We start from the raw sequence: 60,948 nt of genomic DNA, 5'->3' as shown, positions 1-60,948 counted from the left end.
AACTCTTCGGCGTGATTGTCCCGTTTATTTCAATTGTCGCCAAGGTAATGTTTTCCCCCACGGGCTAAATTCACATCACGTGACTGGGCGTTCCCGGGGGCGTTCCCAGACCAACCGTCTGTATCTATTCATTTTTCAAAGCTTACTCAACAATTAGGATCCTGAGAGATTCATGCGACTGGCTTTATTGCTAAATAACGTAGGACCTGTCAATTTTTCACAAAATTAAGAAAATTAATCACACAATAAGTAAATAAATAATCATATTCTGTTGTGAATTGCCTTAAATGGAAAGACCATATTAAAATAATTACCCAAACTTCCACATAGTGAAATCTAGACTATTTAATTTAATTTTTAAATGTTTAAATTGTTTTAATCTTTTTAATATTTGAACAATACATTGTTTCATTAACAATTTCTAGGCTACCCTACTTACGACAAGTGCACAAAAAACATAGACAAAAACACCCATTACGGATAATCTTTTTCCACTACGTTATCCTATCCCACGGTTGTCAAGACAACATGACTCTAAACATCCGTTCACGCAGTTTACTTAACAGAAATGCCGTAGGGTGTCAGTCTCTATACGTATTTTTGCAGCATTCGGCTATTCCACGTTTAGGATAGTGTTGTCAAAACTAACGTAAGTTGTTCAGGCTACTTTGCATGTTTGTTATTCACGTGATGCATGTACTGTATTTACGCATAGGCTAGACATGTGTTTGCTATGTTTCATGCAGTCGTTCAGTAGGCTAGTTAAATTGGTTGTTATTAAACATGTTTTACTTAACTACAGTTGTGATGTGACAACTTAAGAGCTAACTTGTAAAACACAAAATAATTTTTAACATAACGTTACATCTCTTTTTTTGTTGTTGCTGTGGCGATTGTAGCAGTCCGGAATGAATAGCACTGAAGTCCATGCATCAGACTACACTGAAGCTGAGAAACAGCATACGACTACTGACAGCACAAAAAGGAACACGGAGTCTTCGGGCAGACAGTATGTCAATGTTTTGTTGGATCTCAGCGAAGAGGATTGTTACAGGGAGCACAACATAAATTTGCTTCAGAGTCGCACTGGCTGGGAAGATGCTGTGAGTCATTCGTTATCAAAAAACACATCGGAAAAACAAACACATACAGTATAATGTTTTCCCTGAACTAACTAATCTATCCATTGATATTACTCTATCATTTATTTTTATCAACAGTTGTCCATTTTTTATCACTATTTTGTCGTTAATTGTGTTTACATTATTACTAGTATTATCCACTGATCTGTAATAAGGAATTTATATTATTATTAATATTATTTAAATAGTGTTATGGACCCAATACTCTATAAGGGATTGTATGAGGCACACACACACCTGATTACAAATGGGTTTTAATTTAAACAAAAGATAACCCATTTGTAATTGTTTGCTTGTGTTCCTCCCTAACTGTATTAACAGTACAATTGTAGTTTGGCTGCATTTGTGTGTAAGCACATTATTTATTATCCCAGATTTTAAGATTGTAATTACTTTCAATTATTTTGTTGTTTATATATCAAGTTGTAATGTCTGTGGAAATGCCACACTGAACAGGATGTAAATACATGTTGTTTGTAAAGGCTGTGTAAACTTTGTGATGCATATGGATTTCAGATGAAGCTTCTATGCTGTTCTCACAGTGTAAAGCTGACTTTCGTTAATAATTTAAAAACAAGAAAGTCACATACTGCATTTTTTAACAGGTTGAAGGTTGGGGGACATTTCCTCCTTTTGGTGTATTTCTTCAACCTCCAAGAAAAGGGAAAAAAATCAAGCAAGAGATCATAGACTCTCACTGTCTCCTCTGTGCAGACCTTAATCTTTCTGATTTGCCAATCTACTGCTCTGCTGGAATTGCACTGAAAACTTTCAGGAAGACTGATCCAACAATTCTAGATCTTGCAGAGGAAACTGACAATTCCTCTTCAGATGAACTATACTCTTTCAGTTCATCTCTGCAAAATATGTCAGAACCATTAATGAACAAATTGCTGTCTGGAGATGAACAGTGTACACAAAAATCACCATCAGTCTGCTATTACCATACAGAACCATGTCAAATCCTGAAGGAAAATACAGTTGCTTTTAGCATCAAAAGCTTTAGTGTGTTGCCGCCTGTCAAAGAGTCCAGAAACCTGAGGAACAATCATTTTAAAAGAATGGAGCCAACAGATTTCCATCCAGCAGAAGTTGTCACCAAGACCATGATGGCTGATGCAACCGGAGCAGTCACCGCTGGTGAAAGATTGAGTGTCAGTGGTGACCCAGAAAATGTCTTCAAAGTCCTCACAGACTTTATTCAAGAAGAGAACAGCTACAGGTTAAAGGAATCTCCCTGCACGAAGCATTGGCTGACCCAGGAAAGCAATCACCTGCCATCTATTTTTAACATATCTTTTCAAAATAAGCATAATTTACCCACCAGCACTGTGTCAAATACATTACCACAGGCTTTCTATGCCCTGGGAAGAAACCACAGGCAGGAAGAATTGACAAGGCCTTCTACCAGGAACAACATCAGTTATAGGTTGTATTCTAGCCACAAAGCAAGACATCTGAAAAGACCTGAAGCTCATCGACTTATGCTGATTGGAACGAGATTTCACATGCCTATGTGAAAATTACTGACCTTTAAACTCATATTGCACCATAATGTTTGGAGACAAATAAGCATTTATAGACTATGAACAAAAGTTTCATGCTTCAGTTTACTTGAAAATTGTGCTACATGAAGATTACTATGCAACATAAAAAGAAGTCTGATGATTTTCTGGGAAGACACCATCCAATTACTCAGAACCATGCAATTTTACTGTGCATGTTCAGTGTTTAAACTAGCCAACATAAAAAAAAATAAAAATTTCCTGAATTCAGGTGTGTAGACTATCCTTTACAAGTATACAACTGAATATTACTTTATATCCTGTGTCATTTGTATATGGCTTTGAATACTAAGATCATAAGAGATAATCAAAAAAAAAAAAAAAAACAAGGTAACTTTCAATGGTTGTTGATTTTTTTTTTTTCCTTCAAAGTATTATTTTGCTTCAAAGTATTTTGATTTCATGAAATTTATCACAAAAAGGGAATGTTCTACAAAGTGTTGTTCAGCTGTATGTGCCAAAAATATTCTAATTTAGAGCAGTCATTTGCAGACACTTATATTTGTTCTGGACAATAGAAGAAGAAAATAAAACAATATTGTATTAATATAAATATAGCAGTATAATTATTGATTCAATTAATGACCAAAGATTTATTTTCTGCAGTTTATTTTCCAGTTTCATGTGAATCAGCATAGCCTCTAAATAACAGAACATAGCTATACACATGGCCAGCTTTTAAAGAACAAAAACTGTAATAATTTTATAATTATCACACCTAATTATAAATTATGTCCTATACCAAATTAAATAAGACATGGTGGAAAACAAAAAGCAACACAAAATTATTCTTGGCACAAAAATATGCATGCACTCTTTACAGAGAAACACTTGGAACCGTTCAAGTTTCTATAGCAACAGTTTTCACTATGACATCATCATTGCCTACACAACATTAACATGTATTTACTTGCAGTATTTATTCCAAGATCTAAATAGCATTTCAGTTAATGTAGAGGCTGAATACGAGAGTTCCTAAAGTTTGGCATAAAAATACTAAAGCTCTTTTACAGTTACAATGTTGAGAAGCAGCCAATGTGACGTCACTTACACTCTACTTGTGGAAATTCCACTATATACATAATGTTCAGGAGCAAAAATAAATTCAGAGCATATCGCATATCCCATATATATATAATACACAGAGAGAGAGAGGCTAAATGAAAATAAAGCTATGGTTGCCTTTCATATGTAGTGTCTAAGGCATATGACAATTTTGACACAGAGATGAAACATTCATAAGAACCAAAACAATAAATACACACACAAACACAAACAAGAAGAAAATAAAAACACGAAGGACATCAATTCAAAATCTCCCTTAAGCAGCACTGCAATTTCATTATCTCAGCCAAAAGCATATGAACACTTAAATTAAGGCATCAACAAAAGGTTTCTACAGTATGTGTAAACAGTTACTTAAAATCATGAGGAGGGATGAACATATTCCATCAAAACCGACACTTGCTTTCAAAGGAATATTAAAGGTTTTGTTTTAAAGTAAACATTTTTGATTTGTGTATTTGAATCTACTCACAATACAGAATGCAAATCACAGTTAGCAGGAACAAATCCTCAGCACTGTTTTTTAAGGAAATGTGATGCCTGGAACATGCATAAGATGCAAATTCAACTGGTTTAAGATGTAAGTTTTAAATTATGACATAACAGTCAGCAAGAAATATTTGCATGAATTTTGTAATTATTCAAGAACTAAATATACTCACATTGGCTATTAGATGGGTCTAGAGCATTGTACTATTAAAATTTAATAAATTTTTCTATAGCACAAATCAAAGAAACATCTAAACATTATCAGACCAGAAAATACACCAATGAGATAATATATATTATTTGTGGAATGACTGTTTTATATAATTTCTGTCTGATTTCTGAGTAACATCAGTACGAACTTACTACACATTGCCACAAGAGGCTCTGACCTGACCTGCTACAACAAACAAAATACTTGAAGGATTACCAATATACAGTGGGGCTCGAAAGTTTGGGCACCCTTTGCACAATCTGTGAAAATGCGAGTAATTTAAAAAAAAATAAGAGAGATCATACTAAATGCATGTTATATTTTATTTAGTACTGTCCGGAGTAAGATATTGTACATAAAAGATATTAACATTTAGTCCACAAGACAAAAAAAGCTGAAATTATTAAAATAACCCCACTCAAAACTTTGGGAACCCTTGGTTCTTAGTACTGTGTGTGGTCACCTGATGATCCACGACTGTCTTTCTGTTTTGTGATGGTCGTGCATGAATCCCTTGTTTCTTCTGAACAGTTAAACTGAGCAGCGTTCTTCAGAAAAATCTTTAAGGTCCTGCAGATTCTTCAGTTTTCAAGCATCTTTGCATATTTGAACCCTTTCAAGCAGTGGCTTTATGATTTTGAGATACATCTTATCACACTGAGGACATTTGAGGGACTCAAACACAACTATTTAAAAAGATTCAAACATTCACTGATGCTCCAGAAGGAAACAAGATGCATTAAGAGCTGGGGGGTGAAAACTTTTGAACACAATGAAGATGGCCAAATTTGTCTTATTTTGTTGAAATATAACTTTTTTCCATTCCATTCATCTCAAAATCATAAAGTCACTGCTGGGAAGGGTTCAAATATGCAAAGATGCTGGAAAACTGAAGAACCTGCAGGACCTTTAAGATTTTTCTGAAGAGCGCTGCTTAGTATCACTGTTCAGAACAAACAAGGGACTCATGCACAACCATCACAAAACAGAAAGACAGTCAAGGATCATCAGGTAACGGAACACAGTACTTTTGAGTGGGGTTATTTTAATAATTTCAGCATTTTTTTTTTGTCTTGTGGACTAAATGTTAATATCTTTTATGTACAATATCTTACTCAGGACAGTACGAAATAAAATATAACATGCATTTAGTATGATCTCTCTTATTTTTTGAAAATTACTCGCATTTTCACAGATTCTGCAAGGGGTGCCCAAACTTTCAAGCCCCACTGTATGTTGATCATTAATAGTGCGCGATAAAGTGCTGCAAATGTATACTTATACATCCTTAGACTTGGGCAGATATGCAGTACCTTATTGTGGACTTGATAAATATTGTGTCTAAAATAAAATTTGGCGATTACACACACAATTATTAGCTGACAGATTGCACTCTAGATTGTTGTGAGGAACTGTTTTGAAGTTCTGCCACCCTTGCTGATGGAGATACTAGGATTCACTCCCTCATTATATGACCTAAATCAACCAAATCATCTTTGATGGAGCCTTTAGCTTTTGGATTTCTCATTGTGTTGAAATAGTGAGATGAGCTCCTCACATGTTTGAGTTTCCACTGAGCTAAAGTGAGACTCCATGTTCCAGGCCAAGTCTGCTGAAAGGAAGTCATCCACTGCTGTTTGGGTCTCGTTGCTAGTGTGGAAGAGGTGGCCAAGGCTCTGAAAGGAACTGGAGATGGTCTGGGTTTCAGCAGTGCTGAGCCTCACCTGCCCATCATGGGAGCAAGGCAGAGAAAGTGGATCAGGCCTGACATCGGTTTGTGTTTCTGTGTCTGAGGAATCTGTGCTCATGCTGAAACTAGACTGTCTGAGGATACTGCCAAGGGGCATGTGCCCACCCGTGTCTAGCAAGAAGTTAAGGTCTGTCTGGGTCTGAGTGTCAAACATCTCAAGCTCCAGATCACTTGGTTGCACCCTTGTTCCAACATCACTGTTGTGCCCATTACCAAGGTTGTCATAGAGCAGGAAGTCAGTCTGTGTCTCAATGTCTAGGAGTTCCAAAGTTGTCTCTGTGTTCAGACTGTTTAAACCACTTTCTTCTGTCTGAGTCTGAATGTGTGTCGCATTAAGGAACTCTTCAAAGTCAAAGTCAATGCCAGTGTGATGCGGTTCATGCGTACCAACTAAACCTGAAGAACAGCTCGAAGCCACCCCAGTCATGCTGTCAGAAAGAATATTCTCAAGGTCACGGAAAAGTATCATGGTCTGAGTCTGGTTGTCTGCTACTGTGTTTTGGTGCAAAATATCAGTCTGGGCCCCAAAACACATGGATGCAGCAGTCTTGTCCTCAAAAAGCCCAGCACCAGTGCTGGTCAGAGGATCTTCTGAACCACTGGTTCTGAAATGTGCATCAGCCTCTGCAGTCTGAGTGGAGACACTGAGAGTATCAGTATCAAATAGATTTGTGCACATTTCTTGGTCCATTTGGCTTTCATCCACTGGGGCTGCAGAACAGCTTGTTTGTGTTTCCCGGGTCACATTAATGGAAGAGAAACTGAAAACATCTGTCTGTGCTCCAATGGAAAATGTGGCTTTGATTTGTGAGGGTAGGGTCTGGGTTTGCACATTAACAGGCAACTGAATCTGAGCGCTTACACTGATGTCTGTCTGAGAGCAAGAGGACACTGAGGCCTCACAGCAGGGGGAGACAGTTAATGGTCCAGCATCCATCCCTTTGTTGAGGTATGATATGTCAGTTTGAATGTTTGTTGAAGTGCTTTTGTTTCTGGATCCAAAACACATTGGATCTCCCACAGAGGCTTGACTCTCAAGATTGACCTGTACCCCTGTGCTAATTGTTTCCTGGCCTGATGTATGTACAGGAAAGGCCTCTTTGAAAGCCTTATTGTTCAGATCAGGCACCAATGTGCTGACCGACGGTGACAAAATACGCACAGTGCTTACGGACCCTTGTGCATCCACAGACAAGACCAATGACCTCAAGGCACTACTTTCCACAGAGGGTAGGAGAACAGGCAGGTGGGTGAACTGCATAACAGGAACATTGACAAGGGCCACTTTGGGCTTTGGGAGAAGGAGCTTCTGGGTGTGTTTGGGGTGGTTAGTGTTGTGTTTTGCTGTGGCCGAGGTTCCAGAGATGAATTTGGTAGGGACTGCTCCTTCGCTGATTTTTTTCTTACAGTCTGGAATTTCATTTATTAGTTCATCAGGCATAAAATTTGTTGTACTGCTTGACAATATTTCCATTTTCCTCTTCTTCACTGGTGGATACCTAAGAAAAACATTGCATTTTAATAAGATGTACAGTATGATTAACAGCCTTACACTGGGATACAAGTTAGCAATTAAAGACACAGTGACTGTCCTGAGCCACATATTATCCTAGGTCAGACATGCTATTTATTTGAAAGAGGATATTAGTATTATGATTTAAGCAAGCCAAGGTGGAAATTATACTATGCTCTTTTTATGTTTTAATATGGCAAAATCTACCATCACAAAACCAGTTTTAACTCTTAGCCAGATAAAATGAGTACCTGTGCTCTTTGGGAACCTCATGGCCTGTTCTGTAGATATGAGACAGCAGTGCTGCTCTGCTGGCATAAGGACAACCACATGTACAGCTGTATGTCCTCCCACAATCCTCAACATGTCTCCGCAGGTCCCACTCAGTGCTGTAGCCATTACTGCACTTCAAACACTTGTGCTTCTTTTCTGCATGCATCTTCATAAAGTGCTACACCATTAGTAAGATTAGGAAACATGTTAGTTGTTTCCTAGCAGGACATACAGTATTGTTCAAAATAATAGCAGTACAATGTGACTAACCAGAATAATCAAGGTTTTTAGTATATTTTTTATTGCTACGTGGCAAACAAGTTACCAGTAGGTTCAGTAGATTGTCAGAAAACAAACAAGACCCAGCATTCATGATATGCACGCTCTTAAGGCTGTGCAATTGGGCAATTAGTTGAAAGGGGTGTGTTCAAAAAAATAGCAGTGTCTACCTTTGACTGTACAAACTCAAAACTATTTTGTACAAACATTTTTTTTTTCTGGGATTTAGCAATCCTGTGAATCACTAAACTAATATTTAGTTGTATGACCACAGTTTTTTAAAACTGCTTGACATCTGTGTGGCATGGAGTCAACCAACTTGTGGCACCTCTCAGCTGTTATTCCACTCCATGATTCTTTAACAACATTCCACAATTCATTCACATTTCTTGGTTTTGCTTCAGAAACAGCATTTTTGATATCACCCCACAAGTTCTCAATTGGATTAAGGTCTGGAGATTGGGCTGGCCACTCCATAACATTAATTTTGTTGGTTTGGAACCAAGACTTTGCCCGTTTACTAGTGTGTTTTGGGTCATTGTCTTGTTGAAACAACCATTTCAAGGGCATGTCCTCTTCAGCATAGGGCAACATGACCTCTTCAAGTATTTTAACATATGCAAACTGATCCATGATCCCTGGTATGCGATAAATAGGCCCAACACCATAGTAGGAGAAACATGCCCATATCATGATGCTTGCACCTCCATGCTTCACTGTCTTCACTGTGTACTGTGGCTTGAATTCAGAGTTTGGGGGTCGTCTCACAAACTGCCTGTGGCCCTTGGACCCAAAAAGAACAATTTTACTCTCATCAGTCCACAAAATGTTCCTCCATTTCTCTTTAGGCCAATTGATGTGTTCTTTGGCAAATTGTAACCTCTTCTGCACATGCCTTTTTTTTAACAGAGGGACTTTGCGGGGGATTCTTGAAAATAGATTAGCTTCACACAGACGTCTTCTAACTGTCACAGTACTTACAGGTAACTCCAGACTGTCTTTGATCATCCTGGAGGTGATCATTGGCTGAGCCTTTGCCATTCTGGTTATTCTTCTATCCATTTTGATGGTTGTCTTCCATTTTCTTCCACGTCTCTCTGGTTTTGCTCTCCATTTTAAGGCATTGGAGATCATTTTAGCTGAACAGCCTATCATTTTTTGCACCTCTTTATAGGTTTTCCCCTCTCTAATCAACTTTTTAATCAAAGTACGCTGTTCTTCTGAACAATGTCTTGAACGACCCATTTTCCTCAGCTTTCAAATGCATGTTCAACAAGTGTTGGCTTCATCCTTAAATAGGGGCCACCTGATTCACACCTGTTTCTTCACAAAATTGATGACCTCAGTGATTGAATGCCACACTGCTATTTTTTTGAACACATCCCTTTCAACTAATTCAACTAATTGCCCAATTGCACAGCCTTAAGAGCGTGCATATCATGAATGCTGGGTCTCATTTGTTTTCTGAGAATCTACTGAACCTACTGGTAACTTGTTTGCCACGTAGCAATTAAAAAATATACGAAAAACCTTGATTATTCTGGTTAGTCACATTGTACTGCTATTATTTTGAACAATACTGTACATTATATATCAAGTTAAAAAATGAATTAAATGTCATTTACCAAAATAACAGTGAAATAACAACACACACACACACACACACACACACACACACACACAAAAAAAAAAAAATCAAAATCAATGGCAAATACCTGTTTAACTAGTGAAAACTGAGAAAAGGGTCTGTTTGGTCCTCTTGGACAACCTTCTATTGGGCAACAGTAGAGCTTTTGTGATTCTTTAATGTCCTTTCTAATTGTAGGGTTGACCAGCCCCTCCTGAAATCAAAAGAAATATAGTGAGAAAGAGCTTTAAAAGACAGCAATAAGAATATGTTTTTTGTGCAAGTAGCAAGAAAACATCTTGGTTCTGACTGTAATCTTTATTCTCTGCATACACAATGAGAGGCTGCATCTGTAACTATGAGAATCACAACTCTTGATTTGCCTATAACCAAGGTTACATACTAATCTGAGACATTGGAATAGGAGAAGCACACTTATGAAAAGCCATCGCATTGACCCTGAGGAGAATAATCCATTCAGTGTGAGTCACTGAACACGATGAAATCCAAAGCAAGGACAAACAGAAATAACCACAGGCAGATCAATTGTGTTCCTGAGGAAGAAAATGTAAGTTGTGACGGTATAAGTGCAACATTTAGAGGCATTAGTGACGTGATGCCTCAGTGTTAGTACCATCATACATTTTCATCAAATGTTGGTCCGTTTTAAACATAACAAGTGATCATATTCAGAAGAAGAGATTTTTTCAAATATTTGAATTTTCCCACAGAAGACCGAAAAACATAAATAAAACAGCATGAGTGTAAGTAAATGATGACAGTAAATAGACAGACACCAAATTTATATGTAGTTTGTGTTTATGCACAGAGGGATGCAACAATGAAAAAAAAAGGCATGAAATTACAGTTTTTTGACCATAGTTCTTCCTCCTCAGTGCAACAAAGACTTCAGAAATTTGAGTCCATGCTTGGCAAACAGCCCTGGCTCATTCTGTGTTGTAAACTGGGTTATGTCACTCAGGCTGTCAGCCTGTCAAGCAGCTCTTATTCAATACATTGACAATTCTAGCTAGGGGCTGACAAAAAAAGCTGATAAAGAGATATATGCTTAACATACCCAGAATAGCTCTGACAATGAGGTTTTGCTTTATATTATAGCACATATTTGAAGTCAAGCACAATAATTTAAGAAATGTTTCCTGTCTGGGGAGTATAAAGATTAATTAATTGTATTTAACTAACTAAAAGTACAAAGTTGTTTGTTGTACTAGTGAAGGTGTTCTGACGATTTGTTCTACCCGGTCAGATTTTGCTACCTCCCATTGAAACAGTAGCACAATTCAACAATGAAAAATGCTTACTTACCCATCAGATTTTGCTTCAAACATGATATTAATGTGGTGTGAGGCTTTATTATTCTTTACAGCTACCCCAACCCTAAACCTACCCCTACAATATTACAAATACTTGTAGCATTATCTGATAGGTAGCATTACTTGTTAGAACAATGGATATATGGCAAATCAGGTGCATGCTATATAGCGGTGTACGATAAAATATTTTAAACTGATTCTCAACAGTCAGAATCGGGAAATTTTATATATATATATATATATATATATATATATATATATATATATATATATATATAAACAATAAAGACAAACATAACGGACTATAAAAGAGTCAAGATAGTAGAAGTAAAATAAGACTCACCCTGTACAATGAAGCAGAACTGAAATAAAAATATTAAATAACAAATTTAGCATGGTTATGATGCAGTGTTGTACCTTGATTCTGTGGGACTTGACCAGATGCATGTTGAGTGCTGGAGTGTTAGGCAGAATCTTCCCACATCCTTCCACCGTACAGAGGATGTTGGTCCGCACTTCTTTGGTGAGCTCGGTTATGGAGGGTTTAATAATCTCTCTGTCTTGTAAAGGCAGCTTCTCGATGCATGTTTGCCTTTTGTGACGGCTATTACTGTTGACTGTTGAAGCAGCCATGATTCAACAAGCCACAACGAAGACATTTACTTCCGGGACACGTCGCATAGCAACCCGAACCTACTCTTGTACTCATAGATATACATAATAAAGGCCTTTATTATGTATATCTATGCTTGTACTTATTACATACATTCTGCACATTTACACTAGCACACGCCCACAAGCAACTCCAGTGTGTCGCTGGGTGTACATAATTTGATCTATATGCATTACCTTTGCATTTGTGTTTGAGACGAGACCAAAGGTTTATTAGCTGAAACTTACTGAAACTACTTGCAAAAGTGTGTAACATTTCAACACTGTTTATACCTTCTAACATTACTTGGATCATTAAAATCAACGTTCCAAATGACCAGTTGTCGGAAACCTATATATATATATAAGTACAGCCTGAATGCACTGTAAGTCGCTTTGGATAAAAGCGTCTGCTAATGCATCAATTATAAATTATTATAATTATATTTAACACGATGATTTTATCGGGGTTTTTGATTAACATAAAGTTTGATATAGAAATAAAAATATTGAATAAAAATGTTAATTTGTATATAATTGTGTCTCCCCATGCAATTGTGTGGTTTGCATGGTGCCTAAGCATGCTACTGACTGTCCCCAAACATTTGAATGGTAAACAAGTAAATATAATTATACGCCTAATTATAATAAACACAGAGTAATAATCAACCATAAGATGTCACTGCCTCAAAGCTTCACTCTTGCCTACACTCTGAAGGTTGATTTCTAGTGATTCTGGGTTTCTCAGGAGGAAAGTTGTCATAGTTGGGTAAATTCTATAGCAGTGAACGGGACACTACATAAGGTATATCTTCTTGAATTACCATTTGCTTATAAAACAAAATAAAAACTCCATAATAGTGTTTTCATGACTTTCAAAAAGAGGAAAAAATAGAGAGATATATGCAGAAAAGAGAACAATGCAGAAGAGAGAGCGATGTGAAATTTACCGTCACTCCCACAGCAGTAGCAATTAACAAGGTTTTTATTTTTATTTTGTATTTTGTATAGATATGCAGGTAATATAATTTGATTGAAACACATAATTGCAGTCTGTGGAAAGGGTCCAATTGAGCAACCCCTAGCAATCACAAGTTGCTGATAACATACAATAATAAAGCCCAACATATAAAGTATACAACAGAAGTGAGCAACGCCACTCTCTCTCTTCCATCTTTTCTCGCTTGCTCCTTTTATCAGGGGTCGCCACAGCGGAGCGATCCGCACAACCAGTTTTTGCACATTTCTCGCAGGATGCCCTTCCTGCCGTAACCCAGCCTCAGAGTGCACTAAGTGAGCAACATCACTAAAATGAACTAAAGATTCTAGAATATTTCCTCCTATAAGCAATCAAAAACAAAATATTCTGAAAGGCTGTTCAAAGGTTCAAAGTAGAAACTGCAACAAAAGTGAATCATAATGTGAAAAATATATATACCATATTGTGATTATTCACACACAAGTTAAAAACCTGTTTCATTATTGACATAAAATCTAGTATATATTTTCATGATTTCTATAGATGAACAGGAAGGACATGTGAAATCTGTTTTTACAGCATTGTGGGTGCAAAATGCTATCCCCTCTGAATATTTGTCCTTCAGGACAATCCCTCATCCTAAATAAGCTCTGCTTGTCTGTAAGCAGATACCACCAGTGAAATGATCATTGAGATGCATGCCGTTCTCCTTTCAATGTTTCAGCGAAACATTCAATGATGCTGTCATGAAAAGGCTCCATTACCTTCCACTCTCTGTTTAAGACTTGATGGTTGCTCTGTCAATTCTTCGTCATCAGTTAGGAACCTAGGTGTGCTATTTGATCGCAATCTTTCCTTAGAAAGCCACGTTTTTAGCATTTGTAAAACTGCATTTTTCCATCTCAAAAATATATCTAAATTTCGGCCTATGCTCTCAATGTCAAATGCAGAAATGTTAATTCATGCATTTATGACCTCAAGGTTATTGAGGACCGGGTCCTGTCAACACTGCACTGGCTCCCTATCAAACATCGTATAGATTTTAAAATATTGCTTATTACTTATAAAGCAATGAATGGTTTAGCACTGCAGTATTTGAATGAGCTCCTTTTACATTATAATCCTCTATGTCCGCTACGTTCTCAAAACTCAGGCAATTTGTTAATACCTAGAATATCAAAATCACCTACGGGCAGCAGATCCTTTTCCTATTTGGCGCCTAAACTCTGGAATAACCTACCTAACATTGTTCGGGAGGCAGACACACTCTTGCTGTTTATATCTAGATTAAAGACCCATCTCTTTAACCTGGCTTAAACATAACATACTAATATTATTTTAATATCCAAACTGTTAAAGGATTTTTAGGCTGCATTAATTAGGTAAACCGGAACCGGGAACACTTCCCATAACACCCTATGTACTTGCTACATCATTAGAAGAATGGCATCTACGCTAATATTTGTCTGTTTCTCTCTTATTCCGAGGTCACCATAGCCACCAGATCCAGTCTGTATCCAGATCAGAGGGTCACTGCAGTCACCCGGATCCAGCACGTATCCAGACCAGATGGTGGATCAGCACCAAGGACCTCTACTGCCCTGAAAGACAGCGGAGACCAGGACAACTAGAGCCCCAGATACAGATCCCCTGTAAAGACCTTGTCTCAGAGGAGCATCAGGACAAGACCACAGGAAACAGATGATTCTTCTGCACAATCTAACTTTGCTGCAGCCTGGAATTGAACTACTGGTTTCATCTGGTCAGAAGAGAACTAGCCCACCAGCTGAGTCTGGTTTCTCCCAAGGTTTTTTTCTCCATTCTGTCACCGATGGAGTTTTGGTTCCTTGCCGCTGTCGCCTCTGGCTTGCTTAGTTGGGGTCACTTCATCTACAGCGATATCGTTGACTTGATTGCAAATAAATGCACAGACACTATTTAACTGAACAGAGATGACATCACTGAATTCAATGATGAACTGCCTTTAACTATCCTTTTGCATTATTGACACACTGTTTTCCTAATGAATGTTGTTCAGTTGCTTTGACGCAATGTATTTTGTTTAAAGCGCTATATAAATAAAGGTGACTTGACTTGACTTTAATAGAAAGAGTCATTGTAAGAGCACTAATCTCTCAGAGGTAATTATTTTCCACACACATCCAGGGGACAGGTTTGGGAAATTCAGAGGGAGTCTGATTCAGAGGGATGGCCTATTAGTTTAAAATTTTCTTTAATCATTAGCCTCGAGCACATTCACAAACACATAAAAGCAGTACTCCCCCCACTGAAATTAGTGGAGTCTGTTTATTGAACTTGATGGTTGTCTGTTAGTAATGTTTGAGAATGTACTGAGTGAACACAGGGAAAAGCAGTCAAGCTTGATTTAGTAATAGTGGGGATGCATTTCAAGGTCAAACAACGCGCTCCATTCTCCAACTGCTGTATCGGTTCATACTGGCAATGCATCTTGTTTTGTGAAACAAAACCTCACACCGAGTTGGGATTTATGGTAATAGAGGCTGCACCCTTAAAAAGAGTTAAGGACTTGAGACAATTTCAGCAAAGTAGACATTGACCTGAGATGATGAAGCTGCTGTAAGCTCTCCTTTGGCTAATGTCCTCTTACAAGCAAAGGCTAGGTTTCACAAACTGGATTGTGGTATGCACATTTCTGACCACTCAAAACAACTTGTCAGACTCGCGTGCACTATCTGATTTTCTGTGCAGTATGTGAAGTGATTATATCATGGAAGGAGCATATGGCCATTCTGTGGACAAAATGGCTCGGTGATCATATTCTTAGAGGCACTGATCTACATAAGCTCTTTGTAAAAGGAGTTGAGAAGATAGTGTAAAAAGAGAAGAAGAAAGAAGACATCTAGGTTATAAAACTACGAATTATGAAATTGTATTTATTTTTTCATAAAATCATGTTCCTGGAAGAGAAAATAGGCAAAAGAGGCAATGTCAAACAGTTACATTCATGAATTTACTGGAGGACATCAAATTTATTTCTTTTATAACCCCAAATCAGTAAAAGCTGTTTTGTAAAATGCAATAAAAATCAAAAATCTGAGATTTGCTAAATTTCTTTAACTTTTATTTAATTGACAAAAGAATCCAGAGAAATCTGCTGCTGCATCAAGAAATGTATACGTCTATGTCAATTCTATGCAGTGATGCTGCCAGGTTATCTGGCCCAGTGCTGTGGTTTGTGTAAATGCCACAGCCAATTGAGACTTTCAGCTGAGTCATCCTGAAACACTGGAGTTTTCGCATGCAGAAATAAAAGTGTAACTTACAATCTTTCATTTTTAAAATTAAATTGTAATCACATTAAATACAGTTTCAGTCATATTAAAATATTTTATGACATGACACCCATCTGGTACTTGCCTAAGATTATGGGTTTGTGATGCAAGTTGTAGGGGAATAACAGTTATATTTCAAGGACCAGGTGTGTTGCAATGAAGACCAGGAGTCAGAGATGCGTTCAATGAATAATAATTTTACTTGAAGAAAATAATTTACAGTTTCATAAGCAGAAGCCGCTCTGCGTACAACTAAAAATCACCAACAATTATACTCCAGACAGATACTAATTGCATCAAAGCGCTGGCCAGCAGAAATCTGATTGGTTCCAAAACCTAGATAAACTTAGACAGTCTCCACATATGGACATACACATCCCAAGCATATCTCCAATGATTGTAGCAGGCATCAGCAATGGCAAAGAAAACACCTCATCTCAGGTAAGGGTCTTAGCAGAAAATGGTCTTCTCACAGAGCATAGGTGCTGACACACACATAAACAAAGACCCCTTATCTAAATTTCAAGGTTTTCTAGCACTGGCAAGTGTCTTATCATTACGGTTGGATACAAACACATAACAAGGAGACATTAATCTTAAAGAATAGAAATACAGGATAGAACAGGATTCTTAATGTCTAGTATACATCTCTAAATGTCACAGTTCTCTTCGTCTCTCGTAGTGCACGTAGATGATAGGTCATCCTGATCCTTTTAGCCTGGCCTTGTGATCCTAGGAGAAGGAATACCCTCATGCCTGTCACTCTTAACTCATAGCACTTCTAAAAGGATATATATATGCATTCTCTATCTATACAAGTATAGATGGCTTTTACTTATTTAGTTAAATCATCAAACAATATTGGAGGTTAAATACTGATTAATAACTTGATTAATAGTCATACAAAATATTAATGAAATAATTAATATAGAGAAGGAAGGACATGATCTGATCATGGCATCCACTTCATCCTCTCCTTTCAGGGTTATTACCCTGGAGTTGGTTCACCCTCCACCTATGCGTCAGAGTGATGTGCTAGTCTGAGTGTTAAAATATATGCCTATGCAACTAATATTAATCCTTAAATCCTGCTTTCAAGTCAAGTCACCTTTTATAAATATAGCCCTTCATACAATACAGATTGTGTCAGAGCAGCTTTCTCTTTTCTTCCCTTTATCAGTCAGCCTCTCAGGCTGATAGAAGACTTGGTTACAGTTGTATACAAAATAGACAGCATTATTGATTTTAGATATCAGGTAAGATTTGCGGTTAACTGATTTTGGTTTCAGACAAAGCTCTGCTGAATGGTTTCGGATACCGGACAAAACTCAACTTCTGACGGGATATGGAGCTGGAGTCCAATATTCAAAAGAAATCAAACTTGACATGCATCTTTTCTCAGTTGTACTTGTCCTCAAAACAGACCTTGTTCTCACATGTATTGATATATTTACAAATTATGAAAATCTTATAGTATTTATTTGAATTATGTTGATAATAAATTTTTGGATTTAAGTAGCGTTTCTATTCCTCAAAGTATTTCACTCCATTAATTGGTGCCGTCTAACAAAATGTCCTGGAAATTCTGTTGATATACAGATTTAGTGTATTTTCAACACGTTTACTTTTATAGAACAAAAGCAAATGTTCAGTGTTAGAGGCGCTCAGATTTGTTTTTCTTTGATGTTACCAATTTCATTTTAGCCAAAAATGTGGTATTAGGATAAGGATTCATAGTTACAAAATAGCAAGTGTGAATCAAATTTGAATTTCCATTGTAAACATTTATTATTGAATCCTGTCATGCAATATTGCCTGGTTGCATAATGCAAGAAAGTTGTTTAGACGTATACAAAAAATTCGGTGGAAAACATTCTTATATCAAAACCTTTATTTAAACCATGCTCCAATTATGCTAAAAAATAATACTTGCTGTATTACCAATGTTAACTGTAAAAACATTTTGTCTCTCTTTGCTGAATCACTGATCATTACAGCAGTCTCAGACATGTCCTCTTACTGATAGACTAGAAACATGACTACTCTGTTTTTTATGGTTTGCAGGATGCAAAATATATATTCTCATGTATGCACATCCTGGGTGAATTGATCTTTCTCTATAATGTCTGTTGTGATCAGGCTCTCTGTGCTGATGCTTGGCTGGAAACACCAGGGCTTTTGTCTGTGATCACAAAATAATTCCTTCCTCTCTGAATGATGGCTGACAATAGTGGAGTTACTGGACCTTCAGCCATGCCTGCCAAAAGAAAACAAAATACTTTATTAACTGCAGTGAAGCAAAAAACAAAAGCTGACAGCCAGAGTGGTAAGCGTAGGGTATTTCAGACAATATTGACTTGTGTCAAGTGAAAGGTTTGTCAACTCTCACCTGAAGCAACACAGTGGCGCAAGGAATCTAGCAGACTGCTGCTTGAGAACCTGACCACCCCTCTGAAGAACTCCTCTCTGTCACTAAGGGTGTTGTTGCCATTTCCCCTGTACCTTGTCTCAAGCTAGGAGAAAACAGAGGATCCGTAAAGCTCATTTATGAATTTCAAGAGGCTTGTTGTTGTGGCTAGTTGAAATGAAATATATGTATTTTATATAACAAATAAATTACTGATATTCAATCTAAAGGTGGTTATGTGAGATCACCGGTTTACACTCACTCTATACACTGCTGTTTCTAGCTTAGGTGAAGGACTGTGTCCAAATGCCTCACAGGACATCTGATGTCTCATCTCTTCATGGTCACCGTGTTCCTTTCCAATACAGGGATCTGTAAAAAATATAAGAAAAGGCCAACAAAACTACATAGATTAATTATAGTTAAGTTATATCACATCTATTTACTCAATGCTTTCACAATAGCAACGCATAGCCATGATGAAATTAAAAAGAATGTCTGCTAACACAACACAAGTTTCATAAATTGTAATGTGGGCAACAGGCTATAAACAATGTTTATTGCCGATTTGGAACAGTATTTAAATTTGACTGGAATACTCTATCTACCCACATCAATAGCTTTGATTCTTATGTAAGATACACAAAAATAAAAACATGTACATACGGGATGAAAGGGTGTTTCTTTCCTGTGGGATTCTTGAGTGTTCATTTGGAAAAACCTATCAGTAAAAAAATACCCCCAAAATAAATAAATGATAATTAAATTGAAAATAAATAAATATACATAAAATAAGTTTGTTTATTATGCAAGTGAAATTTTCTAGCATTTACTTTGTTACTTTGAAAAAAAATCACAACTAATTCATTAGTAAATTAAAAATTTAACAATGTTTTCATTCTCCAATATTGCCTTTAATGCATTCTTGACATTGACATCTTTGGAACTAGACGACTCAAAACACATTAGGATGTGGTCAGGGTATGCCCGCGTTCTTACATTTGACTGCTGGTCATATGCTCTCCATATAACCATGCATGTGACAATTAAAAATCTTGAATCTTCTAGTAGGCAGAACAACATAAATGGAAATTATGTTATTTTTGGACTAAAATTGAGACCGTGAAAAAGCAGAGGTACGTTCCATTTGACTGTATTCCGTTATCTTAAGTGAGATTTCAATCCCATAGGAGCGAACATGTTCAGTTTGAAGGGCATGGCGAAAGGCATAGGGAATAAGGGAACATTGATTCATCGCTTAACAGGATGTGGAGAAGGAAAAGCACCCAACTGTAATTGCACAACGTGTCACCAGTAGTACTAATGATGGAGTGATTGAAAAAGTTTTTTAAAGCTGCAATGAAAGTGGTTGCAGTAAATGTTGTTATTATTATACAAATTAAGAGTATTTATCAATGGTTATGGTGATGTTACATAGGTGAAACTAAGTAAAACCAGCGAAAACCAGCTGAGGCTCTGTCAGTTTTTATTTTACTTTATTTACCTCAAGTAACGTTATGAAGCTGTGTGTGGGAAAGAAAGTATGAGACGAGAACACTACAATCTGGTAACAGTCTAAACGTATAAATTTTATATATATATATATATATATATATATATATATATATATATATTGCATATATACAGTACAGACCAAAAGTTTGGACACACCTTCTCTTTAAATAAGTTTTCTTTATTTTCATGACTATGAAAATTGTAGAGTCATGCTGAAGGCATCAAGAGCTATTTGACCAAGAAGGAGAGTGATGGGGTGCTGAGCCAGATGACCTGGCCTCCACAGTCACCGGACCTGAACCCAATCGAGATGGTTCAGGGGTGAGCTGGACTGCAGACAGAAGGCAAAAGGGCCAATAAGTGCTAAGCATCTCTCTGGGAACTCCTTCAAGACTGTTGGAAGACCATTTCAGGTGACTACCTCTTGAAGCTCATCAAGAGAATGCCAAGAGTGTGCAAAGCAGTAATCAAAGCAAAAGGTGGCTACTTTGAAGAACCTAGAATACAACATATTTTCAGTTGTTTCACACTTTTTTTGTTATGTATATAATTCCATATATTATTCCACATGTGTTAATTCATAGTTTTGATGCCTTCAGTTTGAATCTACAATTTTCATAGTCATGAAAATAAAGAAAACTCTTTGAATGAGAAGGTGTGTCCAAACTTTTGGTCTGTACTGTATATATAAGCAATTATGTATCTAATAAATGTAACCAAAATTTATATGTTTAGACTGTTATCAGATTGTAGTGTTCTCACCTCATACTTTCTTTCCCACACGCAGCTTCATAACATTACTTAAGGTACATAAAGTAAAATAAAAACTGACAGAGCCACACACACACAAATTAAAAAAGTAAAATAATTGACAATATTTATGTTATTTTATAATCTGCGTGACCCTGTCATTAATTTTCTTTAATGACGTTCCAGTGTATTCCAAATGAGCAAAGTTAATTTTGTTAGCAAAGTAAATTTCAATGGATATTCTGTGGTTAGGGAGCAGTGAACACTGCATAGGGACCCTGTCAATCGGACCGCAACATTTTTCCTTTGTAGTGTATTCTATAGTAATTCAATAATTCTTGACAAGTGCATCACCACAACTAACACGTTAATTTTAATAAAACTTGAATATGAAAATGCAAACATACAAACACATGCAGTTAATTAGGCTGAATTAGATTTTAATAATAAAAAAAAAAAAAACAAGGTAAATGATCTATAATGTAAAGCACACTTTTGGATTTTTTGCCACTTGGAGAGCCCTGATGGGTTACCTGCTGATAATGTCTCAAAAGTAAGTCCCTCATTGCAGTGAGACTCCTGGTGCTCAGGTGGCCATCCTTTATATAGCCATGTTTAGTGGCTATTACTAATGCCTATGAACAAGTGAACAAAACAAACAAAAACATTTTTTTTTTTTTTTGTGGGGAGGATCAAGTTGCCTCAACATTTGGTTATACACTACACATTTCGAACAAACAAACAAACAAACAAAAATACATATCACACTAAAAAAAGGAAAGGAAGACCAAAAGAATATACACATCAAATGTCACCTGACAAAGAAATATCTTGTGTTTGACCATGAGGTTGGATATAAACACATAGGAAGTGTGAAGGTGGTGCACAACATAAGTTGGCTTAAGGTGGTTGGGTTTACTGAAGTTGTCTCCCCACGCAATCCGAATCCATATAGCCTCATCCTCATGTTTCTTCATCTTAATGGAAATCTTCAAAAGCAAAATGTAAAGATTTGAATTAATAGACTACTAAGTGACGTTACTTTGAATTCTTAAACTGAAAAAAAAAGTTTAGTTGGATTTGAAAGCTTAAATGCCAAATTAAGTTGTGTTATTACATGCCGAATGACTCCATGCAAGTGTGCCTTAAACTGCTCTTTAAACTGTGTCAACTCTACACAAACTGCATCATCTGTGGAAAAACAAAAAGGAACTTTAGATAATGATTCATTTCTCTAAACAAGTCAAAAGAACCATACACTTACATGTGGCAAGCGATGCTGACTGTACATTCCTTCAAATCAGTATAACAATGAAATGCATAAATAAAACACTCTTACCCTGTGCCTCTGCGAGCTGGCATGCATGCCAGGTGCCTTGATTAGGGTTTTCTATATGATCTAATGGGAGAAGACATGTCAAGCTCAGTGGGTTAATTCAGATATGTACTTTTAAATTACTATAAATCTTGACTTTTATTTTTTTTATTTTTTTTTAAAGTCAATTTCACTCACAGATCATTTCCAAAGTTGTGATGTGCTTCAGGTTAAGTCTGTTCTCCTAGAGAGGAAGAGAGAGATTTCGCAGTCATTTTAGTTAACGTTTACTCTAAAACTCGCTGCCTGTTCTGATAGGAATCCCAGAACCAAATTAATAATAATGTCAACTCAAAAGTGTCGTTTTGCTTCATAACCTATTACTTTATTTATTTATTTACTTATTTTTTAATCAGAAATTCATGATATGTTTCAAGACACCGCTATGTAAATAATATAGAAGTCTGCTGGATGACCGTACTAAGACAATTACTATTAGTTACCATTACCATATCCTGGATAACAATCATTTTCTGGCCTTGTTGTTGCTGTTGTTGTTAAAACATAAGCTAAAGCTTTCAATTAAATCGAATGTGTTTGGATTAGGTCATATTGCATTCACCGAAAATAATTGAGGAGTAAAAAAGAAGGCAAATAAACGGTCTGTGGTAACGTTAGTACGTTACGCCATTTAACGGAGTTTATTCACACATAACGTTAACTGTTGAAAAAATATCAACATTTAATGGATTTACGTTAACGTAACGTTACCTCACCTCACAGAAACTGACGATATGTTCCACTATCATCCATTTGGGTCGTGTGTAATCCAGGGCACGCAGTTGATCTGCTGATAAACAGTTCCATTTCTTCAAAAGACTTTCAATATTTTTGTTCGGTATTCTCCGGATTATCCGATTTAGAATTGATGTGGCTAGTGCGTCCATCGTACAGACGAAAGTGTTCTAAGCACTGATGTATATATATATGTCCTCTATTATAGATCAGTGGTTATTCGACGATAAAAAAAATAATAAAAAGATCTTTCATATCTTTCGCGTTTTAGACGTACAAAACAAACCGCCAGAAATCAAATAGATATATGAACCGGAAGTTCCGGTCTAAAGCGGGCGGGCAATGACATAAAAGTCTTTCATATGCAACATAAGGTGCGTACCATTCGACAGGGTCCCTAAGCAGTGTTCACTGCTCCCTACTCCCTGAGCACGGTATATCAGTTGAAGTGGACTTCACTGACAATAACCGCTCATTTGGAACGCCCTGCAAACGTAATCAAAGAAAGTCACCGATGGGGTCGCGCAGGTTATATAAATATATAAAGACTAAATTCATATTTACATTTTTATTTACAATCACATTTAAAATATGTACACTATACAATAAAAAAATAATTGAGTACTATATAATGAAAAACGTATGTTTATTATACACTTTAATTGACAATTGCTGCTATTACTTGACTATTAACAGAATTGAAGCCCTGCTGTCATGCAAATATGAAAATATAGCCTCTATGTGTTTTTAATAAATGGTCATATAATTGCATAGCGGTCTCGTGCGCCTTCTTCCTGCGCACCGCCGTATAGTAAACACTGAGGTAAATAAAGTAAAATAAAGAAAAATGGCAGAGCCTCTTCTGCTTCTAGCCACTTTTACATTATCATAGCTTTTTACAATCCATAATGAATATGAACGAAGACAGCGAAGACGGCCGTTCTGACTGGTGATGACGTGCTGCGCGCAATGACAGTTGGGGGATAATCGCTCTCCACTTCATGTGAAGTGATGTTTTTTTATTTTTATTTTTTTATTGAAGATATAAAGATTTACAAACAAACATGGCTGCATAAAGTCAGTTTCTTCATAATAGGATACAGAAAATATATAGCCTGAGGGAGCAGCTCTTAATACAGACAGGAAAATATATAGTCTTAGTAACAAAAAAAAAAAGATTTATAAAAAAAAAAAAAAAAAAAGGAGATTATAATACATACATGACATGAGGGGAGAATTCAGTCATTACTCATCTATCAACCTCAGTTGGGAAGTGTTTTAGGGTATCAAATATTTTTTGTGCTTTAGGACCTTTCAAGATTTTTAAAGATTTCACATATAGTTTAAATTCATTTAAAAAAACAACAAATTTGGGAGATGATTTCACAATTCTACATTTGTGAATGAAGAATTTAGCTAGACATACGATTGTATTAATACAGAGCTCATCATTCTTGTTTTTCAAAATCAATCCAAACGTTATGTCATCACTAGAGAAAGAGGTTGGGAATGAAGACATCTGTTGCTTAATCCATTTATATATCTCACACCAAAATGTCTGAATCACATTACATGAGAAAAACACATGGTCCGTAGTTTCAACATCATTTTCACAGAATGTGCATGTATTATCCTCTATACCAAAGCGAATATTCAGTAAATCTTTAGAGGGGTAAATATTATTCATTCATTAGGAGGTATAGGGAGAGTTAAATACATTGTTCTTAGTTTAATGATTGAATCTTTATCAAATTTTTGTAGGATGTTATTTTTATTTTGGCTTTCAGGGTAAAGATAATCAATAAAACATTTTCTAACAAAGTGGTTAGTGCATTTTTTATCCAGAATATAGATCCCTTGAATTGATAGTGGGGCCAATTGTGGTTGTATCGTATAATATGTCAAAATGCTTCTTGTTAGAAGGACAAAAGCTTGGGGTAGTGCTTTATTTAATGTAAAAAAATCAGATTTTGAGGGTTTGAAATTATGTTTGATGCAAAATTGTTCATAATTTAAAAATTGTCCGTTGGTATCCATTAAGTCGGCCATGGACCATATGTTTCTCACATACCAATCCTCAAAGAACAGAGATCGGTTACGGTGCAAAATATACCTGTTGTTCCAGAGAACAGATGTATGGGGTGAAAAGTTATGTACGTATAACATTTTCCAATACAAGAGTATTTGTTTGTGAAACTCTGACAATGATATAGGTAATTTATTAACATTAAAGTCCGCTCTAAGAAGAAATTCTAAACCTCCAATTTTCTTGAATAAGGTCTTTGGTATACAATACCAGAATGAGTTGCTGTGTTTGATCCAAGATTTTAACCAATTTATTTTTAAGGTTCCATTAAGGCAGTCAAAATCAATAACTTTTAGTCCTCCATCCTTTGTGTCTTTAACCATATTGCCTTTTTTCATATAATGTGGTCTGTTTCTCCAAATTAAGTTTAGGTTGATTTGGTTGATAGATTTAATCAATTTGTTTGAAATGGCATTAGAATAGGCTGGGTAAATACACCTTGATAAACATTCCATCTTAGTAAGGTAAATTCGACCTAGAATTGATAAGTCCCTCTGTAGCCATCTATTTAATCTTGATTTGCATTCTTTAATTTTATTTTCTACATTCAGAAGTTGGCTTTGTTTTTGGTCCTTGGAAAGGTAAATTCCCAGGTATTTGATTTCTGATTTAATAGGGATATTACAAATTTTTTTCAGTGAAGTGTTGTGTACAGCAAGCAATTCACATTTTTTTAAGTTTAATGTTAGACCTGAAGCTTTCGAGAATTTTTCAATTTTGGAAATAATTGTAGAAATTTGGTATCTATCTCTTAAGAATATTGTTGTGTCATCCGCTAGTTGGCTGATTATTATGTCAGTGCCCAGTACATTAAGTTTTTTAATATCATTACAGTTTTTAATATAGATTGCTAGCATTTCTGTGGCTAAGATGAATAGGTATGGTGAGATGGGGCAACCTTGAGGGATACCCACATTAATCTTGAAGCTTGGGGTGGTACCACTAGGTAATAGGACACAGCTACTAATATCTTGATATAAACCACCAACCCATTCACAAAATTTGATTCCAAACCCAAATAGTTTAAGCACCGAGAGAATAAATAGATGCTCCACGGAGTCAAATGCTTTATAGAAGTCTAGAAAGAGAAGGAAACCATCATCCTCTATTTGGCTTCTATACTCGATAATGTCCATTACCAGTCTTATATTATTATGGATTGATCTTCCTTTTAAAAACCCTGACTGTGTATCTGATATAATATCTGAAATCCCTGTTTGAAGACGAGAAGCAAAGATATAAGTTAGGAGTTTGTAGTCTGAATTTCTGAGTGTAACGGGTCTTCTGTTATCTATAATTCTGTGATCTTTCCTAGGTTTTGGGATAGAGATGATAACTCCATGTCTCAATGTTGGTGGAAGCACACATGTTTCGAATATTTCAGTAAAGACTATTAGCAGCAGGTCTCTTAAATCTACCCAAAAATGTCTGTAAAAGTCACCTGTGAGACCATCTGAACCAGGGGCTTTGTTAGGAGAGAGACGACCAATTACTGCGTCTAGTTCTGTAATAGTAATTTGATTATCACATGTTTGTTTGAGGCCATCGTCTATTTTTGGTATATGTTTTGCTATATCCTGAAAAAAATTCTCACAGTCCATGCTAGAAAATTTAGAGCTATAGAGCTGGCTATAGAATTTCCAGATTTCTGAAGAGATCACTTTTTCATCTGTGACTTCATTATTATCAACCATCCGGGATCTGATGCTATTTTTTTCCTGCCTTCTTCTTTCTAGACCACAGAAATACGATGATTTTTTTTCCCCCTCCTCTATCCACTTAGCTCTGGATCTAATAAATGCCCCTTGGGCCTTACGACTGTAAATTTCATCTAGTTTAGGTTGGAGGCTTAAAATCTTCTGTCTATCGTCTTCAGTTGGGTTTGGTCTATTGCAGTACATATTTAACTGATTAATAATGTCTACCTCTTGTTTTTCACTATCTTTTTTAATCATTTTACTGAATGAGATTGTAAATTGGTGTATTTTATATTTTAGGAATTCCCACTTTTTGGTAGCAGTTGTTAGCTCCTTAGAATTGGCATATTCTTTAATTAATAATTTGATTTTTTTGGCAATATTCATTATTTTTCAGCAGACTGGAATTGAATTTCCAATATGTGTGTGAGTGGACATTGTTGTCATTGGGTTTGATCTGTAGTAGAATAACACTATGATCTGTTAGTGGTGCAGCAGAGATATCAGAACTAATATTATAAACTAGCAAATTATTTGCAATTAACCAGTGATCAATTCTGGATTTATAATTGTGGATTGAACTAACCCAGGAGTATTTCGATATTTCTGGATTTAAGTGTCTCCAAGCATCAACCAAATTTTGTTTTTCGCAGAAGTTGGTGAATATGGTGTTTGGATGACTAACAGAGTATCTGCAAGGATATTTATCAAGAGATTCATCATGAACTAGATTTAAGTCGCCACCAATGATGATGTTATCAGTCGAGTGTGTTAGTTTAAGATTGTCTAACTTTAAACCAATTTGTTCAAGTAGGTTTCGGTTTTATTTACTGATGTTATATCCATAAATGTTGACTAAGATGAATTTCAGACCATCTATGTTTGTGATAAGAATCAACCAGTGACCAAATTCATCTGCCATATGGGACACAATATGACCTTTGAAATTATTTAGGAGGATGGCGACTCCTGTGAAGTGATGTATAGATGTTCCCTTATTCCCTGTGCCATGCTCAGTGCCCTTCGAACTGATCATGTTCGCTCCCTTCGGATTGGAATCTCACGGAATACCCTGTGAAGTCCACTTCGCAGTACACTTACGGTCAAACGGAACGCACCTATAATTATTATAGTGCATTCGAGTCCTCACAAATTGAAAGCGAATGTAATTGTGAATGTTGATTAAACAATTTAGTCTGTTTACATTAGTGCTGTATTAAGAAAGAACAGTCACGAAGCTTGTCAGAAATCATTATTTATTTATTCTGGTTTGTGCGTTAAAACATTATAAACAAAATGATAATAAAACATTAAAAGCACTAATCTAATGTGAATTATGTTGCTCTCCATTATGAAGTGAAAGAAACATAATATATACAGAGTTCATATATCTCGGAAATGGCCATGAATGCTCTCAGTCCCAGTTTTTATTAATACTACAAATTATATATATATTTTTTAAATAATATTTTATTTTATTAGTAGGCCTATAAGTATATTGTAAAGTTACATTATACAAATATTGTTTTTCTTAAAAACAAAATACATATATTTTGATTATTTAAGTTAATACATTTATCCCATTACAACTGGGCAGCAGTAAGAGGCCGTGAGATAGTTTTTGTCTGCAAGGACAAAAAAAAGTATTACTATTAATGTGACTGTTTTTTATTTATTTATTTATTTATTTTAGTTAATTAGGCTAAATTAGATTTTAATTTTAAAAAACAAGGTAAATGATCTATAATGTAAAGCACACTTTTGGATTTTTTGCCACTTGGAGAGCCCTGATGGGTTACCTGCTGATAATGTCTCAAATGTAAGTCCCTCATTGCAGTGAGACTCCTGGTTCTTAGGTGGCCATCCTTTATAGAGCCATGTTTAGTGGCTATTACTAATGCCTATGAACAAGTGAACAAAACAAACAAAAACATTTTTTTTATTTTTTTTTTTTTTATTTTTTTTGTGGGGAGGATCAAGTTGTCTCAACATTTGGTTATACACTACACATTTCGACATATCACACTAAAAAAGGAAAAGAAGACCAAAAGAATATACACATCAAATGTCACCTGACAAAGAAAAATATCTTGTGTTTGACCATGAGGTTGGATATAAACACATAGGAAGTGTGAAGGTGGTGCACAACATAAGTTGGCTTAAGGTGGTTGGGCTTGCTGAAGTTGTCTCCCCACGCAATCCGAATCCATATAGCCTCATCCTCATGTTTCTTCATTTTAATGGAAATCTTCAAAAGCGAAATTTAAACATTTGAATTAATAGACTACTAAGTGTCGTTGCTTTGAATTCTTGTAAGCTTGTCAGAAGCTTGTCAGAAATCATTATTTATTTATTCTGATTTGTGCGTTAAAACATTATAAACAAAATGATAATAAAACATTAAAAGCACTAATCTAATGTGAATTATGTTGCTCTCCATTATGAAGTGAAAGAAACATAATTGTATACAGAGTTCATATATCTCGGAAATGGCCACAAATGCTCTCAGTCCCAGTTTTTATTAATATTACAAATTATATATATATTTTTTTAAATAATATTTTATTTTATTAGTATATTGTAAAGTTACATTATACAAATATTGTTTTTCTTAAAAACAAAATACATATATTTTGATTATTTAAGTTAATACATTTATCCCATTACAACTGGGCAGCAGTAAGAGGCCATGAGATTTATTTAGTAAATCAAAAATTATTTATCCAGAGTAGGGAATTCTATAATCAACAGTGCAATAGATGGCGGAGGGTTCCAAAAGAACGATTCGTGAATAAACAAGAAAAAGAAGAAGTGAAGGGTACGCAATGGGTTGCAATGCACCACATATGAGACGTAATAACTAGTTGGATATAGTGTAGTTTTAAAACGGGTTACTGCATAACAAAGTAAATAACTGACATCGCTGCCATACTATCAAATAAAGATGAGGAGCTGAGTAAAGTACTTTTCTGATTCACTGTAAACACGTGAATGTCACTCTGTGAACATGTGAACTGTGCTGCCCTTCATGAGCAACATACAGCTGGATTGGAGTAAATGCTTTGTTCTCAGATGAAATGTCTGGTGAGCTGATAATCTTTAATGATTTAAATGTGTAATTGACTGCTTCTGCTAACATAGTAGTCATGGCAAAACTTATATGTTTTTTAAATTATAATAAAAATATACAATATACATTTGTACAGTTAATACAGTCAACACCACCGAAAAATAAATATGGATAAAGGTATAAAGTGTGTGACATATAAACACAAAACTAATTAATAAAAAAATGTAATGACAGTGTACTTGAATGTCACTTTAATTACTTTAGTTATCACGCATAAAATATAATGTCCACCCTTTTTTCCAGTCATCATTACCAAGTTCTCTCAGTACAGCACCATATATGGAACTGTTACAAGTTATTTTTGAAAAAGATGTTCACAGATCAGTTTCCACTATTTGTTATGTTGAAGCCTTATGCTGTAATACATTTTGAAATATAATCGATCACAATACACCATTCAGATCTGTGCTTTTAAAAGTATATTAATAAAGCATTTTAGTGTAACTGGGAGATTTTTGCATTAGCGCTTAAAACCCTATGCAAATCATTTTAGATTATTTGTAAAAGGTTTGTGGTATTTGTGGCCATCTGCTGGACAAAATGATTAATAGTCAAGTCAAGTCAAGTCAAGTCTGCTTTATTGTCAATTCTTCCACATGTACAGTACATACATAGAGAGAATGGAAATTGCGTTACTCTCAGACCCCCGGTGCATACAGATAACATTAACAGTAGAGCCTAAAAATCTAGATCAAATATAAAATGTAGATACAACTATACAATAAGGGAATGTAAAAAAGACATATAATAAAATTAAAAATAAAGTTAAATAAAGCAGAGCAAGGCACATGGCAGATAAATCATACAACAGTGCAGATCAAAGATTTTTAGTGTAAAAAAAAAGCTTATTTAGTCTGATATTGAAGTGACAAAGTGCTCAAGAGCAGTTATTTTATTTAACTGACTGATGAGGTAGTGGAATGACGTCAGTTCCATGCTGAATGAGGTAGTGAGCAGACCAATGCTGCACAAAGTGACTGGTGCATGTCATCGTATATTAGTGGAGAGGTGGAAGGACCTGGGGATGTGGGATCTGGGGGGGGGGGGGGGTGTTCATAGTTCAGTGGTGCCTGGGGCAGAAGAGGGGAGGGGGGACAAGTTCGGAAGGGAGTTCAGCTTCCTGACAGCCTGGTGGATGAAGTTGACCTTCAGCCTGCTGGTCCTGGCCTGGAGACTCCGCAGTCTCCTCCCTGATGGCAGCAGGCTGAAGAAAATGTGTGATGGGAGGGTTAGATCACATGCGATGCAGAGGGCTTTGTGAGTGAGACGGGTTCCGTAAATGTGCTGGAGGGAGGGGAGAGAGACACCAATGATCTTCTCAGATGCTCTCACTATGCGTTGCAGAGTCTTTCGACAGGAAGCGTTGCAGGCGCCATACCACACAGTGATGTAACTCGACAGGATGCTCTCGATGGTGCCTCTGTAGAATATGTAGATGATGGGGGGTGGGGCTCTGGCTCTCCTCAGTTTAGGCCCCAGTGTTCAGTGAGATGGTGCTGGATGTGTTGCTGCCGACCCGTACTGCCTGAGGTCTTCCAGTCAGAAAGTCCAACAGCCAGTTGCACAGTGAAGTGTTGAGCCCAAGCTGGACCAGTTTGTAAATGAGCTGTTGAGAGATGATTGTGAACTGAAGTCTATGAACAGCATTCTGACATATGAGTCATTTTGTCCAGATGTGTGAGTGCTGAGTTGACGGCAGTGGCGATGGCATCATCGGTCGACCGGTTGAACCGATATACAAACTGGAAATGGTCCTGGGAGGGGGGGGGCAGACTTGATGTGATGTATGACTAGCCGTTCAAAGCACTTCATGAGGAGGGGTAGTAAGTGCAGCAGGACGGTAGTCATTTTGGCAGGATGGAGATGGCTTCTTCGGAACTGGAATGATGGTGGTAGTTTTAAAACATGTGGGAACAACAGCCTGACTCAGTGAGATGTTGAAAATGTCTGTGAAGACATTAGTGAGCTGCACAGTCTCTCAGTACATGCCCAGGGATGTTGTCAGGACCCGGAGCTTTGCGTGCAGTGGTGCTGTTTTGTTGCTCAAAGCGAGCGAAGAAGGTGTTCAGCTCGTTCAACAGATATATGTTGCTGTCACGGGTCCGTGGTGGGGGCTTGTAGTCCACAATGGTCTGTATCCCCTGCCACAGGTTCCTAGTGTCTCTGCTGTCGCTGAATTTATGGGCTATCCTCCTGGAGTGCTGTCTCTTAGCCTCTCTGATGCCATGGGACAGGTTGGCCCTGGCTGTTCTCAGGCGCACCTCATCTCCAGCTCTGAAGGCAGCGTTCCGCATCTTCAGGAGTCTGTAGACCTGCCCTGTCATCCACAGCTTCTGACTGGCCCGTGATGGTTTTTAAGACTGTTACATCATCAGTACACTTGTTGATGTAGGCAGTGACAGTCTTTGAGTACTCCTGGAGGTCAGTGGTGTTATTGCATGTGGCAACCTGTTTAAACTTGTCCCAGTCTGTTGTGTTGAAGCAGTCTTGAAGAACCTCTGATGATCCTTCTGGCCACACTTTAATCTGTTTGTGAACTGGTTTGGCGACTTTAATGAGCGGTCTGTATGCAGGCATTAGCATGACAGTGTTGTGATCTGAGGCTCCGAGGTGAGGGAGTGTCACGGTTGGTAAACCGTGATCTCGGGTTGTTTACACTTTGTGGTGAATTCTGTGTGTTCTGCGTTTGCACTGATTAGTTGTGGGCGTCTCCGTTAATTGTATCAGCAACAGCTGCCACTCATTACTCATCTCCTATATATATGGCTTGTCTCACGTCTTGTGTTTGTGAGATCGTTGTTTCATGTCGTTGTGTTACCCCCGTCTGGTTAAAGTGTTAGTTTGCGTTTGGATGTCTGTGTTTCTTCCTAGAACCTCATCCACTCTCCGCACGATCACTCAGCCACGGACACTTACCTTCGGCTCTATTCCCCGCAGTTCCTGTGCCACTCTCTCCGGCTGCCTCACGCCACCAAGACCCGGACTTCCCACCTACACTCCACCTCAGGCCGGATTTCTCACCAACCACCGTCTCCCTGGAGTGTTATCGTCCCATCGTCTTTGTGTATCATTGTTCTACTTGTCTTCATTTCATTAAATCCTGTTAACTCGCATTTGTTTCCGGACTGTCTTTCACCAGCCGTCACAGAACGATCTCACCCAACATGGAAGCAGCGAGCACCAACACCCTCACCGATTTCATGCACCATAGCGTCAAGAGAATGGATCAGCAGCAGGAGAGCATCTCGAACACCGGACGCGCTGTCCAAGCGCTGGTGGCACAGGTGTCCGAGCTCACCCAGCAGATCCATCAGCTCACGTCTCCCACTGCGCCCATCACCCCGCCTGCGCCGACCGTTCCCCCGGGGATTCCCCAGGACCACTTCCGGCCATTGATTCTTCACTTGCACATCACCTGAACATTCCTGTCCTTCCTGTGTCTCTCCCCATCCATGTCACCGCACTCAACGGCCAGGAACTGCCTCCTGTCACCCATCATACTGAACCCATCACACTCATCACATCCGGCAATCATCAAGAAACTATATCCTTTTTTCTCATGGACTCCCCTGTTGCTCCCATTGTTTTAGGTCACCCCTGGTTGTCCAAACATAATCCACGAGTGGAATGGGGTTCGAACACTATCACATTGTGGAGTGAAAGTTGTCATGAGTCTTGTTTGGTTTCTGCCTGTCCTGTTGTTCCTGTGTCTGTCTTTCAGAAGGAGATCATGGCGTTGCCAAACGTGCCCGTAGAGTATCTGGACCTGAAGGAAGTGTTCAGTAAGTCCCGGGCTGCTTCTCTTCCTCCGCATCGTCCCTACGACTGTGCCATAGACTTAGTGTCAGGTAAATCTCCGCCTAAAGGCAAGTTATACTCTCTTTCTATTCCTGAGAGGGAGGCCATGGAGAAATACATTTCTGATTCCCTAGACTCTGGATTCATCCGTCCTTCCTCATCTCCAGCGGGGGCGGGGTTCTTTTTTGTGGGTAAGAAGGATGGTTCTCTGCGACCTTGTATTGATTACCGGGAGCTGAACAACATTACTATTAAGAATACTTATCCATTACCACTCATGTCTTCAGCTTTCGAGAGGTTGCAGGGAGCATCGGTATTCACAAAATTGGATTTACGTAACGCTTATCATTTGGTCCGCATCAGGAAGGGGGATGAATGGAAAACTGCCTTTAATACCCCTAGAGGGCATTTTGAATATTTGGTTATGCCGTTCGGGCTTTCCAACTCGCCCGGGGTTTTCCAAGCACTCGTAAATGACGTGTTGAGAGATATGGTAGATCAGTTTATATATGTTTACCTGGATGACATACTGATTTTTTCTTCATCTCTCCAGGAACATGTCCAACATGTCAGACGAGTGCTCCAGAGGTTACTAGAGAATGGGCTTTTTGTCAAGGCGGAGAAGTGCGTATTCCATGCACAGTCGGTCCCCTTCCTAGGGTTTATCGTGTCGGCTGAGGGAATACGAATGGACCCTGACAAGGTAAAGGCTGTGATAGATTGGCCATCTCCAGATTCCCGTAAGGCCCTACAGCGGTTTCTGGGGTTCGCCAATTTCTATCGGCGTTTTATTCGTAATTACAGCCAACTAGCCTCACCTCTGACAGCCTTGACTTCCCCCAGTACTCCGTTCAGGTGGTCTGACGCAGCTGAAACTGCGCTTTCCAACCTAAAGAGCCGCTTTGTTTCGGCTCCCATCCTTGTCGCCCCTGATCCCACACGGCAGTTCGTGGTGGAGGTCGACGCATCAGAGGTGGGGGTAGGAGCAGTGTTGTCCCAACGTGCTGCTTCAGACGATAAGGTCCACCCTTGCGCGTTTTTCTCTCATCGATTATCTCCTGCCGAACGTAATTATGACATTGGCAATAGAGAGTTGTTGGCGGTCAAATTAGCGTTGGAGGAGTGGCGCCACTGGTTAGAGGGTTCAGGGGTTCCCTTTATTGTTTGGACCGATCATAAGAATTTAGAATACATTAGAACTGCTAAAAGACTCAATTCCAGGCAGGCTCGGTGGGCACTTTTTTTTCGGTCGTTTTGATTTTACCCTATCGTACCGCCCGGGTTCCAAGAATGTTAAACCCGATTCTTTGTCACGTCTTTTTGATCCCTCCGCCCATCCCGTTACTCCTGAGTGTATTTTGCCTGAGAGATTAGTTGTCTCAGCACTCGTATGGGAGGTCGAGTCGAAGGTCAAGACGGCCTTAGAAGGGGTAACGCCTCCGTCCGGTTGCCCACCGAACCGCTTATTTGTGCCGGAGGAGTTAAGGTCCGAAGTTGTCCGGTGGGGTCATTGTTCCAACATGGCTTGTCATCCAGGGATAAGTAGAACTAATGGGTTGGTTAGACAACGATTCTGGTGGCCACGTATGGCTCGCGACGTCCGCGATTTTGTTTTGGCTTGCTCAGTGTGTGCCAGTGGTAAGTCATCTAACCGACCTCCTGATGGGCTCCTTCAACCGCTGTCTGTCCCTTCGAGACCCTGGTCACATATCGCTCTAGATTTTGTTACCGCCCTCCCGCCCTCTAATGGCATGACAGTCGTTTTGACTGTAGTGGACCGGTTCTCGAAGGCGGCACATTTCATTCCCTTGCTCAAATTACCTACAGCCAAGGAGACAGCGGTTACTGTGTTAGATCACGTCTTTCGGCTTCATGGCCTCCCGGTAGACGTGGTCTCAGACAGGGGATCCCAGTTTATATCCAAATTTTGGAGAGAATTTTGCAAGTTATTAGGAGCGTCAGTTAGCTTGTCGTCGGGTTATCATCCCCAAAGCAACGGACAGTCTGAGCGAGCCAACCAAGATTTAGAGAGGACGTTGAGATGTTTGGTCTCCAAGAATCCTTCTTCCTGGAGTCAACAACTCTCTATGGTGGAGTACGCCCACAATTCGTTGCCAGTGTCTGCTACGGGCCTCTCTCCGTTCCAGTGTAGTGTAGGGTACCAGCCACCAGCATTTCCCAGTCTGGAATCTGAAGTCACGGTCCCCTCCGCTCACGCGTTTGTCCAGAGGTGCCACCGCACCTGGACCAGAGCCCGTGAGACTCTGCTCCGGGTGAGGGAGCGCACTAAGGCCAAGGCCGATCGCCACCGGTCAAAGCCTCCCGTCTACGTCGTGGGTCAAAAAGTGTGGCTTTCTACCAGTAACATTCCATTGCGATCCGTTTCTAACAAATTAGCTCCCAAATTTATCGGCCCGTTCACTATCACCAAGATCATTAGTCCGGTGACAGTCCGCCTCAAACTACCTCCTGCGTACAAGAGGATACACCCCGCCTTTCATGTGTCCAAAATTAAACCCGTGTTTTATGCACGTATTAATCCGCCTACTCCGGTTCCCCCGCCGCCGCGTCTCGTAGAAGGGGAACCAGCATATTCGGTTAATCGTATTCTGGACTCGAGACGGAGGGGACGAGGATTCCAGTATCTGGTGGACTGGGAAGGTTACGGTCCGGAGGAGAGGAGTTGGGTACCTGCTAGGGACATATTGGATCACTCCCTTATTGATGAATTCAATCAGCAGGTAGGCCCTTCTGGGAACTCCAGGAGGAGTTCTTAGAGGGGGGGGTACTGTCACGGTTGGTAAACCGTGATCTCGGGTTGTTTACACTTTGTGGTGAATTCTGTGTGTTCTGCGTTTGCACTGATTAGTTGTGGGCGTCTCCGTTAATTGTATCAGCAACAGCTGCCACTCATTACTCATCTCCTATATATATGGCTTGTCTCACGTCTTGTGTTTGTGAGATCGTTGTTTCATGTCGTTGTGTTACCCCCGTCTGGTTAAAGTGTTAGTTTGCGTTTGGATGTCTGTGTTTCTTCCTAGAACCTCATCAACTCTCCGCACGATCACTCAGCCATGGACACTTACCTTCGGCTCTATTCCCCGCAGTTCCTGTGCCACTCTCTCCTGCTGCCTCACGCCACCAAGACCCGGACTTCCCACCTACACTCCACCTCAGGCCGGATTTCTCACCAACCACCGTCTCCCTGGAGTGTTATCATCCCATCGTCTTTGTGTATCATTGTTCTACTTGTCTTCATTTCATTAAATCCTGTTAACTCGCATTTGTTTCCGGACTGTCTTTCACCAGCCGTCACAGGGAGGGGGAGGGCTTTCCTCTATGTGTGGTGTAAACAAAGTCCAAAATGTTATTACCTTGTGTTGGAAAGTTAATGTGTATTTTTGGAAACATACTCTTTAAGTCAGCATGGTTGAAATCACCAGCTATGAGGAGAAAATCATCGGGGTGTGCTGTCTGCTGCTCAATGATGTGCTGGTACAGTTCATTAAGTGCGTCGTTCCTGTTGATCAGGGGAATGTAAACCGAAATGAGCAGTATAGCAGTATATTCCCTCTGCAGATAGAACGGCCGGCACTTAATAATCATAAACTCCACCAGGTGTGAGCAGATTACAACAGCGTGATTGATGTAAACACAAAGCCCGCCACCACGGGTTTTTCCTCCCGCTACGCGAGCTCTGTCCGCACAATAGCACGTCAAGCTGGTTGAGCTGAATAGCGCCATCTGAAACGCTGTTGCTGAGCCATGTTTCTGTGAACACAAAAAAACAACAGTCTCTTACAGTCCTCTGAGTTGAACGTAGTAATTGAATGTAGTCCAGTTTATTGTCCAACGAGCTTACGTTAGCCAGTATGATGGTGGGGATAGATGGTTTATGTGGGTTAGCCGTTAGCCTAGCCCGGATACCTCCGCACTTACCCCTCTTCTGCTTCCTTTCACACCGCTTGTGTCGCCTCTGCTGTGGGTGAGATGCAGTCGTGGGGGTCAGTGATGGTGAAGGCCTCCGTAGCAGATCACGATCCTGCAGCTGTTCCGCGTGCGCGGAGCTTAACTGTAAAAATGCGGTTCTGCCGAAATCGAGCAGAAACTCGTGACTGTATGCGCGCTTACAGACAGGTAGACGTGATGACGACGTTCAAAAAACACTGCAACTCACAAGACAAAAACACGAAAACACCGTTCTGTCGGGACTGAGAGCTGCCGCCATCTTGGCATGAAGCAAACTGTTGTCTAAGCCTGGACCACAGGATTTTTTAAAACATAACCGATATTAAAATCTGGTTGCAGCACACACATGAGGAGAATATTGGCAGAATATCTTCCCTCAAATATTAAACATGCACAAAATACAGGATTTAAACATTGTGGCACATCACACAAAGACTGATCTCTCAAAGACTGATCACTTAACTTATAACACTCACTGCATGGCGATGACGTAGAAGGAATACGTGAGAACCACTATGGGTGATAAGTTGGCTCTGCCGCCTTGTTATTATTTTCATGCACACCGCACTATAATTTGATGCTTGCAAAATCCAAAGTCTTGGCCGTTACAAAGTCTCCATCCACAAACAGACATACATCGTATGCAGATATAAGGCATTTCATTGCACTTTAACAAGTAAACTGAATGGCCTATATGTGTTCAATATTTTAAACGAGCCCTCACTAACTGAGTTTAATGCCACAGTTATGTTAGAATGCATCTCATTTTTTTTTTTGTGGCATTGCGTGGTGCTCGCCATGAGGGGCACGGTCCGGAGCGCTGTATGACTGAAGCATCAGTTCAGTTCAGCTTTACTCCAAATATATGAACTTACCGGTTTTAAATACTTTATATTTAAATTGTTCGTTTATGCCAAATATTAGTGTTAAACTGCTGGACTTTAAATTATATCTACTATTGATTTTCACTGTTGACTGATTTTGAAGAACATTTAGACTGATAACTTCCATGCGCAGATGCAGCAGATTTATCACAGGACGTGTGATATGACAGTTGCATCTGACTATATATGAACTAGCTGTTCATACAGTATTTTTATATTTAATGTTAGTTTATCAGTATGTTTTAAAGTATATTTATTTTCTTATTATAGGTGATTCTGTCACGGAGTGACTGTGACGGAACCAAAAATGAGAAAGATTAGTTCCGTCCGGACCATATATCGCAAACACCGCCGCTTCCGGGAACGCCGACGAACCCAAATCGGCGTGTTATTGGGAACAGGTGTCTTGTTGAGCGTGGCGATCACTGATTGGGCAATTCGGGGAAGAGGAGACACATAAATAGGGCATCAGAAACACAGGAATGGTTGGTGATTCCCAGTAGTTATTGTGGGTGCAACGGAGCAGAGGGGAGAGTTGAAGAGAGAGTGTATGGTGTACTGTGGAGCTTGGGCAAAGAGAGATACACACACACAAGGCTGAGTATACGAATATCTTTATTGGAGCATTGTGTTCAGATGCGTTGTGTGATGTGAAGTTAACACCTATTGAAGATCTGCTAGGATTGCAGGAAGGAGATCGTGCTGCCAGTTGTGTCGGATGTCGGTTATCTGGAAGAGAAGTGGAAAGATCCAGTGTTAATGAAAGTGTGAGTACACTGAAATATTCGTCGTGTCAACAGTTACTTTGCAAGTGTGGAATATCCATATACCTCTTGTGAGTTGTGACCAGTGTGAGCGGCCCCACCGTAATAGGATTGGTGGGTGAGCCGGGACCAGCAAAAAGGGAGTCTGGTGCCTTGTCATGGCTGTGACGTTTCCTCTGGCCGTCTGTTGCCTAATTCACTGTGAGTGTGTGGAGTGCAGTGGGTGAGTCATTTTCTTTGCTGTGTGTACACTTGAAGTCTGCAGTGTCGTGCTGTGTCATGTCGTCAGTAATCACCCTCTAGGCTGGGAGAGAAAACCCTGTGGAGAAGAACGTGCACCGGTGTTGTGAGACGACCGTCTTTTATATACATGCCCGCTCGTGGCTTTGGACCCCTACTCCGCCGAGTGGTGACGTGTCAACAATAGCAAGTAAGGAACCGAGTGCATATTGTGGGGGACGACGGAGTGTTGGCTGCTATACGAACATCCAGCTGTGTAGCCCTTGTGTATGAATACCTGTTTGTGGAGTGCTTTCAGAGGTTCGCCCATGTCTAGATCTCTGGTCCGTTGTCTGGAAGAGAGGAGAGGGAAGCGTTCGAGTCATTCCTGAGGTACATACCCGGTGGCACAAACCTACCTGAAGTTACCCAGCGTGGTGGCACCAGCTGAGGCCGTGGAAGGCCCAATGTGCAGCAACTTCAATCTGTACTCCTGTCCACTCTTGGTCAAATTCGAGAGGTGGTGCGTCTTTCTCCATATATTCACTGAAGCTAAGTAAATTTGTGAAGGAACTCTGTCTGTCTGTTACCAGTCCTACAGGTCTGAGCTTGAGGCTCTGAGTCGTCGTGGGAGAGTTTCCACGGTTGGAGGTGACAGTGTTGAGTGTTGGTCTGGGAAGTCTGCCCCGGTGAAGAAGACCACAGTTGTCGTGACATATACACTTTCTCTAGACTCCCGAGCTGAAAAGGGCTTAAGCCTGACGTCCACCTCTTCGAGGGTCTGTGAGTTGTATCCATTCAGTATTGTCATTGAATACCCACCTGTATGCCCAAATTCAAGCTCCAGTTGCCCCTGTATACCCCTCTGTACGCCTAAAGCTAAGAGCCAGCGTATTGCCCTTGTATACTTATCTGTATGCCCAGAGTCAAGCTCTAGTTTCCCTTGTATACTCACCTGTACGTCCAAAGTAAAGACCCAGTCGTCCTTCTGCATACTTACCTGTATGCCCTGAGTGAAATACCAGTGCATCGCCCTTGCATACTCACCTGCAAACTCCATCCTTATGGTTTACGGAGTTAAGGAATGTGTATCTTTCTTGCATACTTACCTATAGACCGAAGGCCAAGACCCCAATATATTCACCTGCATACTTACCTGTGGACCTTTTAGGCATTTCCAACCGCGGACCCAGAATCTCGTGGCGAACGGCGTCAGGTACACACCCCACCCAATTCATCAAAATTACTTACCTTCTTTACCCTGCGTGCAGGGACTGGAAGGGCCCCACCGACGGTTCTCCTGCAGGAGAAACACAAAGGCACTACTGAGAAAAACCCTGTTGAGTCACGTGAAGGAAAGGACACCAATTCAGCTACAGGCTTACCTGAGAGTCCCTGTGACAGAGTCAGAAGCGACTCGGACCTATACTCTCTGGCCTCGAGAGTGGATTTTAGATTCCCTTTTCCCTTCCCCTCACACCTTTTATATAATTTAAATAAAGTTGTTTTAATTATACTCACTCTCTCTCGTGTGTCTGGTCATTGGGGTGTTCTTGGGACCTCCTCGAGGTGGAAACTAGGGAGGGGCGAGACTCACGACATCTGTGGTCCGCTCCGACCTGTGACAGATTTTGGCGTAGTCGGCAGGGTTCCACCTCGAGTTGAGCGACCAAGGTCCCCCAATGGCCAACGAAGAGTTGCCCGAGGCCCCTCCCCGAGTCATGCCTGTGTTCATGGGGAACCCTTGGATCCAGAAATATGGAAGTACAGAATCTGAGGTGAGATTATCCGAGTGGAAGGCTCAGATTGAATATCTTGCTGGGATCCAGGGACTAACGGCAGCACAGCAATTGCAATTCATCTTGAACTCCCTAGGGGGGAGGCTCGTCGTGAGGTTCAGGCTGCCCCAGAAGCAGTTCGAACCACAGCCCAGACTGTATTCCACTTCTTGTCCGAGCAGTATGGGGATACCACTCCAGTAGCCGTCCTCAGAGCGCAATTCTTCAGTTGTAAACGGGGACCCCGACAGCCCATTCAAGCTTTTGCCTTACGACTTCGGGAGCAGTTCACCAGGTTGCAAAAACATCAAGATCATGGCCTGGGAGATGGGGAGACGCTCCTGAAAGACCAGTTCCTGCTGGGGTTGCGGGAAGGCCCCGTGCGTCAGAGCTTACGTGTCCAGTTTCGAAGAGACCCAGATCTGACATTCGAGGATCTGAAGAAAGAAGCAGTGGCTCTAGAATTAGATCAGGCTGAAGTCAAAGACCCCCCGGTATGTGAAGCTGTGAGTAGTACCGTAACTGTCACTCCCGCAGGGATAGATTGGAAGCAAACGTTGAAGATGGAGCTTTTGAAAGATGTCCGTGAACAGATGAAGGAATTGTCTAAAACGCTATTGGAGGAGCTGCGTCTTGGGGCACCGATGCACAAGGTAATTCAATTCAATTCAATTCAAGTTTATTTGTATAGCGCTTTTTACAAAATAAATCGTTACAAAGCAACTTTACAGAAAATTATGTTTCTACAATATTTAGTAGTAGCTAGTAGTTTGTGCACATTTGACAGGATTTTTGAAAAAATAGAAAAAAATAAATAAAAAAATAATACAAGACGTAGTCAGCTAGACGATGAACTATCAATATTATTAATTAAGTTATTATATGATTCAGTCACACATTTAGCAATAATTGTTAGTTCTGTTTGTTGATTCAAGGTTAGCATCATCTGGGGTCCTCTGAGGGTCAGCATCATCTCTTCTCAGGTGTTCTGGATCCAGACTGGAGCTTGTGTAAATCCTAGTTACCACGGGATGTAAATCCCGTGGCGAAACATAGAAACAAAATACAGACATCATTAGCATAGCTGCTGATCCAACAAAGTAAATTAGTTTAACCCAAGCTAATGAATAAAAATGCACCTTTGAACAGATGCAACTACACTCACAATTAAAAAGATACATTATTCGAATGCTTGGCGAAAGAGATGTGTTTTTAATCTAGATTTAAACAGAGAGAGTGTGTCTGAACACCGAACATTATCAGGAAGACTATTCCAGAGTTTGAGGCCAAATGAGAGAAAGCTCTACCTCCTTTAGTGGACTTTGCTATCCTAGGAACGACCAAAAGTCCAGCGTTTTGTGACCTTAGGGTGCGTGATGGGTTGTAACGTGGTAGAAAGCTAGTTAGGTACGCTGGAGCTAAACCATTTAGGGCCTTATAGGTAAGTAATGATAATTTGTAACTGATACGGAACTTAATAGGTAGCCAGTGCAGAGACTGTAAAATTGGGGTAATATGATCATATTTTATTGACTTCGTAAGGACTCTAGCTGCTGCATTTTGGACTACCTGTAGCTTGTTTATTGAAGAAGCAGGACAACCACCTAGAAGTGCATTACAATAGTCCAGTCTAGAGGTCATGAATGCATGAACTAGCTTTTCTGCATCAGAAACAGATAACATGTTTCGTAGCTTGGCAATGTTTCTAAGATGGAAGAATGCAGTTTTTGTAACAATGGAAATATGATTTTCAAAAGACAAATTGCTGTGTAATATAACACCCAGATTTCTGACTGTAGAGGAAGTAACAGTAAATCCGTCTAGTTGCAGATTGTAATCTACAAGATTCTGTGTAGTGTTTTTTGGTCCAATAATTAGTATCTCTGTCTTATCCGAATTTAATTGGAGAAAATTGTGTGTCATCCAATCTTTTACATTTTTAACACACTCTGTTAGTTTAGATAATTGGGAAGTTTCATCTGGTCTCGTTGAGATATATAGCTGAGTATCATCAGCATAACAGTGGAAGCTAATTCCGTATTTTCTAATAATATTACCAAGGGGCAACATATATATATTGAAAATAGAAGGGGACCTAGGACGGATCCTTGTGGCACTCCATATTTTACTGATGATAAATGAGATGACTCCCCATTTAAGTAAACAGAATGGTAGCGATCGGACAGGTAGGATTTAAACCATCTTAGAGCCTGCCCTTGAATACCTGTATAGTTTTGTAATCGATCTATGAGTATGTCATGATCTATGGTGTCAAACGCAGCACTAAGATCAAGTAAGACTAGAAATGAGATGCAGCCTTGGTCTGACGCAAGGAGCAGGTCATTTGTAATTTTAACAAGTGCAGTTTCTGTGCTATGGTGGGGCCTAAAACCTGACTGAAATTCTTCATACAGATCATTTTTATGCAGGAAGGTGCTCAATTGAGCAGACACAACTTTCTCTAAAAGTTTAGACATAAATGGAAGATTTGAAATAGGTCTATAATTTGCCAGTACACTAGGATCTAGTTTTGGTTTCTTAATAAGAGGCTTGATAACCACCAGCTTGAATGGTTGTGGGACGTGTCCTAAAGATAACGACGAGTTTATGATATTGAGAAGCGGTTCTTCGGCTACAGGTAACAGCTCTTTCAGTAATTTAGAGGGTACAGGATCTAATAAACATGTTGTTGGTTTAGATACAGTGATAAGTTTATTTAGCTCTTCCTGTCCTATGGTTGTAAAGCACTGCAGTTTATCTTTGGGTGCGATGGATGAAACTGAAGTGTTAGATGTTGTAGAATCTACATTCGCTATTGTATTTCTAATGTTATCTATTTTATCAGAGAAGAAATTCATAAAGTCATTACTATTTAACGTTGGTGGAATATTTGAATCAGGTGGCGTCTGATAATTTGTTAACTTAGCCACTGTGCTAAATAAAAACCTTGGATTGTTTTCGTTATTTTCAATGAGTTTGTGTATATGCTCTGCCCTAGCAGTTTTTAGAGCCTGTCTATAGCTGGACATACTGTTTTTCCATGCAATTCTAAAAACTTCTAAGTTAGTTTTTCTCCATTTGCGTTCAAGACTACGAGTTAATTTCTTGAGAGAGTGAGTATAACTGTTATACCATGGTACAGTACGTTTTTCTCTAACTTTTTTCAATTTGATTGGGGCAACAGCTTCTAATGTATTAGAGAAAATAGTGCCCATGTTGTCAGTAATTTCGTCTAATTCGTGTGTATTTTTGGGTACAATTATCAGTTGAGATAGATCAGGCAGGTTATTTGCGAATCTTTCTTTGGTGGCTGGAACAATAGTTCTGCCCAGACGGTATCACTGCGACATATAGTTAATATCAGTTATACGCAGCATGCACGATACAAGGAAATGGTCTGTAATATCATCACTTTGAGGTACAATATCTATAGCAGTAAGATCGATTCCATGTGATATAATTAAATCTAGTGTATGATTAAAACGATGAGTGGGCCCGGTGACATTTTGCTTGACTCCAAAGGAGTTTATTAGGTCAGTAAACGCAAGTCCTAATGTATCATTTGCATTATCAACGTGAATATTAAAATCTCCCATGATTAGCGCCTACCCCGGCCTACCCCGCGAGAACGGGCCTATTCAGACGGCGGCCGAGACCCCGGGAGGCGACCTAGTCGGCCTGCCCGCCCTCGATTTGAATGGGACGAACAAAGGCGACCTATCTGTAATCGTTGCGGTGAGTCTGGACACTACAGCTGCCAATGTGGCTCTTGAAGAGGTTTGGCAGGGGGTTTTTAGAGCAACCGGCCACAGTGGGTCATGTGGTCGGGACCCCTTTAGAAGACCCAGCATTAGTTACAGGCTCGAAGGACGGATTGATTGGACATAATCCTGTGGTGGAGGTCCAAGTATGTGGTACCAAAGTGCCCTGTTTAGTAGACACTGGATCCCAAGTCACCCTGTTCTCAGAGAGCCTATCACGAGAAGTATTTGGAAGACGAAGCATGCAAGGAACCGAGGCCCCATGGTTAACCTTGAAGGGAGCGAACGGGCTGGACATCCCTTATATTGGGTATTTAGTCACTGATTTAGAGATCCATGGGATCGTCGTACCACTGAAGGGGATTGTCATTGTCCAGGATCATTGCTTAGGGACCCATCGAGCCCTCTTGGGGATGAATGTTATTGCTGAGTGTTGGGAGGAACTTTTTCGGGCAGGGCCCGTGAAGACAATTCCGTCGGCAGAGCAGCTGGAATGGAAACGGATCATTGCTGATTGCCGCCGGATCCAGACGGCTAGGGCCCGAATGGACCGAGAGGACACCGGCCGAGTGGCCTGTTGATTTGCTCTATCCGTGCCAGCAAGGAGCGAGGCCATTGTATGGGTAAGGGTCCCCCAACAGGAGTATGGACCCGAAGGCTGGGTACTAGTGGAGCCCCATCTGGACTGTCAAAATGTGGAGGTGGCCCGAGGATTGGCGGTAGTCCGCCGAGGACGAGTCCCAGTAAAAGTACGCAATGAGAGTCCCTACCCGATTCAGTTGCACCGGCACCAGCGATTGGCCAGAGTGACGATGGTCAGCCCCCATCAGTTGAGAGAGGAGCGGGACGTAAGTTTTCGGCAGGTATGCCCCACCCTGGTCGAGGTAGCCTTAACCCAACTGGACTCGCCACCGAACAAGGCGGAGGAGGGAATGCCTGGCCATCTACAGGGCGAGTCTCTACAAGGATAAGGACTGGAGGAGGCTCAGGCGCGTAGACTAGAGGGGCTCTTGAGGAAATGGCAACATGTGTTCTCGACGCACGATGAAGATTATGGCTGCACGAGTGTGGTAAGACACCAAATCCCCACTGGAGGGGCTGGACCCAGCCGTGAGAGGTATCGTCCCATTCCACCCACTCTATACTCAGAGGTACGTACCTTGTTGCAAGGCATGCTCGACAGAGGGATTGTCCGGGAGAGTAGCAGCCCCTGGGCAGCACCCATAGTACTTGTACAAAAAAAAAGACAGGAGTCTGGAGGTTCTGTGTGGACTACCGTAAGTTACACCAAGTCATCAAGAAGGATGCCTTTCCTCTGCCAAGGATTGAAGACTCGCTAGCCAGCTTAACTCAATCTTCCTGGTATTCCACACTGGATCTGGCAAGCGGTTATTGGCAGGTGCGGGTGGAAGAAGCGGACCGGGAAAAGACTGCCTTTACAACTCCATTTGGTTTATTCGAGTGGGACCGGATCCCCTTCGGCCTTTGCAACGCTCCCGCCATGTTCCAGCGACTCATGCAGCGGTGTTTGGGAGGTCAACTGATGGAATCGACGCTGGTCTACCTTGATGATGTCATAGTCTACTCCCCCGACTTTGAGTCTCACTTGCAACATCTTGAGAAGGTATTCCAAGCCATGGAGAAGTATGGGTTGAAATTACAACCGGACAAATGCCATCTGTTGAGGAGGGAAGTTAAGTTCCTGGGCCATTGTATCAGTTCCGCCGGGGTCGCTGTGGACCCAGAGAAGGTGTCAGCTGTGCGAGAGTGGAAGGCCCCGAAGACGGTGAGACAGGTCAGATCTTTCCTGGGCTTTGTGGGGTACTACCGGCGCTTTATTAAAGACTTCTCAAAGATCGCGAGGCCACTGAACCATCTGTTGGCAGGAACGGGGCGACCTCGAGGTCGTGGGTCCCCGTCGATTGCATGGGACTCAGAGTGTGAGACGGCCTTCCAATGGCTAAAACAAGAGTTGCTGCAAGCACCGATCTTAGCTTATGCCGATTTCAACCAACCCTTTGTGCTGTACACCGATGCCAGTAATCTGGGCTTGGGGGCAGTGTTGGCCCAACGTCAGGAGGGAGTGGAGCGGGTCATCGCCTACGCTAGCAGGAGCCTCCACCCAGCAGAGAAGAACGACGCTAATTACAGTTCCTTCAAGCTTGAGTTGCTGGCACTAAAGTGGGCATTGAGCGAAAAGTTCAAAGATTACCTGTGGGGTGCGAAGGTACAAGTCGTCGCAGACAACAACCCTCTTGTACATCTACAGACGGCCAAATTGGGTGCCGTAGAGCAGGGGTTCCCAAACTTTTTAGACCGCGACCCCCAATATTAGATTGCTGACGACCCGCGACCCCCCCCTCCCCCTCCCAATTCTCTCTGTGTTTCCCTCTTGTGAGGATTTGCAATTTGGTTACATACTGACAGAGCTAAAACAAAAAGGAACACAATCTCTAAGCCAGGCTATTTTATTAACAAATTATGGACAAAAACAAATACATCCATAACTGTGAAATGCTTATAGAAAGAATATGAACAAGCTGCCTATAACACCCATACAACAATAACAACTTTGTATTCAGAAAAAACGTCTTACATACATGTATGGATTTCCCAATCAGGACCCAGATTTGGTCAATGGGTGGAGCAGATAATTTTATATTTTTATAATTTTAATTTCATTTTTAAGATTACAAGTAAACCGCATTCAAGACTGCAAGAGTTCCAATCTATATGGGCCTTAGTACTCTTTTTGATGTTTTTTTTTTTTTTTTTTTTTTGATTGCATTGTTTGTGTAATATGTACTAAATTGTGAATAAAAAAAAAAAAAAAAAAACGCCTAATGTGATGGATGGGCGCTGTGCGCGGAGCAAAGCAGGTCCACTCTAGGTTTAATTTTGGAGATTGCCACCCGCAGATCATCTTCCACGTTAAGCCGTGACCGGTGTTTATTCTTAATGTAAGTCAGCGCGGAGAATGTCTTTTCACATAAATACGTTGAGCCAAATTGCATGAGGACATCCAACGCGGCTTTCGACAACTGTGGATATCAAATGCCGTCCTCAGGGTTCGATCGGTTGAAATTTCTATCAGCGCATCTTCCATATCTGACGCCAGATGATTTGCCGTGGTTACATTAAATGGTGACCTTATCCAGTCATATTGGTCGGGAGCGTCTCCTTCAGGGAAATACTTATGTAAGTGATCTGGATAAATCCAGATAAAAAATTTATTTTTTCATTGTGCTCACATATTAGATGGAGAAAAAATTACAGAGGGATTACTACTTTTGTTATCCTGTAAATCAGAATATACTATCAATAGCCTTAAATTATTTTCGCCATGTTTTTTGTAATAAAATGTTATATAAATCAGGCTAGGAATAATATATTTACAAATCCCTCTGTAAATGTCTTCATAATATAACTAGGTATAAGACTGGAAAGTTTGGTGTATATAGGTGCTAATTAAGTTGAGATGTAGTACTTGGAGTATGAGAGAAAGGTCATTTTGAGAAAACCGGCTTTAACCCTCTGGAGTCTAAGGGTATTTTTGGGGCCTTGAGAAGTTTTGTCATGCCCTGATATTTGTGCTTTTTTCAGTTTCTTATAAATATCTAAATGGGTAAAGTCTAATATCACTGTAATCAGCACAAACTGGGCTATAATAATATGTGAAACACATGCATGTACATGATTGTATTTTTGAGAAAAAAAAATGTTATGCATGGTTAGTGAAAAACTAAAAATGTTAAATCACTTGAATAAGGCAATAAAACACATACATAAAATTGGTTGCCGGAAAAGTTGAGAACTGGAGCTTGTAGCCTAGAATTTTTCTTTCTGAATGATGTGAAAATCATCTTGTTTACTCACTCACAGAAAACAATATATTGATTTAAATTTTCTAAAACACTTTTTGTTGGTAAAAGTCATATGCGAGTAGGCGTCAACTATCATGAATATCATTGTGATTTACACCTGAGAAGACAAAGGCCTGCATAATGAGCTGCATAATGAGCCTCCCATTCAACTGTGCCACTGTGAGGGAGGACTTACAAGAAAGAGAACAAAATAAAAGTATATAATTTTATGTTTGTAGTTTATTAAGAATATATTTAATTATCCCACAACATAATTTAATATCCACTTGGGGGAGCAGTTAAACAGTTTATTAGGAACAATCAAAGCTGACTTTCACATTTTTTGGCATCCTTTCTCTAGTCACACAATCCTTCAGAAATCCTTTTAACAATCTTATTTTCTACCAAATAAACCCCATTTATTATCATCATCATCATTATTATTATTATTATTATTATTATTAATGTTGAAAAGAGCTGATAATATTTTTCAGGTTTTTTTAGGGGGAATAAATCGAAAGAACTGCATTGTTTTTACATTTGTTAGAGTTATCTCTATTTGTCACATTTATATTATTTACATCAAGCTTTTGAATGGTATAGTATTGTATATTGTTATTGAAACTTCATAATGTTTCACTTGATTATACATTTAGTCAGGAATTATAGTTTGGAAAAAGTATTTGGAAAAAGTCTAACTAGTAAAATGTTTACACGTTATGTGAAAACTAGTACAAATAAATAAAAAGAGACTTACTCATGTTTATGATCTCTGCTGAATAAAGTGCTTCATTCTTTTTTCTGAGGAAATCCATTTCTCAAATCCTCAACCACATCACATCTTTTTGGGGTGAATTATGTCTTAGTCCTCTCATCGCGAAGCAAACAGTAAAATAAAATAAAAACTTGAAGAATAGTCTGGCTGCTTTTTCTTCTGTGTGGGCGTATTCAAGCCGCGCGCTTCAGTTTGAATCTGAATAGCGTGTTAAGCGCGGGGGCGTGGTCACATTAGATATAATGAGCGGAGATATGAAAAACAGATATTGCGTTGTTTTCATATGGATTACTTTATCTCAGAATATTTGTTTTCGGCAGCACTTGTTTAGTTTAAAAGTAGACATTCCAGGCTTTCTATAGATATCTCTCTCATGTCTCTTCGTTGAATATTCACGGAGTTACAGTTCATTTTAATGAAATGTTTGTACATGACGATCAGCAGAGACAAAGACTGTAGACAGCGCACCTTGTTTGTTATCTTTATTTTATAAGTGCACAAAGGTTTTTTGTTATTATGTCTGTATCCAAAAAAAACTAGACCCTTTACAGATTCGATTGATGTATTGCTCTTATCTGTACGATTAAAACTGAGAGTGTAATTTAAGTTCTTTTCGGGGTTATCAGGTGAAAATGACTCAAAACGCATATATGCGTTAATCGACTCGAAAGGGTTAAAGATTTATCATCAGCCAATGAGATTGCGCATTCAGCCCTTTTACTTTCGCGATTGGTTGCTGATAAAAAGGAAATGACCATATTTGGATCTGACAGCATTGTACAGTGAAGAGAGAGCTTTCCAGCCGTGCCCGTGATGAAAGAGAGCAGACAGAGATCGCGGACCGGCAGGATGATTTACAACGCTAACTTTTGTTGAATTTACGCGAAATCTACAGACGCAAAAAGACAAAGTGTAATAAAATAAAGACCTAAATGTGTATTTCTGACTTTTTTTTTCACCATCTCGCATTAACATATTAAAAAAAAAAAAAAAAAAAAAAAGTTTCTGTAAATCATCTCGCGACCCACCGCTCCCCACTCCGCGACCCCCACTTTGGGAACTACTGCCGTAGAGCAGCGGTGGGTGGCCCAGCTGGCTAATTATGACTATCAGCTCCAGTATCGGCCGGGTAAAGAGCATGTCAATGCGGACGCCCTGTCCCGGCTCCCTGAGGAGCAGGGTTGGAAGGACTCCGTAGAGCAGGTGCCTGACCTGGAAGAGGGGTACATGGTGGGCATCGTGGAAGCGCCAGGGGCCAACAGGAGGCGATACCGTCAAGCTGGGGTTGGGACCCCGACCGCTGGAGGGAGCGGCAGCAGAGCGATGACAGGTTAAGAACATTGAGTCGCTGACTGGAACAAGGCCGGGAGCCGACACCAACGGAAAGACGAGCTCAAGACAGGACGGGCCGTTAGTTGCTGGGGCAGTGGATGAAACTCCGAATACGAGATGGAGTGATGTGTAGGACCATCAAAGATCCAGGGTCGGGTGATGAGAGCTGCCAGATTGTGGTACCCGAAAGCCGGGTGAAAGCCTTGATAATGGCATATCACGACCAGTTGGGACACCAAGGGCAGGAAAGGACTGCGTCTTTGTTACGCAGACATTTCTACTGGCCCGGGCTGGAAACATCAGTGAGTACGTTTATTCGGGCATGCCCCGGCTGGACTTTATTCAAGTCCAAGAGAGAGCCACGAGCACCGATGGTCCCAATAAAAGCCAGGGCTCCCCTTCACATCGTGGCTATGGACTTTTTGACGTTGGGCAGACCTATGGATCAGTACCAAAACATCCTCGTGGTCACTGACTTATTCACCAAGTACTCCTGGGCTATCCCCACATTAGACCAAACGCTGAACACTACCACCACCGCATTGTGGAGGGCCGTCTTCCAGCCGTTTGGATGTCCTGAATTCCTGCACTCGGACCAAGGGCCCAACTTTGAGTCTCGGGTCGTAAAAGAGCTGTGTAGGTTGTACGGGTGTACAAAGACCCACACCACGTCCTACCACCCCCAAGGAAATGGGGGGTGCGAACGATTCAACCAGACCCTACTGGGCCTATTGGGCACCTTAGACCAGGAACAGCAGGGCGAGTGGGTGAGTGCCCTACCGGCTTTGATCCAAGCTTACAATAACAGTGTACATAGTACCACGGGGTATGCCCCAACCTACTTGATGTTCAGCAGGCATGTGCGACTTCCTGTAGACTTGCTGCTGGGGACGGCCACAGTCGAAGAGGAGCTGGGTTTGACAGAGTGGGTGGACCGCCACCATCAACGTCTCCATTATGCTTATGGGCAAGTGTCGTCACGGATACGGGTGGCTGCGGAAAAAAGCAAGAGGCTGTACGATCGGACGGCCCGAGAAGCCCCCTTACTCCCGGGAGAGCGAGTTTTGGTACGAGACAACCGACGGCAAGGTAAAGGCAAATTGAGTGACCGATGGGAAGCCACTCTTTACGTGATCCAAGGACCGCAGCGGCCAGGGCAACCGGTATACACCATTCGCCCAGAAGGGAAGGCGGGACCAGACCGAGTGGTCCACCGTAACATGATCCGGCCCTGCCCGAACTATCCCAAACCTATGGAAGAGGCTCCAAGGGAGCCGGTGCCGGTAGAGCCATGGATAGGTGGATGGGCCGTGGTCTCAGGGGGCTTTGTGAATGCGCCCGTCCAGGTTGACCCCGTCTCACCACCCCGTCGGTCCCAACGGGAAAACCGAGGACGGCCCCCTGTACGTTATGGCGAGTGGACAGGTGAAGGACGTTCTAGGGACTAGAACGAATTGGCGGGGGAGGATGTCACAGAGTGACTGTGACGGGGCGGAACCAAAAATGATTAAATTAGTTTCGCCTGGACCATATCGCAAACACCGCCGCTTCAGGGAACGCCGACGAACCCAAATCGGCGTGTTATTGGGAACAGGTGTCTTGTTGAGCGTGGCTGTTACATGCTCTGACTGTTCCCTCCCCTTTTGTTATGGGTTGCTGTATTCCTCCCCTTGTTAATGGTTTCTTCCTGTTTTCCCGCTCTTCGCTGTTTCTCTGTTTTTAGGTGCTGTGATTGGTTGGGTAATGTGTCCATCATGATTACCCTCGTCTGGTGAAACATCCAATCATTAATGGGTGCAAGATAAAAGACGCCTTGGAGAACAGAGGAGGAGGAGCTTGGAGTGTTTGTTGGCTGTACCAGTTTGTTTGAAGCTGCTGTTTAGTGGTGGTTCGCTTGCTTGTTGTGTTTGATGCAGAGAATCTATTGCCTGACATAAACTTCACCAGCCCGGAGATAAAGGAAAGGGAAGTATGTCACGTGACTTACATTGAGCAAACATGTAGAATTACTCTGTTAGACACACTAGGTAAGGAGCGTGTGCAACCTTGTGTAAGTTTTGTTTTGTTAGTTAGCGTAGCTTTAGGTATGGCATGTTAAATGCCGAAGACTTCTTTATTTTTGGGTTTTGTTTTTAGTTAGTTTAGAAGACGGAGAATTAGTTAATGAATGTTTTGCTTTTGTTATTTTCTTTTGTTTGGCACCGCTCATTTTCTTATTCTCCGGGGCTTTTCAAATTAGTATTATTTTTCTCTTTCTTTGTATATAGCTGTAAATAAGGTTTTGGTTGGTGTGTTCTCATTTGTGTAAACTTTATTTCCTTTGGTAAATAAAGCGAACCACTTATTGTTATGTCAGTTGGCCTTGTGTCATTCTCCCCCAGTACTCCCCAGAGACCAAAATTATAGGGTTGTGTTTATATTTTATTATGTACGTCTTCCTCATACCTCTATGCCATCAGGAGACGTAACATAATTTGGGGGCTCATCCGAGATACATTCCTCAGTATTGGGGAAATTCCGGTTGTTTTCATAACTTTTTGTTTTGCTCTGGGGATGTGTGTGGTGGAATGAATCAAGTGACTATAGTAAGTATGGCAGCATTGAGCTTTGTGTGTAACATGAAGTAGGGTATTTAGATTTTTTTTTTTGTAACCTTTGTGATGTCCTCAAATGTACGTAGGTTTATTGAGAATCCGACATTAGATCTTTTTGAAAAATGTCGTAAGGATGATCTGTTGGTAATAGCTGAACACTTCAAAATTACAGTAAGTCGGCAGTCCTTGAAGAGAACGATCAAAACTGTTGTGTTGGATGGTCTTTCGAAATTAAATGTTTTGAAGTTGCCTGAGTCGGTTAAAGAAGCAGATCAAGTTAGTGAGAAAATGACAACTTGTGAAGGGGTAGAGGCTGATGATGAGGAGATTAAGCTTGTGGAGGCGGACGTAGAGGCGAAAACAGGTTTACCCCCATTTGAGCCTTTTTCTCCACCTACACCGGGTTCTAGAGAGAGTGCGAACTTGAAGATCCGTATAGCTCGACTCCGCATGGAAGCGGAAGATAGAGGGCAAGCTCGACGAGCTGAATTTGATCTACGACTTGAAATCCGGCGGCTGGAGGTTCAGGCTGAAAAGGAAGTGAATTTACGCCGGTTGGAGTTAGAGGAGGGGAAGCTGTTTTATAGGTCCTCTGGCCCGTTTACTTCAGATTCATTTAGCAAAGATCCAACAGAGCGTGGTTTGCTTACCACGGCTTTTGATGCAAGTAAAAACATTTCATTGGTGCCGCTATTTAGGGAGCTGGAAGTGGACAGTTATTTTGGTGCATTTGAGAGAATTGCTATATCATTAAATTGGCCAAAGGAAGTATGGACGTTGCTGTTACAGTGTAGGCTTGTGGGTAAAGCTATGGAAGTTTTTTCTACATTGTCTATTGAAGATAGTATGAAGTATGAGACCGTGAAAGCATCTATCTTGCGTGCATACGAACTAGTGCCAGAAGCTTACTGACAGAGGTTTCGGAATCACAGGAAGGGTGGTAATCAAACTTAGAAGGTTTTGTGTCTTTCAGTGGCCAACGAGACGATCAAGTGGAGGTGCGGGTGTTGCGAGACACTGGAGCTGCACGCTCGTTCATTCTTGGTGATGTGTTACCATTTTCAGAGAAGTCTTGTTTGGGTTCTAGTATCCTGGTGCAGGGTATTAGTATGGAAGTATTGAAAGTGCCGCTGCATCGTGTGTATTTACAGACGGAGCTGGTTACAGGTTTTGTGGATGTGGGTGTGCGCCCTGCATTGCCAGTGCCTGGTGTTGAGTTCATTTTGGGTAATGATTTGGCTGGGGGTAGAATGCTGCCAGTATTGGAAGTGCTGGATACACCTGTTCCTAATTCGGTTACCGAAGAATTAACTCTGGGGTATCCTGATGTTTTTCCAGCTTGTGCGGTCACTCGTGCCCAGATAAAGAAGATGGGGACAGAGTTTACGCTAGATGACACGTTCATGTGCACAGATAAGGCTGTAGGAGAACATGTGCCTCACGAAACCGGAAATAAAAAGGTTATTGGTCTGCTAACATCTCCGTTATCTGTAGGTCGTGAAAAGTTAAGTAAAGCTCAGCGTGATGATGAAACCTTAGTGAAATGCTTTGATGCATTGTCAAATTCAAAAGGGGATGTGTACTATTTTATGGAAGATGGGCTTTTAATGCAGAAATGGCAACCTAGAGTAGTCAATGATGCAGAGTGTTCTACTGTTTGTCAGGTTGTTGTGCCTGTTGAATATCGTGCACATGTGCTCTCACTTGCCCATGATCATGTTATGTCAGGACATCTAGGGGTAACAAAGACATACAATTGTGTGTTGCGTCATTTCTTTTGGCCTAGGTTGAAAAGGATGTTGCAGTTTATTGTCGTACATGCCCTACCTGTCAGGTCATAGGGAAACCAAATCAAGTTATTCCTCCTGCACCGTCAGTTCCAATCCCAGTGCTTGGTGAGTCTTTTGAGCATGTGATTGTGGACTGTGTTGGACCATTGCCTAAAACTAAGACTGGTCATCAGTTCTTGCTTAAAATAATGTGTGTCGCAACTCGGTACCCAGAAGCAGTGCCTTTGCGAAAAATTACTTCCAAAGCGGTCATTAAGGCATTGGTGAAATTTTTCTCCACCTTTGGCCTTCCTAAGATCGTACAAACTGATCAAGGTACGAATTTTATGTCCAAGTTGTTCACACAAACTTTGTGTTCACTGGGTATTAGCCATCGTACTTCCAGTCCATATCATCCTGAGAGTCAGGGTGTACTTGAGAGATTTCACCAGACCTTTAAGTCTATGTTGAAGAAGTACTGCTGGGAGACAGGTAACGAATGGGATGAGGGTGTGCCATTTGTTCTTTTTGCTATTCGTGAAACCACTCAGGAGTCTCTGCAGTTTAGTCCAGCTGAACTGGTGTTTGGACATAGTGTTCGAGGACCACTAAAAGTTCTTAAGGAACAAATGCTAGGTCTTGACAACAGTTTAAGTCCTACAAAGAACATTCTTGATTATGTGGCCCGTTTCCGTGAACGAGTACAGGAAGCGTGTGTGGGTGCTAAAGAAGCTCTTGCTGCAGCTCAGTTTAGCATGAAACAACATTTTGATAAAAAGGCAGTGTCTCGGTCATTTTCAGTAGGTGACAAGGTACTTGTGTTACTACCAATTCCAGGGTCTGCATTGTCTGCACGTTTTCCTTATGAGGTAGTGGGTAAAAGAAGTGACACTGATTACATCATTAAAACACCTGACCGTAAGAGACAAAAACGTGTGTGTCATATTAATATGCTTAAAGCTTACCATTCTAGGGAGGAAGCATCTCAATCTTCAGAGGAGAACACAGGGCCCGTGGTTTCACCTGTTGTTGTGAGTTGTGAGCAAGAACCATCATTTCCTCTTAGTGTGGAGTTGGATATGGATGAGGTGAGACTACAGATTGATCCGTTGCCATTTACCCCATTATCTAATTCTGAGATTTTAGCGGATCCATCTAAGTTGTTGTGTCATTTGACAGAAGAGCAGTGTGCAGACATTGAAACTCTAATTCAGAGTTTTCCTCAGATATTTGGAGATGTACCTAAGCAAACTGACGTACTTTACCATGATATCAATGTTCGTGATGCTGCTCCTATTAAGCAACACCCTTATCGGGTGAATGCTGCAAAGAGGGCTGCGATGAACCAAGAGGTTGGGTATTTGTTGGAGGAAGGTCTCCATGTATTTTAGTTCCTAAAGCTGATGGGACGGTCCGATTTTGTACCGATTATCGTAGAGTGAATTCTGTAACAGTACCAGATTGCTTCCCTTTGCCAAGGATGGAGGACTGTATTGATAATGTGGGGTCTGCTAAATTTGTTAGCAAGTTGGATATGCTCAAAGGTTACTGGCAGGTGCCACTGACACCAAGGGCATCAGACATCTCTGCTTTTGTAACCCCAGATTCATTCCTCCAGTATAACGTTATGGCATTTGGTCTTCGAAATGCTCCTGCAACCTTTCAAAGGTTAGTTAACAAAGTGATGGCGGATGTACCTAACTGTAGTGCATATTTAGATGATCTAGTTGTATATACGTCTACCTGGATTGAGCATATGTCAGTATTGGCTATGGTGTTTCAACGACTTGCTGATGCTTCATTAACTTTGAATTTGGCTAAATGTGAGTTCTGCAGAGCTACAGTAACTTATCTAGGTAAGCAAGTGGGGAAAGGCCAAGTTTGCCCTGTGGAGGCAAAAGTTGTTGCCATCAAAGAATTCCCTGCCCCGACTACTCGTCGTGAGTTAAGGAGGTTTTTGGGTATGGCAGGGTATTACCGAAGGTTCTGTAAGAATTTCTCCTCCGTTGCGAAACCCTTGACAGATTTACTTAGCCCTGCAAAGGAGTTCATTTGGTCAGTTGAAAGTCAGTGTGCTTTTGAAGCCATATAACATTTGTTATGTTGCTCGCCTGTGTTGTCTGCCCCTAAATTTTCTGTGCCTTTCAAACTTGAGGTGGATGCAAGCGCAGTTGGAGCAGGTGCTGTGCTGTTGCAGGAAGACGAGGAAGGTATTGACCATCCGATTTGTTTCTATTCTAAGAAATTTAACAGACATCAGTGTAACTATTCCACCATTGAAAAGGAGGCGTTGGCTTTGTTGTTGTCGTTGCAGCATTTTGAAGTATATGTAGGGTCTACCTCATTTCCTGTGCTTGTGTATACGGATCATAACCCTCTTACGTTTCTGTGTCGAATGTACAATCAAAACCAAAGGTTAATGCGATGGGCTATAGTGGTTCAAAATTATAATATTGAGATTCGGCACAAGAAAGGAGTGGAAAATCTGGTTGCGGATGCTCTCTCTAGAGCGTAACTCTTATGATGGGAATTATAAGAGAGGGGGTATTTAGTCGTGTGTACAAACATTATAAAATTTATATTTTGTATTATAATGTTTGATTTTAAGGGTGGGGGTGTTACATGCTCTGACTGTTCCCTCCCCTTTTGTTATGGGTTGCTGTATTCCTCCCCTTGTTAATGGTTTCTTCCTGTTTTCCCGCTCTTCGCTGTTTCTCTGTTTTTAGGTGCTGTGATTGGTCGGGTAATGTGTCCATCATGATTACCCTCGTCTGGTGAAACATCCAATCATTAATGGTTGCAAGATAAAAGACGCCTTGGAGAACAGAGGAGGAGGAGGAGCTTGGAGTATTTGTTGGCTGTACCAGTTTGTTTGAAGCTGCTGTTTAGTGGTGGTTCGCCTGCTTGTTGTGTTTGATGCAGAGAATGTATTGCCTGACATAAACTTCACCAGCCCGGAGATAAAGGAAAGGGAAGTATGTCACGTGACTTACATTGAGCAAACATGTAGAATTACTCTGTTAGACACACTAGGGAAGGAGCGTGTGCAACCTTGTGTAAGTTTTGTTTTGTTAGTTAGCGTAGCTTTAGGTATGGCATGTTAAATGCCGAAGACTTCTTTATTTTTGGGTTTTGTTTTTAGTTAGTTTAGAAGACGGAGAATTAGTTAGTGAATGTTTTGCTTTTGTTATTTTCTTTTGTTTGGCACCGCTCATTTTCTTATTCTCCGGGGCTTTTCAAATTAGTATTATTTTTCTCTTTCTTTGTATATAGCTGTAAATAAGGTTTTGGTTGGTGTGTTCTTATTTGTGTAAACTTTATTTCCTTTGGTAAATAAAGCGAACCACTTATTGTTATGTCAGTTGGCCTTGTGTCATTCTCCCCCAGTACTCCCCAGAGACCAAAATTATAGGGTTGTGTTTATATTTTATGTACGTCTTCCTCATACCTCTATGCCATCAGGAGACGTAACAGTGGCGATCACTGATTGGGCAATTTGGGGAAGAGGAGACACATAAATAGGGCATCAGAAACACAGGAAGGGTTGGTGATTCCCAGTAGTTATTGTGGGTGCAACTGAGCAGAGGGGAGAGTTGAAGAGCGAGTGTATGGTGTACTGTGGAGCTTGGGCAAAGAGAGATACACACACAGGGCTGAGTATACGAATATCTTTATTGGAGCATTGTGTTCAGATGCGTTGTGTGATGTGAAGTTAACACCTATTGAAGATCTGCTAGGATTGCAGGAAGGAGATCGTGCTGCCAGTTGTGTCGGATGTCGGTTATCTGGAAGAGAAGTGGAAAGATCCAGTGTTAATGAAAGTGTGAGTACACTGAAATATTCGTCGTGTCAACAGTTACTTTGCAAGTGTGGGATATCCATATACCTCTTGTGAGTTGTGACCAGTGTGAGCGGCCCCACCGTAATAGGATTGGTGGGTGAGCCGGGACCAGCAAAAAGGGAGTCTGGTGCCTTGTCATGGCTGTGACGTTTCCTCTGGTCGTCTGTTGCATCGGTGCCCCCAACGTCCAGGAACTAATCCCCAGTCCTATGTGGTTTTGACCCTAATTCACTGTGAGTGTGTGGAGTGCAGTGGGTGAGTCCTTTTCTTTGCTGTGTGTACACTTGAAGTCTGCAGTGTCGTGCTGTGTCATGTCATCAGTAATCACCCTCTAGGCTGGGAGAGAAAACCCTGTGGAGAAGAACGTGCACCGGTGTTGTGAGACGACCGTCTTTTATATACATGACCGCTCGTGGCTTTGGACCCCTACTCCGCCGAGTGGTGACGTGTCAACAATAGCAAGTAAGGAACAGTGTGCATATTGTGGGGGACGACGACTGAGAGAAGTGTTGGCTGCTATACGAACATCCAGCTGTGTAGCCCTTGTGTATGAATACCTGTTTGTGGAGTGCTTTCAGAGGTTCGCCCCTGTCTAGATCTCTGGTCCGTTGTTTGGAAGAGAGGAGAGGCAAGCGTTCGAGTCATTCCTGAGGTACATACCCGGTGGCACAAACCTACCTGAAGTCACCCAGCGTGGTGGCACCAGCTGAGGCCGTCGAAGGCCCAATGTGCAGCAACTTCAATCTGTACTCCTGTCCACTCTTGGTCAAATTGTAGAGGTGGTGTGTCTTTCTCCATATATTCACTGAAGCTAAGTAAATTTGTGAAGGAACTCTGTTACCAGTCCTACAGGTCTGAGCTTGAGGCTCTGAGTCGTCGTGGGAGAGTTTCCACGGTTGGAGGTGACCGTGTTGAGTGTTGGTCTGGGAAGTCTGCCCCGGTGAAGAAGACCACAGTTGTCGTGACATAAACACCTTCTCTAGACTCCAGAGCTGAAAAGGGCTTAAGCCTGACGTCCACCTCTTCGAGGGTCTGTGAGTTGTATCCATTCAGTATTGTCATTAAATACCCACCCTTGCATACTCCCCTGCAAACTCCATCCGTAGGGTTTACCTGGACGAAAATCGGAGTTAAAGATTGTGTATCTTTCTTGCATACTTACCTATACACCGAAGGCCAAGAACCCAATATATTCATCTGCATACTTACCTGTGGACCTTTTAGGCATTTCCAACAGCGGACCCAGAATCTCGTGGCGAACGGTGCCAGGTACGCACCCCACCCAATTCATCAAAATTACTTACCACCTTTACCCTGCGTGCAGGGACTGGAAGGGCCCTACCGACGGTTCTCCTGCAGGAGAAACACAAAGGCACTACTGAGAAAAACCCTGTTGAGTCATGTGAAGGAAAGGACACCAATTCACCTACAGGCTTACCTGAGAGTCCCCGTGACCGAGTCAGAAGCGACTCGGACCTATACTCTCTGGCCTCGAGAGTGGATTTTAGATTCCCTTTTCCCTTCCCCTCACACCTTTTAAATAATTTAAATAAAGTTGTTTTAATTATACTCACTCTCTCTCGTGTGTCTGGTCATTGGGGTGTTCTTGGGACCTCCTCGAGGTGGAAACTAGGGAGGGGCGAGACTCACAACATCTGTGGTCCGCTCCGACCTGTGACAATTCCATGGGCTCTCTCTCTCACACCTGCACGGT

The 60,948-nt window shown here is 40.7% G+C and overlaps 3 protein-coding genes across 4 annotated transcripts; 1 reads left to right on the top strand and 2 right to left on the bottom strand.

Moving 5' to 3' along the window:
- The first annotated feature begins 526 nt into the window (after nt 1-526).
- On the top strand, nt 527-2,963 carry LOC113077690 (uncharacterized). The gene is made up of 3 exons (XM_026250015.1): nt 527-649; nt 900-1,103; nt 1,748-2,963. The coding sequence occupies exons 2-3, from the start codon at nt 909-911 to the stop codon at nt 2,660-2,662; spliced, it is 1,110 nt and encodes a 369-aa protein (XP_026105800.1). The 5' UTR covers nt 527-649; nt 900-908; the 3' UTR covers nt 2,663-2,963.
- Nucleotides 2,964-5,607: 2,644 nt separating this feature from the next.
- On the bottom strand, nt 5,608-11,910 carry LOC113077687 (ATM interactor-like). 2 transcript variants are annotated; one of them, XM_026250013.1, is made up of 4 exons: nt 11,666-11,910; nt 10,003-10,128; nt 7,987-8,174; nt 5,608-7,721 (listed from the first exon to the last, which is right to left on the bottom strand). In XM_026250013.1, exons 1-4 carry the CDS (start codon nt 11,879-11,881, stop codon nt 5,981-5,983), a joined length of 2,271 nt encoding a protein of 756 aa, XP_026105798.1. In that variant the 5' UTR covers nt 11,882-11,910; the 3' UTR covers nt 5,608-5,980. The 2 variants fall into 2 exon arrangements, with proteins under 2 accessions (XP_026105798.1, XP_026105797.1); XM_026250012.1 differs by having other exon boundaries at nt 5,609-7,721; nt 7,987-8,186.
- Nucleotides 11,911-18,068: 6,158 nt separating this feature from the next.
- Nucleotides 18,069-23,316, bottom strand: LOC113077688 (centromere protein N). Its single transcript, XM_026250014.1, has 10 exons — nt 22,956-23,316; nt 22,378-22,423; nt 22,204-22,263; nt 21,982-22,055; nt 21,680-21,853; nt 21,398-21,499; nt 19,266-19,320; nt 18,862-18,971; nt 18,582-18,705; nt 18,069-18,449 (listed from the first exon to the last, which is right to left on the bottom strand). The coding sequence occupies exons 1-10, from the start codon at nt 23,124-23,126 to the stop codon at nt 18,328-18,330; spliced, it is 1,038 nt and encodes a 345-aa protein (XP_026105799.1). The 5' UTR covers nt 23,127-23,316; the 3' UTR covers nt 18,069-18,327.
- Between the last annotated feature and the right edge of the window lie 37,632 nt (nt 23,317-60,948).

Source organism: Carassius auratus, unplaced genomic scaffold, assembly GCF_003368295.1.
Source record: "Carassius auratus strain Wakin unplaced genomic scaffold, ASM336829v1 scaf_tig00023173, whole genome shotgun sequence".
NCBI lineage: Eukaryota > Metazoa > Chordata > Actinopteri > Cypriniformes > Cyprinidae > Carassius > Carassius auratus.
This window is presented reverse-complemented; position numbering and strand designations above follow the sequence as displayed.

Bases quoted from the DNA above. Each gene is read 5' to 3' on its own strand.
- LOC113077690 (XM_026250015.1), top strand. From the start codon at position 909: ATGAATAGCACTGAAGTCCATGCATCAGACTACACTGAAGCTGAGAAA. The intron at 1,104-1,747 runs GTGAGTCATTCG...ATTTTTTAACAG, and splicing joins GCACTGGCTGGGAAGATGCT to GTTGAAGGTTGGGGGACATT.
- LOC113077687 (XM_026250012.1), bottom strand. From the start codon at position 11,881: ATGGCTGCTTCAACAGTCAACAGTAATAGCCGTCACAAAAGGCAAACA. The intron at 8,187-10,002 runs GTATTTGCCATT...CTAATGGTGTAG, and splicing joins AGTTTTCACTAGTTAAACAG to CACTTTATGAAGATGCATGC. The intron at 7,722-7,986 runs GTACTCATTTTA...TGTTTTTCTTAG, and splicing joins GAGGTTCCCAAAGAGCACAG to GTATCCACCAGTGAAGAAGA.
- LOC113077688 (XM_026250014.1), bottom strand. From the start codon at position 23,126: ATGGACGCACTAGCCACATCAATTCTAAATCGGATAATCCGGAGAATA. The intron at 18,706-18,861 runs GTGAGTGTAAAC...GTTTTCTCCTAG, and splicing joins TAGAAACAGCAGTGTATAGA to CTTGAGACAAGGTACAGGGG. The intron at 18,450-18,581 runs GTGAGAGTTGAC...TTCTTTTGGCAG, and splicing joins GCGCCACTGTGTTGCTTCAG to GCATGGCTGAAGGTCCAGTA.